The 66,459-nt window shown below is 41.0% G+C and overlaps 1 protein-coding gene across 2 annotated transcripts; it reads right to left on the bottom strand.

Annotated features, from left to right (window-relative positions):
• Window positions 1-22,273: 22,273 nt before the first annotated feature.
• Window positions 22,274-34,762, bottom strand: sall1a (spalt-like transcription factor 1a). Of its 2 annotated transcripts, none has more exons than XM_034870846.1 (3): window positions 33,865-34,762; window positions 25,046-28,449; window positions 22,274-23,933 (listed from the first exon to the last, which is right to left on the bottom strand). In XM_034870846.1, exons 1-3 carry the CDS (start codon window positions 33,935-33,937, stop codon window positions 23,493-23,495), a joined length of 3,918 nt encoding a protein of 1,305 aa, XP_034726737.1. In that variant the 5' UTR covers window positions 33,938-34,762; the 3' UTR covers window positions 22,274-23,492. The 2 variants fall into 2 exon arrangements, with proteins under 2 accessions (XP_034726737.1, XP_034726746.1); XM_034870855.1 differs by lacking the exon at window positions 33,865-34,762 and adding an exon at window positions 31,205-31,385.
• Between the last annotated feature and the right edge of the window lie 31,697 nt (window positions 34,763-66,459).

The following is a 66,459-nucleotide window of genomic DNA, read 5'->3' as shown; positions in this document are numbered from 1 at the left end:
CCCCCCAGAACGCTAAGGCTGTTTACAGTGAAAAACATCTGCATTGAAATTATTCAACTTCCTGAGGCTTGAATAAAATCAAGTCTCCACAAAACAACAACAGGAAGAGGGCCATTTTCACAATAGCTTTAAATGTGTGCAAGAATTCAGGGATGCCTGTGAGCAGATAGATACGGTATCAGCAGGGACCGGTGCAAAATAGCACCCTATAAGCAGACACCGGGAAAAATATCAATTTAATATCAACCCTAAAACCCCCCCACAAGCCTACGAGTATGTTCATTTTTAACCTCTTAAGAAATCCTAAAATACAATAAATACAATGTATTGAGTGCTTCAGCATAATAGCTGTCCCACCTCCACACTTTAACTGCAACACATTCTGACACCAATTCTTGTAATGCATGTAGACATTTTCATCAAATGTAATCCTAAAACACCCACACTTGTAGTCGTATTTTTGTCTTTTGTCCTTTTTTTTGCCTTTCCTCGTCTGTGAGCCTTTTTCAGACATGGACAGAGCCCTAACTGGTCAATCATTAGCCAATAACAGCCTCTGGCTTACCTTAGGCACTTAGTCACAGGTTGCTCCTTGGCTTTGCTCCCCTTTATGCACACTGATCCTTAGAGGAAAAGAAAACAAGTACAAATACTGCATTTCCCCGTTGCACTGCACTTGCATTCTTTTTTTTACACAAAGGTGATTTAAAAAAAATTATAATTTCTGTTTAAAGTGACCCATAGACAGGAGAAAAAGAAGGTTGTTTATTGGCTGTAGGATAACATATTTTTCATTACTCATGGAAGGCCATATCCAAGATAGCAAAGCAAAAACTTTTAATTACGCCCTCAGAAGTTTATGACAGGAAATTATATAAATAGCTGGCAAATACTCAGCAAAGGTGACAATTTTCCTTCTATACTTTATTTTGTCCTTCCCTCAACTTCCTTGTTTTCCCAAAGGAACCAAGTTTGCCTCAGGACATTCAGATTGAGAGACGAGGCAGCAACACCAAAAAAGCTGCAGGTAGCGATGTAAACAACCCTCGTCACTCTTCACGCTGCTTGAAACTTGTTTGAAAATGTCTCAGCGTCGCCCTGAAACGTTTACATAAGCAATTGTGCACTCAGAATTAATCTTACTGGCTTACAATTAAGACATTGAGGAATTTCCCTCGACACAAGATGAGGCTGGCAACCTCATTCTCTCCCCTAACAGTAGCCTTGAGAACGTGTGTGTACATAAACCTCCTGTGGTTACTCAAATGTTGTAAACTGTATAACTAAAGCTTAGGCCTCATTCATAAGCTGTTTACCTTGTCGATAAATCACGGCATCCTTCAAGCGACAAGAAGCGACAAGAGGCTTAGCTGTAACCAGAGATCTGGATACTTTAAGTCAAAGACAACAAATATAAATTATCTGCTTAAATAATTCCATTAAAATCCAGGCTTGTGTTCGCACACATAGGAAAAGGCTGTTAAGTGTTGGGCATATAAATACAGATACATTTGCCACAGCACTGGCTCTGGTCAATGATATGTGTTGGCAGCAGAGAGCATATTATAAGATATCAGTACAAACTAAAAAAAGCAACAAACCAAACCCAAATCAATAGACCTAAATACAACAAATATTGATTAAATACAGAATACTAGAATTGTGTTCATATTCTGTCAACTTTTGCCATGAACGAGCTACACACGCACGCACGCATGCACACGCAAAGTTGTTTTTCTGAAGACTTTTGTGCAATTCGTCCCTTGATTTGTCACCTCCTGCAGTGAAAAGGCATTTTGTTTAGCCAGTCTTATACTGCTTTTCTTTTCTTTTTAATAACAGAAAAGAAGAAAAGAAAGACACACACACACCCGCACACCCCCACACACACACACACACACACTAAAGACTTATATTTCTGCTTGTTGCATCTCAGCCTCTCGTCTCTGTTTTGGGCAACACAAACCAGGGTAATTTGTTGTTGTCATTTTTCATTACTGCAACTTAGAAAGTGCTTTTCAGTCATGTAGTGTGGAGCTCAAACAAAGGGTACAGAGAGATCTAGTCCCAGACAAACTAAGATGTGTTTACAAGCTGGTGAAAAGGCCTAACAGGTTCCTACGAGGGGTAACATTGCTTCTGCTCTGGGAGAGAACAGGCACATTCCTTGAGACGCTGCAGTCTGCTGGACACCACAGCGCCACATTCCTCATAGTTGAAAGTAAGTGTTCACTTAATACCCTCTTCAAAAGGATAGCATGGCCGACCTGCGCCACGCGTCACGCATGGGGGTGATGGATGAGCTGAAACATTTCAACTGGGTTTCATATTCTGACAAAGGATATGTATACTAAAGTTGAATTTGATATACAGTATATCTTTAGTCATGATTGTCAAGTGACTGGATGCATTATGCACCGCTAAATTAAGTGCATATGAAACTGTCCGTGACACAAATACACCCGTGTCCAATTATTGACGCACAACAGTATCATTTCTCTGTGTATATCCTTACGCTGTGGCTCAATTACATGTCTGAGGAGAAGCACTTGCTGTGACATTGCAAGGGGGGTGTCGAAGGTCAATTGGTTTCCGAGCATTTCTTCTGTCACCTTTGCAACCCCACAATGAGTTGACGATGCTTGACCCAACTCAACACTGAAAGTCAGTCAAGTACGCAGTGCGGAAGCAACACGCTTGTAGCCATTTTGTAGAACGGAAGTCATTGCAACTCTTAAGTTAAAATCCTGCGAGGGATAACAAAAAAACTGCTTTGCTCTTACTCTACTACCAAATGTTTTTCTGATTATTTTTTGAAAATATACAAAAGTTAAAGGTTTCTAGGTGTGTAAATAAAATAATTCTCTCTTCAAGCACAAACACACACAAACATACTGCACATGTGTGCCCTTTAACCGTACCTGGATGAAAAACTGAGTTAAAGTTGCATGACCCACCAAATACAGAACTTACAATAGTGTTGTCCAATTACATTGTTGTTAAACCTTATGTAACCTACTTACTTTTAACTTTAACAAAAGGCACAGAGGCAAAAATATTTATTGTCCAGGGCAAGAACTGTGAAATAGTTTTAAATTATTACAAATTTATCTTTGTTTCTGTTAAACATACAAACATATAAGCTACATACAACATAATAATGATTAAAAAAAGAATTTAATTTCAATATCAACATAAGTTTAAAGACAGTCATACAGTTGTAACAATATGAATTGACAGTAAAGAAAACACAAGTAAGTAATTGTAATTAAATGTTGATTTGTTTAGTCATATGGTCCAATGGGGCGGTGGCCACTGCAACCACTATATTTTTTGCACATGTAGTGCAAATACTAAAGCTTATAGTGCACCATATATGCAACATGTATCATTGTCAGTGTCATATGTATCATTTGACATGTCTAAAATATGATGTAAAAATATTATAGCTATTATTTGAAAACCATCAACTAAAAGGTCCTGATGTTTTCTTCTTGTAATGAACAAGCCATAATGGAAACCTGCCCTCCAGACTTCAGAAATTAACAACAAAAGCCGCCATGCAGCACGCCTGCCACCGTTTGTATCTTACACCAGCAGTAATACTGTTTTCATCTGGTGTGAAGCCCACACCGAGTCTGGCAGGGCCAAGGCAGCGTCTGAGAAATAAAAGATACCAAGTCCCATTTACAACAGGCCAACCTAGTAAAGCTGGAGTCAGTCTGCAAGTGAAGGGTGGAAAAAAAGAGTTTCTCAGGTTTAGTCAGCCCGGCTGAAAGCACTAAGTGAAGCCCCATCCTACTGAGAGCTGTGCCTCTGTAAATAAAACTCACACTGCTCAATTCATCCATAAATTATCTGATAACGCACAACTGCTTGAAAAGGTATCATGTAAATCTTGCCATAAAGCGCTCAATTTAAAGTGGAAGATCATAATTTAGTATATAAAGAATATTTCAGGAAAAATACGTTCATATATTTATTTTTTTACTAATTACTTCATTTTAACAAACTGCATAAACTAGTTGTATTCCAGTAAATGTTTCACTTTAAATAGCTGTTATTGCAACATGTGGGATTACAGGAATTACTTAACAAGCAAAAGTGCTTACAAACACTCTTTCATTATGTATGATATCACTGAGAAAGTATGTAAGTGGAAACGACTAGTTTTACATTTTTGGTCATGGGACTCTGTGGCGGCACATGGCCCCTTTGTCAGAGCGGGAATATCAGGAGCGAGCGCTCACAAAAGGAAATGCTTGTGGAGCTACAGTAACAGAAGGATAAAATCAGCCGTGTGATGATTGGGGTGACACATTTGTTTGGCTGTAATGAAAATAAGCCCATTGATGGTGCATTCAGTCATAGGCCCGAGCCCCCCCTACCCTCTACTCCACATCCTGTCTCTTTATCCTTCATACAAGTGGCAGACAGATAGCGGCTCGGTGGATATTGCAGAAGCCAGTGGGTGAGAGAGGCTCAGGTTCTGTGTTTGTGTGTGTGTGTGTGTGTGTGTTCGTGCAGACCTTTCAGCCTGTCACTTCACATACACTGCTGATACGTATGACGGAGCTGTCTCTTCTGCTGCCGGCCACTAGTTTATCAATTTATGTTAATCTGCAGGCTTTAGCTACTAAGAATTACCACACAGAAGGATACTAGTGACATACAAAAAGTTAATATAGTAGAATACAAGTGTAAAAGAAGGGCAGGAAACACAGCCATATAGAATCTTAGGCCACCGTCTAAAATGTCAGACATCACAATGAAGTAAAAGTTTAAATGACTTAGCAATGTAGACGTTTTGGGGCCTCTTCACTGTCCACATCAATGTATTACTGAGCCATAGCAGAGGGCCACAGTGCTGATTAAACATAAAACATAAGGCCTGATGGTAAACCCAGCCTACTTCAAGTGTTTGATCCTGGGATAGCATCTATGACTCACCCCTCTGTGTGTGTTTCAGCCACTGGGCATTTGAACACACACAGACAACACACACAGTGTGGACATCCCTGCCGGAAACCAGCCTTCAGTGTACACCAGGGCGACTGTAAGACTTCAGACTCACTGTATCCATCAGAAATCTGCTTGCCATCCATCTGCTCCTCTAAAGCCCAGGGCTCAGACATGCCACACACAGGATTCAGATCAGTGTTCAACATGCACATGCTCACACTGCCACATGTCTCAGTAGATGCATGCAGCTGTTGAATGAGGACTACTGAAGTAGTTTATAAAAGATGATAAAGAGAGAAGCAGGCCTTAAAACGCAGGATTTTGATCTGGTCAGGGGACGTGTCATTGAGCCAGAAACTGTATGTTATAATGTTATCATTGCACTCACACAGGCTAATATAATCGATTAAGTACAACATTATTACTATTGTCATAAGGTTTGTTACATGAATACAGCTCGTCTGTCTTGAAACTCTAAGTTGGACCCCTTCCACTCATTTAAAATGACGGTTGAAAACTGGCTAACACTGGCACATTTACGGAAATGGTGATTAATGTGTGTTGTCCTTTAAAAATGAAAAAACAAATACAGATATAAAGAAGAACGCTTGGATAATGTGTGCCTGAATGCCACTTCCTTTCCCCTCGCACGCATAAACAGCTGTCCTGCAGTTGCTGTAGCACTGATTGTCTTTAGAAAATCTAGTTTCCTGTGATCACCACATTGGATTGAATATAAATTAATGATGTACGCTGCATTTAATAATCTTCCATATATTCTCCAAACTGAACTTACCCCAAAGAAAGTCAAAAATTGTAGTTTTAGTTTCAAAGTATTTTGATAGGAATTTTATTATATATTTTTCAAAGTAAAATGTTGCAATATTTTTAAATTAAATCAAATGGATAATTTCTACACACTGAACCTGTGTGTTTAAGCAGAGGCCTCCAATACCCATAGCCCTGTAGTAAGTAAAAACCACAGAATACAACAGCATTGACGGATGACCTACAGACTATTGGAATTTTTTTGACCGGTGACCTCTGGCAGGACAATGACTGCCCTCTCCTAAATCACCACAGAAAGTATGTTTGGCAAAAAAGTGTTTTATACATCTTTAAGCCATGATTTGCATCCTGTCTCCCACCAAAAGTAAAAACGTTTCTTTTTCAGGATCCTTTCCTGGCAAGTACATGCAGTTTAGTTGTCTAAACACAACACCGGCAACACCGTAACAACTGTTTTTATCATATAAGTAGAAAAAAAACTGTTAGCATTAGCATGATTCACCATCACAGCAAACGCCAGTAAAAGAAAATTGTGCAATGATGACTTAGCAGCACAAAGATTACTAAAATAAAACCAAACAAAATAAAAAACAATCTCCTAAATATTTTCAAATGGTTTCTGTTTGTTCGAGCATCTCCAAACCAGCAGCCCCCACATCTCCACCTCCAGAATGTCTGAGACTGCTCTGACATTGTGTTGGTGGTATTAGGTGTTACACAGGGGCCCATTTCCCTTTCAGTTGTCTGAGTGGAACACACCCGCTGCGGCGGGGCTCCCCCTCAGCTCCAAGTGTGACAGTAATTTTACACAGTCGGGGCCCTTGGTCCCGGAGGTGGCCCATTAAAGTTCAGGTGAGGTTAATTACAGAGAATTGTTAAGCCTGCTGCTGTGCGCTGGACGGGTGGGAGGGATTCAACGCCTCCGATGCTGGTTTCTGTGTGACATGGCTCCGCGGGCTCCACGGGTGTTCAGCAGCAGATTTACACACAACATCTACAAGCGCCAATCATTCACTGAAACAGCTCGAAAAAATTAACCCCACAACACAGCCACATTAAAAATACTACAGCTTGTTATTACGCTTAACATATAAATTAGTACACACAACATGCAATTCTCCACATGAAATACACATAACTTGACTGTAACTATACCAGCAGAATTTAAGAAACGTATTTTGCACACACAGAAATCCATCTCTAATTTCTACCAAGAGGTTATATTAACCCTGAGGCAAGCCAAAAGCAGGAACTGGACGCCAAGCAGGAAAAGAGTGACTTAAAGATGCAGTCTGCTGTGTTTGAGTAAGGATGAGATTATATTGGATTAAAGGGGATTTTTGCAATGCAAATGAATGCACCTCAAATCAATAAGGCCTGTTCTACTCAATATACAAACTAATTAAGAGGTAATGCAATCAAACCAGAATAAGAGAAGAAATCCAATCAAACCTTTTTATGTGAAAAGATAAAATCTAAAGCGATCTTTCTTTGTACAAATAATGACCTCGGCTTTGTGTCCATTTAATAAGGAAAACTTGTCTTAAGAGGTTACACTCAATGTGCATATTCTAATCAATATGAATTACATAGGGTTTTATCTATGTTATCTGGTCCAGACTGCTAAGCTAATTAATGTTTTATCGAGTGTTTTAACTCAATTATTTCACAAAGTCAAAGAGGTTCAACACAATTTTCTATGAGCAGCTGGAACATATTCAGTGGAGGGGAGGTAGCCTTTAAAAGAGTCACAACCAACTACAAGACACAAACTAAACTTAGAAATGTATTCACTTTAAATATTTAGATTAAACAAGACAAAAGGTAATGAAAGAATCAGTGTGGTTGACTATTTTGTTTGTTTGTAGAGCACAATGCCTCTCTGATTCACCATTACATTTTGCGTTGTGTCTGCCGGGTATCATTACTAAAGTTTGGAGAGTCCCCCCTCCTCTTGCGCTTCATTCCAGCTGATTGCTCATTTTCTAATGCTAATGGTGCTAGGCTGGGGCTAGGGTTTCTCCCTGTCAGCTGGCCACTGGGGCTGTGGGACGGATCTAATGGGCTCTGACAGGAGGGAACTGATCTCATTCAAAGGGGATTTGATATGTGGCATGAATGTGGTGACCCTCAATAGACATATTAATGACCGTTATCATTCAGAGACTTTGTGCCATTCATAAAGCCCCTTTTCTGTTGGATGCACCAGTGCTGCGCCAAATGCCATGACTTATGGATGAGCTGGCCATATATTGTTTTCACTGCCTTTTAGGTAACACGTCAAAGTGACTCAGAGCTCTGCTCCGGTGGCAGAGGCGGTGGCTGGTCGAACAGTTTGAGCAGCATAGCGCAGTAAATAATAACATGGTGGGTGTTGTTTACAATTTAATTACGACCACACGCTGTCTTTTGAAAAAGACAAAAGCCTACAGTCACAGGAGACATCAGTATGGAGTCACTCAGTCAATATTTAGCTTAACCCCCACTGCTACTTATGACTGAGGCTTCTTTTCATGCATTCAAAGTATTGTTTGTTCTCATTTCTTATTATTACTGCCTCTACACCAAGGTAAGCAAACATGAGAAAAGCAGAATTGCAAAATTGTGAGAGAATCAAGGCGAGATTTAAATTACTGCCAACCTGGCAGTAAGATGTATTTTTGATAAACAGCATAGAATTTAGCAGCAACAACTTGCTGGCCAAAGTGATCAATACAGGAAAAGGCATTATTGATAGAGTACAGTTTATAAAATACATGGTTGTATAAATCATATTTGAATTATATCCACCAGAATACTTTGTGTGCGTTCCCATCACACTCCAACAAGGTTCATAAAGCACTGAAAAATGTGAGTAGGCCAAAAGGAAAAATAAGGCTACAATCAACATGTGGACGCTTTTGAATAAACAAGTCCTAAAAAGGCACAGTGCTGCTTGTGCACAAAATGGAGCAGCCACAATTAAATGTCTTGGGCAGGATGTTCATCAGAGTGTGGTTTTCCCAAAAAAGTCCCAAACAAATCTAGCATGTCTATAAATGGGAGAAACAGCCAGAAAAGTCATATTAAGCCATATGTGCATCTGGTGAGAAGTGAAGAGGAGCGATTCTTCATTACACAAGGGCAACTGCTGCAAACACACGTGGCAGAGTGGCTGCAACTTGAGCTATTCCTCTTGGTACCTGGCTAAGATATCTGTCAGAAATCCATGAACCCTTCAAAAGAACAACAAACACATGATGCAGCATTCAAAGCTTCATGCATCCTGTATGAATCAACAATCGGAGAAAATATATCCATCATCATGTCACATAAACATATTTCCCTTTTTCGCAAAAGGAAACCAACAAAACTAAAGTCTGCTTTGAAATCAAACAGATGTGCGTGTATTTCTGAACTAAGTTCGTACCATAAAAAGCTCACTATAACAAATGTATCATCATCCTCTGATTTCAGGCTTACTATGATTAATTATGAGCATATTCCACATGTTTTCCATTCCCCCATTTTCCTTGTATGCTCTATTAGCAGAGCTGAGGTGCAGATACGAGCACAGCAGCAGCAGCAGTAGCAGCTTGGGAGGTGCTGGGAAGTGTTTCTTGACAGCTGCACAGGAAGTTACATCCCTCCACACATCGAGGTGTCACCAGCAGTATTTTAACATTTCCAATTTTAATCTCAGATTCCTGCCATGTGTCAACTTCAAAATCAAGTTCCGCTCCTGAATCCCTGCTGCCTCCTAATAACAATCTGTGCACTGCCACGAGATGCCACAAAGGTGCCTGGCCCCACTCACTGGCTTTGTTCTGCTCATTGTTTATCTCATCAAAGATGACTTACAAAGGTCTGTTTGAAGCATGTTCCAAAGTAAGATGTGATGTTACATTTACTGAAAAATAATTTAAAGTGCAGAGTATGAAACACATTGTTGATACTTAATCATATGCTTGCCATTAGGGATGAAGGAAATATGCTTGACATAGTAATAATAGCAATAATTATGCTACTTTATACTTCTACTCTGCTACAATTCAATGAAAACGTCATCACTCCAGATCAAACATTCATGTGAACATCTTCTGAAATAATAATGCATTGCTATAGCTTAAACTGCAAAGCGAAGTAAACACAATTAGCTCCACCTCAACCACTACAATATTTCAATATTATTTATTAATTCACATATCATTAACTGCTGACAATCCAAGAATATACTAAAGATAATTATGTAATGTTAACACAGTACTTTTACATTTGACAATCACCTTATGCAATACTTACAAGTAACATTTTTGAATGTAAGATTTTTACTAGTAACAGAGTATTTTTACATTTTGTCATTCGACCTTTACCTAAGTAAAGGATGTGAGTACTTCTTCCACCAATGATGATTGTTAGCAAGTTTTTAGGAATAGAGGGAATTTTTCAAGGTAAGACAGAAAGAAATAGGCCAACCAAAGTGCTGGTGATGAACAGGTATGTGTATTGTGATTCACACTGAGCATATAATGAACAACAATCACTGATTAAACATCCTAAAGCAGATGTAACAAAAGAGCCAAGTGAGCACCACCAACATTACCAAAGTGCTGTTCTTCACCCCGAGGCCGAGGCAGCAGGACATTTATGCCTGGCTTCCTCCATAGCCTGGAAAATCCTCCCCACATTACTACCATTGTGAGAGCTACTTTGCTTTCACAGTCCAAAGATCAAAACAGCAGCCATGTTTCCAAGGAACAAATGTCTTACCAGCTGGGCTGGTGTGAACACAGATATAATGCTGACAGGAAGCCGAGGCAGTCACTTGTAGAGCCAATTATGGGCAGAGCTGTGGGGGAAGGTTTACAAACACCGCTTTTCTTGTGTCGCGCTACTCTGGGGTATATGATTAACTTCCTCGCCAAAAGTACCCAGGCAGCCCGGCTCTTTGTAGGTGGCAAAGCTGGTGAGTCGTGGCACAGCCCAGCCACACCAGACTACCGAGCAAAACAAATAGTGGGCTGCTGCCGAAAGTTTTTTGTTGTTGTTGTTTTTATTGCTGACTGTACTTCCACATTCTTTGGCTTTTAGTGGTTCTTCTTTAGGACATGTTGAACAGTTTGGCTGAGTTTTACAGTGTTGCTATCACTGCGAGAATGCAGGTTATAGGTCTCTCCTGAAGCCACAGAGGCTCTGCGTTCTCCATTGGAGTCAGGAGGAATTCAAATTGACCCATCCGAAGAAAATACCTTGGCTTTCAGAAGACTAATTACAGGCCTTTCCCACGAATGGAGGTTGAAGGAGCAACTTAATTAAGCAGTCTCTAGATTAGCCTGCATCATTATGCTGCTGCATTCCCTCAACCAAAATCTTTTCTGGAGGATCACAGGATTTCTGTTCAACAGTTGCATTAGAAAAAAAAATGAAAAAAGTAATCTCCTGGTATTCAATCATGTTTGAATCAAAACAGAAAGAGTCAACGGTAAGTGCCTCCTCCCATGTGGCATTGTCATGGTGGCAGAGCGGGGATACCAGCAAACAACGGCCTTTTAACCATCCGTGGTTTAGCAGCCCTCCTTCACTGTCGAATTTGCAAAAGTTCCTTTCCCCACATCTGCCCCATTGGTGCAACCTTTTCTTATTCGGACTTGCTCAAGGGATCCTCTTCTTCTTAAAGGTAATTTCATTCAACTGGGCAACAAACAGAAGTGAATATAACTGTCCCCAATCTTTCCCTTGCAGAATTCATGCTTGAGTTGCCTCAAATAAAGAAGGTCCCTGCCAGCTAGAAGAAGGAGCTCACAATCAGCTCTATAGGGGCAGCTCTATAGAAAAGGCTCCCTGTATCATACAGTCCTCCTTTACAACTCTACATTTCCATTTAATGACACCCTACATATTAACCCTGGTCAGCATCCAATTACACAGAATAAGTGAATTATCTGTGCCAGCATGCAATTTGAAAATGTTTTTCATGCAATGCGGGGACAAGGGGGAGCTGAGGGGGCCTTTTTTTCATCAATCCAGTGTTCATTAAAGTACAAGCTTGTGAGTTATTTCGAACCCATTAATTCTAAATACAGGTAATTCCCAGGCCCTTTTTACACAGGACCACCGAGATTCCCTGTCATGGAGTATTATCGGGGTGTAGAATGACACCAACACAACTGATTTGATGAGCTTTCTTCCCCAGGCCTACGCTCAACCAAACAAACTGGCCGGGCAACCAGCAGCGCTCCATTCATATTTAATTACAGCCTGCAGATATAGTTCGCGGATAATGTTACACATGGCAAACACGGAGGGAAGAATTGCTGTAAAATTTGAAAATATAGTGAGAATGTAATTTCTAAATGTGGTTAATGTGATATAATTTTATACTCAGGACAAACAAAAAGAATTTTTGGATTATTTTATCCAAATCACATTAGTAGAGAGTCATCGAGGGCAGCACCCAAGTCACGTATAATGGCATGTAAATAACACCAGGTGGTGAATATTAAGTATCAAACGTAGGACACAGCAGTCTGTGTCACATGACCCACCTCTGTGGGTGTAAAGTCACTGCTGGCCTCCCAGGCGACAAGCTTGTCTGTGTCTCTGTGTGTGTGTGTGTGTGTGTGTGTGTGTGTGTGTGTGTGTGTGTGTGTGTGTGTGTGTGTGTGTGTGTGTCTGTCTGTCTGTCTGTCTGTCTGTTGGTTGTAGCAACCAACCCAGTAATTTAGATTAATATAGTGCATTTCATGAAATCCAAGGGCGCTTTACACAACTACAGGGGGACAAGGGAAAATAAAATAGGAGTGCAACACATACAACGACTAAAAGGAATAAAATGTCCGTGCTAAATGGAAGGGAGACGTAGTTGAATGTCGGCTACTGACGTGTAACCACATCGCACAAGATAAAGTTATTTTACAAATGAAATAAACGTATTGCATACCTGATGGCCAATTCAGGGATGTTTTTGAATCAGTTACAATCCCATAATTGTCTCCATCTGTTGATTGCCAGATCAATTGTGACTCGCGTTATCGCCCGTCGTCTTTCAAGTTTCCTTTTAGCTTTCAGGTGTTCTTTGTTCAATTTCCTTATTTTCTAAAAAAAAGTTAAAATACAAGTAGGCCGATATTACAAAATCTCCTAATACCCTTTACCTGGCCAGATACCATAACAGAGTTTTTTTCAGTATTCACCCGAAATCGGTGACCCTTCTGACTGTGTGCTCTGTAGCACCATCAACCTGCTGTAAATCATTCTTTGAATGCGCTGGGGGGAAAAATGGACCCGTGAAGAGCCATTTATAAAAACTATGTAAAAATGGCATTCTTTAACATTGTAGTCTTGTTTCTGTTACAGGTCACCTATCATCGTCAGATGAAACATTGCACACATTGTTTCAGAAACATTTAAAAGTTACAATTAGTCACTTAAGTTTAGAAAAAGATAAGGGTCAGGGTTGAAATCAGTAAATCTCTTAAGTTACCTTCTTTCTGGTTACGCATGTGATGCAGAACATGATGTAGTTCCTGTTTGTTTTCCGTAAAGTTTCCTCAATGTTTACTTTTATTTTTAAGCTGGGCACAAACCCAGGTCTCCTGGGTAAGAGTCCTGTGTTTGTTTGAAATACACTTTTATAACGCGCTCTTGTACAACTTATGGGGGCGTTTTTTCAGGGTAAGATAGTCTCAATACATCACCAGTCTAATGTTTGTATTCTTGATCAACCATGTGTTTGATAGACTGTCATGAAGAGTCAATATCTTTGAAATGAGACTCTCACACACACTACCTTACCTTGTGCTTCACAGTATATGTAAAGTAGGACAGGTTCATTTTCAGCTGAGAGCTATGACATGGATAAGAAACCAATGATAGACACGTACAGACGCGCACGTACAGACACGTATACACACACAACACATTTCACACGCACGCACATAATAGACACACACACACACACACACAGACACACACACACACACACACACAGAGAGAGTGAACCATCGTCTCTTGGCGCCTGTCACTCAGCAGGGTCTGGGAATATGCACCAGGGCCATCGACAGGCGTCTGTGTCAATGCTTGACAAACCTCAAGGCACCAGGCTGTAATTGGAACGAGTGGCCTAATCCTCAGATCAAGACAGACTCATTGACAACCTAAGCGGGCAGCAATCCCGGCAGCGCCTTATTAGTGGAGTTTGCCTTTTTTTGCTGGAAGCACCGATGTCATCACAGCCAGCCAAAAGACGCTGCCCGGGCCAGTCAAGGCATTTTCACAAAAACACACAATAACAGTGGTCTTCAAATGACGGACATGTTATATGGGGTGTTTTGCTGTGTTTTCTTTTCTCTTTTTTTACAGAAGAGGATTAGAAAAACTGGTGACAATTTATTTGAGTTCTGACTTTATACTCAGAATTCTGACTTTAATCTCAAAATTCTGACTTTAAACTAAAGTCAGAACTCAAATAAACTGTTCCCCAGTGGCCCTAATTCTCTTCCATAATTTTTTAACTTTGACATGAAAGGAAAAGTGTATTCATGTTTTTTCCTACACACATTCATATAGTACATTTTTTGTGCTAGTTGAAATACTGTATCCATAAAAATCACACATTTGTAGTCATTTCATTTTACATTAATCACATACCATACTCTTGCCTCAGTATAATCTTAAAGGCTATTATGAGGTCAATTATGAAAAGTAGAAATACAGTAAATACAATGCAATCACACTGGCTGGCTGGACACCACATCATAATAAATGGTTGTGCTGCAGGTGTTTAACAGTAGTTATAGCTGTTTTGGTTTGACCAATAATTAGTTGAGAAATATCTTAGCTAAATGTTGTAGATGTATGCATAGTTATGATAATGACCTGGCTTGCCTGCTATCAAATGTATTTCATGTCAACAGTGTCTGTGTAGTGTTTCAACTTTTGAGATTCGATTGGTCGTACAATCTCTAACCGATGTGTGTAGTGCACAACCCCATACACACTGGCATAGAAAAGTGAAACATCAGTGATGGAAGATTACCCCACCCAGTCAAGCCTCCTGACTGTAGACAGTGCAGTACATGTTAGGAATTACTCAAACTAACAGCTTGCACTGCTTTGAGCAGACAGCTAGCAGATAGGCTCTTGCACCCCTTCAGTCTCTGTAGAAATAGCCACAGTGCTCTCTTGAAATTGCCCTTTGTCCCTCTCTCTCACCTCCCAGACTGGTAATCTGCTCTCTGATGGAGGGGAGCATGTAACTGGGGTCAGCTCTGACACCTTCTTGGCATAGCCACAGAGCCTGGCTCCCAATCCCCTTTACAAAAGCCAAGATGCCCCAAAACCTCCAACAAAGTGTGTGGGTTTGTAGCCCCTTCTGACTGCCTGAGATCTCCTGTCAATGAGCGTATCAGAGGTTTTGACATGAACAGAGACATGCAGTATGTACAGTCAAGATACAACACGTTTTAGATCTAATATGTTAGATAAGGTATCCCATCTGTATGAATGCATCCCTAACAGACCTGCACAAGGAAAAGCAAGTGGAATGCGCATGTAGAGATTATTTACCTACATATAATTATTATGTTTCAAATCATAATATGCTGCCAAGAATAAAATGGTCATATGATACCACAATTAGTTGCTGCAACCCCTTTTAAGGAACACAAAGTGTACTTTTCTCTCAATGTGCTAAGTAGTACTTGGCAAAACCTGAGAGCCATCAACCTCAGGCAGAGCATGACATTGAGTGTTTCTGTGTGTGTGTGTGTGTGTGTGTGTGTGTGTGTGTGTGTGTGTGTGTGTGTGTGTGTGTGTGTGTTTGTAGTTCCTGGCTTTTGTAAAGGCACCGGGAAGCTCGAGCCGTCCACCCAGGCATGCCTGTGCAGTGTAACCAAGGCTGACTGGCTGACCTCAGTCTGTGTGGGCCCTTTAGCAGAAGATGAAGGAGCTTTTTCATTGACACAGGAACAGGAGGTATCGCCTTCCCTTAGCAGCAGCACTCATTCATGCCAGACACAATGCGTTATTATTGGTTTTGAATTGAAATGTTAATTTCGGGAACTGGGCAACTGGGCCTGAGAGCTTGCCCTGCTCATTTCTCATTTTTCACTTGGCTGAGGTGGTCTGTTTTGGTGTGGAGTGTTAACCCCCACCTCTCCTTGTATTACAGCAACTTGGTTTAGCAGAATATGTGTACTCTACCTCAAAGACATGAAACTTGACTTGGACTCGAGCTCAGAGACTTGTGAGCATCTCTGGCTCCATACAACATACAACAGCTAAAAGGTTAGTGGTAAGAGGGCAAGACACGGGTCCACACCTAGGGAGCAGTCACTATTGATCCTGAGGCCATGGAGGAAAAAGCAGCTCTTTCAGGGCTGGTGGTGTGAGGTAGGCAGGTCAGCACTCTGCTGTGCAGCCTCACAGAAATGAGTGCATCAGCAGGCCCGGCAGATCTATATGACGGGAATTAAACAACATAATCAAATTGTTTGCGCAACCATTTAGCATCTCATTCCCTCACTGCCCTGGGCCAGACTGACCACTGGAGACTGGCCATCCACAGCAGTAACAAAGTAGGGCAATAACTAACAGCGATTAAAGGAAAATTGATGGCCTGTGACACACAGCATCCTGAAAAATGCTATTTGCTCAAATAGCTGCAATAATTAAGTATATGAGGGTCAGTCAATTTTATCTGCTGCTTTTATTTGGATCGATTATTTAGTAAACTGGCCAAGCCTCAGAGAGCATTATTGCTGAGTGGGGTGTTGATTTCATAGCGCAAGTGCTTCAGCCAAGTCACACAGTAGCAGCTCACAGTGGAAACACAGTGGAAGTGTTTCCAATATTACTTATATAGGGAAGGAGGAAAGAAAACAAAATTGTACCACTATCTCTGTAGAATGTTTTTTTTTATATGAGCTGGAATTTAACACTGACATTGTACATATTGACCTGGCTCAGTGCTATTCTAGCCCAACAAATCACTTCATTATGTTCTTGATAGCTGAAACATGTTCTTACTTTTTCCAGATATGAAAACAAGCCTACAGGCCTGGTGTAAAATATTCTCACCACTGACTGATAAACATTTTGGCTGCGTGTAAACCTCGGCTGCATTTAATGTGATGCCGTGGTTAAAAATAAACTAGGCCATTTAGAGGCTTCTTTCCCACTTGATTGATTAAACATTAACCTGCTGGATCTGGGATATCTCTTATTAATCACAGGTGGCACAAACTTAACTGAGCATGAGGAAGGCATTTACAAAAAGGCACTGAAAGCACACACACACACAAACACAAACACACACACACCCTTGCATGCACGCTTATGAAATCATGTAATCATAACATATGCCAATTAGTGGATGCTTTAATCCGATGAGTGATGCCGATTTAGCGCTGGTGGACCCACTGGGAATAAAACATCTAACTGTGGTGGTGCAATTGAGTTATACACCCTGACACACACATCCACACACATTTCCATATCAAGCTGCACATTGTGGGAATTGCCATGACCTAATGCATTTCTTATCCAACATTTGATTACACATTTCACTGAGGAAACCATTTTCCTCTCGCCCACAGAAAGATGTCCGATGAGAAAACCAACCTTGACTAAAGAAGTGAGGAGTATTTAAATCAGTGGGTGGCAGGACTGTGATTTTAACCTGTTAGATACACTGTACAGCAGCCCAAAATCCCACAAAAGACTACAGAGCAAAATCTCTATCAGACCTTGCTCATTTTCCCACAGTAAGTGCCCTGTGAGTAGAGGAACCTATCACACTATAATAACATGAGTGAATATTCAGCCACTGTAGCAGGCCATTGCTTTGATCAAGCACTGATGTGGGTGACCGGTATCCACAACTTCAACAGTTTTCAATCCGAGTCTGACAGAGCACAGATAGCTACGTTTTTCTTGCTGTAACCACGGGTGACTTTTGTGTGCCCAAGGAGGCTGTTATGAGAAAATTGACAAAAGTAAATATCCTTTCAGCCTTTTCCCTGATGAATAATGTACGCTCAGGCTGATGGACTGCTTACAAAATTCCAACAGCTTCAGGGTTGTCCTTGCACATCAGCTGTCATTGTGTGATGTGGGTGGCGGTCCTGGTGCGGGGGCTTACGGCAGCACACAGGTGCCCTTTGCACTCCCAGGCCGAAAATGACAAATTCAATAAACTCAAGACATCTCTCCGGAGCACCTATGGAATCAAACACACCTGACAAGCGGCTGAAGGGCTTCTTCCTAGTCGCTCTGACACCCCATCCTAACGCTTGATATCAATATCTCTGAGGCCGTGGAATATCTTTCCATCTCACTAGTATGCTTTGACACTGTGAGAAAGAATACGAATATGTGTCAGAGGTTGTGGGACTCGAGGTAAGATTGCGATGAGGAAATTGAATCTCTGAGATGACATTAACAGAGAGTGTCCCCAACTCTGTGTGTGTTTCACCCCCAGAGCAGACAGGCTTGGCTAGGGTTACCAACCGTAATTCTGATGGTGAAAGGGCCACAATCAGCCTACTTAATCTTGAAGCTGTTCTTTAAAACCAAAGAAAGACGATCTGTCTCCATTCTACTGTACAAAACAAGGAAACGTGATTCATCTTAAAATGGAAATGCACATTAAATTAAATTTGCCTTTCGGGGCAATGAGGACAACCCTTGACTGCAGGGTTTTCTGTGATTACATAAAAGGCGCTTGTAGTCTGACAAAAGACCCAGTCTCATAAACCTATCTTGACCTGAAAGAACAAACCGTAGACATCAAATTTTAAAGAATTAGCATCACAATGGGCTAAATGTCCCCCTTGTAGTAAAAGCCCAGTAAAACGGGCTTGCAATTTCAGTGGTGATGATAAACTGGGAGCTGCAGATAGCGGGAGCACTGTGCGTGAGACAAACCCTCACTGTATGTTCATTAGCATCCCTGAAGGTTCCCATCTGACGATGAAGGATACAGAGCACTGTGGTCGTCCTGCAAGCATTAGTCCCTTATTAAAGAATAAACCAGGGAGTCTTAAGTTTGGTGAGTCTGGTCCACCAGGAGCTCACATTAGGGCTCCCACCTGTTTGTCTGGGTACTCGTTTGACACAATAGGTCATGAAATGCAATATGGGCCTGTGCGTTTCTTTCTCACCACTCAAAGTGAAGGAGCGGATGAACTGCAAGATAAATGACATTGACATTTGGATAGTCTCCAGATTACTATGCCATAAAAATAAACCATGCAAAGACAATCTCAAAAGACCAAAGCACAACTTCAATGGAGAGCAAACAGGAGCAGTATGAAGAAAAGAAAAAAAAACGGTCTGGTTTTAAGCAGGATGGATATTCCCTAGAAGACTTTGATTGCTCATCTGTGATGACTGTGAGAGTGTACAGCCTGAAAAAAAAAATCCTGCTCCATGTTTGTACTTACAATCTGGAGGTCTTGTCTTCCAACCAGCTGTGTACACGCTGCAGACAGGCTCCGTTTTCCACAGGAAGCACAACGAGAGCCGCAGGAAGACTAAACCAGCATGAAATGGCTGGAGGAAAATGACAAAGCAAATTAGAGGCTTAAACAAAATAAATAATCACTTTGTTATACAATAAAATACAAACACAGACCATCTTAGGGGAATTAAAGGCAGCACAAAACTGCCAAACAAATATCTGGGAGAACTGTTCGAGATGTTCTTACTTTAGGGCTTCAACTTACAGTATAATTTAGACTGATATTTTTCAACATTAACACACCAGAGAAGTGTGTTGCTGCAGGAAGTAGGCCTCTGAGCAGGTATATCACCTGAGTTTGATTGACAGAGTGGGCAGGTGTGGCAGAGCATCCGGGGAAAGGGAACCCCAGCCGGCTTCATGAGGCTCACCATTTGTTCTCTGCGGGTCTTTGATCTCCCAGCGGTGGGCCAGAACCTCAGTGGGGAGTCCAGGCCGGGCCCCAGGCTACGGTTTGTATCGACTCAGGAGGGCTGACAGCAGAAGGGGGCCCCATCTTCCCAAGATTGCCTCCGTGCACCTCCATCTCAACCTGACCTGCACACCGGGGGCAAAGGACTGTGGAGGGTAGAAACAAGAGATGTTAAACAGATTTTACTCCTGAATTAAATCCCCCTGATGCTGCTTGTTGATGAGTCAAAAAGCATTGTTTTACTTTTTTTCTTGTTGCCTTTTCTCCTGACATACTAGAGGGAAAACACACACACACACACACACACACACACACTCATATTTGTTTCTCAAGCCATTTAGTTTAGTTTAGTTATAGTAAAAATGATTCTATTCCCAGTTGTTTCTTTAATGGATGGAACGTGCAATGAACATTTAATTTTTTTCAGATTTAAAATACCCACGAAGCCATTTAGTTTCATTGTTAAATATCCAACTTATAAAAAAAACGTTTAGACAACACAATAATAAGTACAACATAACTCATCAAAGTTAAGTCACTGGAAACAAATGATCTTATTTTTGCAGTGTGTCAGCTGTGCATACAGGCCTTACTTAGGAAGGCCAACCCTTTAATGAACCTTCAAGTGTACAGTAAGTGGACGGGAGTGGCTTACAGCTAAACGGAGTAATGTTTCTTTGCTGATGGTTCCCATCCTCTCCAGACACTGCAGCAAAATGCCATCAAGCCATTTAGCGCAGACTGAAAAAAACAACAACACTAAAATAAAAACACATAAGATAAAATGTCAAGACTAAATCAAAATCCCGTACGCAGGAGTGTGTTTGTTTGAAGCTGACATGCAGTGCATGTTCATCTCTCCTATGAGTGTGTTTATCATGTGAAATGTACATAATCTCTGCACCCCAAAAGGACATTGTCATCGTAGCTGCAGATCAGTGGTCGAGACTCACAACACTACAACACATTGTGACAGTGAACAGGGCAGACTGGGACAGCCTCTCTTGGTCTGTGGCGATTGTGTTTCAGTGTGTTCGCTCGGCTCTTCCTGTGGTGCTCTGTGTTGTGGAGCAAAAAGCCACTGCTGGGAGCCACAGTGGAAGAGATCAATTGTACACATTCCTGCCACCTGAGATTCAAGTGTTTCTGTAATACTGCACAGCTCAATCGATACTTAAGCAAGGAGCCGAGAGGGAAGAGCCCAGTCCCTTCTTATTGGTGGGACAACTCACACACAGATGAAGCATGCATTTACTCCTGGACATTTCTGCTTCACCTGTTAAATGAACAGAGCCTTTTTTTTAAACAACTAAACACACATATCTACATCTTCGAGGCTGAAGTATTCCTGCATCACTACTACAGCTATTGGTAATTTTGTGATTCTAGAATGCTGGAATTACATTTTTTTAATTTCTCATTTTACATTTTTATAATAAAATAAACCGTTGGAAATAATGCCTTGGAAATAATAATAAAACAACAATAACATCAGAAATAATATTATAATTAGTAATTATAATAATAATAGTGATAGCCTTATAATAATAAAAGAAAAGGCAAAAGAAAACGCTGAAATAGAAAAAGTCCAAGATGTAAATCTATGAACGTATTTGTCATAATTAGCAGAGCAGTAAGAATGTGGAGCACTTTTATTTTTCTTTCTGTCCTTTGAAAGAATCTCTCAGGAAGCCGATGTGCTGCACAAACAGAGCTCAGGGGAACAGATGTGACTGTTAAAAAAGAAAACAGGCACTGTGGGCAAGGATCATTTAGCTTCGACGTCTTGAAATATAAAACGTAAATATTGGGGATTTCGGCTTTGTGAAGAGGAGGGGAGAGCGCCGTGGATGCTGGACAGAAATGAACAGATCCTGTATTGCAGGATGTGCAACGGTGTGTTAAATTAAATGCAGCTGTTGAAATACAAAAGGGGAACATTTTCGCTTTGAATAAAAAAAAAAAGGCAAGGCAAATGCCTTCAAAGCCGTCAAAGGCTTTATCCGGATAACCGTGTGATCGTTTTGACAACTTCTTTTGAGGCTTTGTGGCAAATAATTAGATCGGCACATTCTTATTAATGAACGCAGGGCTGTGTTTAAAAAAGAGAAAAGTAGTCGACTGCATCCCCAACACCTTATAATACTGGTTTGTGTCTTAACTTTCGGGTCTAGACAAACATAAAATGTTTCCCCGCTGAGACCTTTTTTTATTACAATCTGGTGAACGTGCATACGTAAATGGGAGGAGGGAACATTTCCCTTTCTGCGTAAAAAAGCCTCGACTCTACTTGATTTGAGGATTAGCGATTAATTGGCGATTTCAAGCATCGGCAGCGGAATTGATGAGGTTAAAACTGTGATCATTTTAAATTAAAGAGCAGGGGAGCTCCCACCATTAGTGACTGCATCCAAGCCCCCGAGTCTGCTTCTACTGCTTCCACAAGCTGCACCGCGGCCCTGGGCACACATTACTCAAAGACAACAAGAAACTTTATTATTATTTCTGCTCTGCTTTCACACGAATCAATGTTTGATCTGTGAAAATAATTACCAGTATCTTTCCAATGATATGGGAAATAAGGAGGGAATAAAAGCACACACACAATGTTTCTTTTGGAAAACTGATGTATTTGATTATTAGAGTAAAGAATTACAGTATCTTAGTTGTTAGTAGGTATTAAAGTGTAGAGAAACTGGACCCATAAAGATCTTCCAACTTTCCAAGAAAGTGCATGTAACAGTCCGAAGGTTGTCAAACCCAATATATATTTATATTTATAAAAACACTATCATTTTGTCCCCTGGCCGTGATGGACTTCTCTCGTGTGAGCTCTATGTACATTTTCTTACGAGGGAGTTTGTATTTCCACGTCTGAACATATTTACAGAAGCTTCAACACATAACTTTGCACTTGATGTCAGTGAGGATGCTGGGACATAGCAGCAACATGGAAATCCAGCTGAGAAACTGAAGGAGAATCCTGCTCATTTGATTGGCTGTCTCAGTTCCAAAAGCCAGGAAATAGGCCAGACCGAATGTTTCCTTCTGTCTTGCTTTCAACAACACCAAAATACAAGCAACGAAAAAAAGAGATTGAAAAGAACAAAAAATGGAAGTAAACAAAAAGTACAAAGTACAATACACAGAAACAGTAACAACAAAACAATATAACACTAAAGAAACCATTGACTTGTAGCAAACTTCAATGTTTTGTCTTCCTTAAATAAAATAAAGGTAAATAGCAATTTGAAAGAAAGGAACTACCAAATAATTTAGTCCCTTGCCTGAATTTCATTGTTATGCTTTGATAAGGGAAAGGGGGCATGAACACACAGATGTTAGACCAACTACAGAAGATCAGTGTACATTATTTACAGCAAGTCTGTTTGCTTATAACAGGGCTAATGCATCACATGAACATCGACAGTTCGGTTATAGCTACTACAGACAGAAAATAACTTAATGCCAAGGTAAGGTTATCTACCCAGATATTCTAAGTTTCAAAAGCACATTTTTTAAGCACCCATACATACCCATTCTGGCTTCAAAACAAACAAAACCTAATTGTTAATGCTTCCACTTGGTTTCAAGCAAGGTTATAATCGCTAATAAATAAGCTCCATAAAACTATAACATGTACATTGTACAAAAAAAGCAACTTGTCTTCACACTCATGTTCGTAAAGATTTAACGGCGAGCAAAGCAGTTCAGTTGATTTTGTCCCTGTCTTGTTCTCTTTCTTTCTCTTCTTCTGTGTGACTACATATGTGTACAGTGTGCCTTCAGGCATCTTCATCTGTCTGTGCGCAACTGAGGACATACACTCTAACTGGTGACAATTTCTTTATTGTCCTCTATGAAGCGTGTGAAGCGGAAGTGGGCCCCGTTCTCCGTGTTGGCCATTTTCTCCAAACCAGCAAGAGCAGCGTTGGGTTCCATGCTGTGTAATCTGTCTAGGCTACCGGTCAGGCCACCAATGGGAGAGCTACCCCCATTCCCCACACCACCTGACATGGGTGGGATGCCTCCATTCTGAATGACAGAGATTTCATTTGTCTTCATTGCCAGGCCGTTTGAGAAGGCTGCAGCGTACTGGTTCCAGAAACTAGCCGGGTCCCCGTTGCTTCCCCTTGATACCATGTCCTTCTGGAATATCTCCGGAAACTTGACTGGGTTGGTACCCAGGAAGGCCATTGGCCCGTCCACGGAAAGCCTGCGGCCACGTCTGGCTGGAGCACTGTTCCACATGTGTGTGCCCATGTGGACCTACACAGAGAGAGAGAGGGAGGAGAGAAAAAAGGGGAACAAAAGGGAGGGAGGAGTGAGACAGAGCAATGAGAGGGATACAAATTAGTGATGTTTATAAACTAGGCCACAAGAGCTGCACATGGGATGATGCAATGGAAAAAATAATAATAATCCTCAACCAAATTAAAATAGCTTCACACCCTGTGTGCAGCAGACATGTTAGTTGCTTATATGCTGTGAGAGGTACCAGCATGGTGTAAACATCTTATTTTGGAAAGACTGATACATGCTGTTTAATCTAAACCTTAATTTGCTCATCTCACAAGGGAAACACAGCGCTTGGGGTAAAATTGCACTGTCCAGTTTCATTGCTATCGCCAGTATTGCATGTGACATTTCACCTCTGGCAATACCCTTTCCATGACAAAGACAATACATTTTTTTCCTTTTTTCTGCTTCATAATCCTTTAAAGATATATTCAACGAATGCTATTTTAAAGTATTTTATGGAGACCCTTCTAAAAAAACGTTCAACGACTTTTCTGTGTACTTCACTGGTAAAACGTTAACACAACAATACAGATATCTTTTAAAAGGACCAGTTTCAACCAAAAGTCTGAGCTTTCAAAATTAAAAATTAACATTCATCCCAAATTCCTTCTCTGGGATTACGGATTGATGCACGAAATAATAATTATCCTAAGTTTCACATAATTAAGTTCACATAAATCTCCCCAGTTTCTGTAGATCATTAAGCAGGATCCCTTTCTCAATGATTTATGCCTGTGACAGTTTTCACAGAGTCTGTTATGGAAAACTACAGACTGACCTAACGCACAATGATTACCTCTGATAATTTATTCTGTGCACTGAATCATTCTTAGCTGATTGCATTCTAGAATTCCTACCTAATAATCACATTAGTTGTGTGATTCAGCCTTTCCACTAAGGTACGTTTTTCTCAGAGAGCTGCTCCTTTCATTAATTATACAACATTACCACCTCTTGATGCCAAGTGCACTGACATGCCTTATGAAACTAAATAGGAGCTCAGAGATTCATTTTTCACGAACATTCTCATGCACAAACTTTAATGGGACCAACCGTTTTCTAAATGTTTCAACATTTACCTTGAGATTTCCTTTGGTGGTGAAAGCCCGACCACAGATACTGCAGGCAAAGGGTTTCTCCCCTGTGTGGGTTCTCTCGTGGATCTGTAGAGCACTGGAGGAGGAGAAACACTTCCCACAGGCGTTGCAGAAGTGTTGTTTGGGTGTCCTGCGTGGTGGAGCAGTGGAAAGCACAGGAGAAGTGGAGGCAGATGATGTGGCCAAAATAGAGGGCATGTCCTTGTTCTCTGGGTGGAATCCATGCAGAAAGCCGTTGACCTCTGGTTTGTTAAGAGAGCCCACAGACAGTAGGGAAGGGGTTGGGCTGGAGGACAGGCTGGTGTTTGACGGCTCAAAGAGCTGTGAGGGCAGATCTCTCATTTGATGGGTTAGCATGTGCTGCTTGAGGTTGCCCTTGGTGGAGAAACCCCTGTTACAGGCCGTGCAAATAAATGGTCTTTCTTTGGTATGGCTTCGGTAGTGAATGTCCAAGGCACTCTGACAAGCAAAGGTCTTCCCACAGATGTCACAGGATGTGTTCTTGATGATACTACGTTCCCGGAAGGGGAATAACATGCCCAAGGGGTCTTTAGAGGAATTGACAGATGTCAGGTCCAGGGCTCCAATGTTGGATGGCTGAGCATGCAAGAGGCTTGCAGTGGTGTGCTCCAAGGATAAGGCCCTCTGGTGCCTTTCTTCGAGGCTAGGGGATTTGCGTGGTTGTGGCTGCATGCTAGTGGGGGATGGCGCCTGCATGGAGGAGGTAGATTCTGACACAGCTGGACTCCCGGTGCTTTGGCTTTCAACATCCCCTCCCAGAGACGAGGAGTCATTGGTGAAGCAATCCCCCTCAACTAAGCCATTTGCCATAGCCTTCATTTGGCTGACTCGTAGCTCCTCTGTTTCATTATTATAGACATTATCTCGGTCATTTCTCTCTTGCCCTTCCCGGCTAGGCATTTCAAGGGGGGCTGGGGAGTTACATACACTGTCATGGGAGGCATCAGCTGACCTAGGTGTATCTGGCACACTGCTATCAGGGCCCTCCTCCATTCCTTCCATGTTGTCATCAGAGAAGTTGTCCAGATCATCAAAGTTTCTCTCCTCAAATGAGCCAGTGTCAGAGACCATAGACTCTGGGTAACTTTCTGGCAGTGGGGTGTTGGGGATGTGCCCACCCATGTGCATGCGAATATGCTGCTGTAGAACCACAGCATTTGTGAACTTCTTCTGACAAATGGGGCAGGAGTGTTGGACTCTAAGAGGAGGCATGGCTCTATGTACGCTGTAGTGGGTCTTAAGATTTCCCTTTGTGGTAAACGCCCTGCCACAGATTTTACACTTAAAGGGCCTTTCCCCAGTGTGAGTGCGATAGTGCATTTTCAGAGCACTTTGGCAACTCAGCACCCGGTGGCAGATGACACATTCGTTTGGGTCTGTCACCTTCCTGTCAATGTTCTCCACAAGCTGCTGTAGTTTAGAGGTCTCTGACCCCTGGAGAGGATCCAGGATGCCCCCAAAGGGGAACTTAGCCTTAAACTGATCAGACATAAGAGGCATGAGTGGGTTGGTCATCATGGGCGGGCTGTTAGATGTTGTGTAGTCAGCATTGCTCTCTGACGCAGAACTCACATTTGTCATGAAGACTGAGGAGTGGCTGCCTTCTTCAGTTCTCCCATTTGAGGTAGGCAGAGTTGCACCTTCACCCTCTTCACACACTCCATCATTACTTTTAGCTGAAGGCTCAGCAGTGCCTAAAACACTTTTTGCAGCAGAAGGGCTAGTTATGGCTATTGAATGATCTTCCTTTTTGATGAAATGTGGTAGGCTCGGCATGGTTGGTGGCAGCAGCATGCCGACTGAGGAAGTCAGTGTGGGCAAAACTGGTTTGCTGTCCAGCCAGCTGGTGACAGGTTTCTCAGGGGGCATGGACATGCCATATGGAATGCCAGTGGTTGTTGGTATGTTGTCTAAATGCTCAGGAACAGGATAGGGGTTCATCTGGATATGTGGGTATTTTTCTTTATGACGCTGGAAATGCACCTTCAGGTTACCGCGGGTCGAGAAGCGGTTGCCACAAATATTACACTTGTATGGTCTCTCGCCAGTGTGAGAGCGCAGGTGAATTTGCAAGGCACTGTCACTCCCAAACACCTTGCCACAAAACCTGCACTTATGCTTGAAGAAAGCTTCGTCAGAGCTGCTTTTGTGTTCAAATGAAGTGACATTTGGCGGCTTGCCTTTCCTTTGCTGGGCCAAAGCTGCTAAAGAGTTGAGGTCCTCTACGGTGGTGCCAACACTGGGCAGAGAGCTGGAGAATATAGGGTTTCCAGGTGGGGGCTGAGGTAGAAGGGGATTCACTGCAGAGCTTAACAAGCTACCCATTCCAAATGCTGGCGTGGATGACTTAGTAAGTGATGAATTGCTGAGCTGAGAGTGCAGGCTACCCATATGACTCGGCCTCTTGTCAGATGACTGGGTATTGACTGGTGATGGCCCCAGTGTGCTAACGCTCTGAGATGTCTCACTGCTGCTTGGATTGGACTGAGGTAGCTGTGCCGCTGCAGCCAGCTGCTTTAGGCTGTTAATACTAGCTGACTGACTAGCCAAGTTCTGCGCTAGGCCTGCGGCTGCAGCCAGCTGTTGGGAGAGATGTGAGCTGAGTGTGGTCAGTGGGGTGGCAGAAGGCCCCATTGTGCCTGAAGCAGAAGTTTGGGGCACCTGCAGTTCTTGGGACTGGGAGGCCAGGAGCAGTATCTGGTGGCGAATCTGCTCAATAAGCTGCAGCTGGTGGATCTGCTGCTGTTGTAGGGCTAGGAGTTGCTCCATAAGGGCTGGCACTGCCACCCTAGGGCCCCCTGAGTTACGGGCCTCTTGGGAGAACTGGGCCACAGCCACTTTGGTGCTCTGCAGATTTTCAATTATGACATTGCTATTGATCATGGAGAAGTTTCCCAGGTCAGTCAGGTTTCTGAGCTGAGGTAAAGGAGCAGAGATAGCCGAAGTACCTGCTGCAGGGCCAGAGCTGCCCCTGCCACCATGGCTGCTGACTGTGTTGATGGGGCTCACGCTCTCTGCATGACTGCCTTCCTCTTCATGACCACTGCTCATTACGGAAATGTCCACGTCCATGGATTCGTCTTTTTCAAGAGTGTTAGTCTCCAAAAGGTCACTGCACTCTGTTTGATCAGTGTTATTAGCTGTGTCATTCATCTGGTCATCGGAGTTATGGGGAGGAGACCCAGGCGAGAAAGTTTCGATGGGGGAGGCGGGGTTATTCACTATCAGAACTAACTGATTCTTAGTGCAATTCTTCTGGTGTTCCCCAAGATCTGATAGTTCAAAGAACTCAGCACAACATCTGCTACAGACGTTGGCGTCTGACTCCTTGCAGGGGGGGTCCTCTGAGCAAAGTTCTGTGTCCCCTGAAAAAAAGGAAACAGAGGATTAGTGATTAGAAATGTTTTGCAGCTGAAGAAGCAGCTTTATCTCCTCAAATTCCATTGTTGTTAATCTTCAGTTAATCAGTTTTACACTTATCCCCTTGATGTGTTCACAAAAACAACGATCGAAAGGCAACAATAAGCCAACAGAAATGAGAAAAGACCTTATTCAATGCAGTGGCCTCTGCAACACGATAAGAGGGATACAAAATCAATGTGAACTACTCAAATATTGCTTAAAAGTGATCTTTGAAGATGTACATCTGGGTTTCATCAGCCCAACCAAAGGTAATCATTTTCTCCAGATAATCCATCAAAATATAAAATAGAGTGAAGTGAGGACATTGGGTCTTAATGAAATTTCATAGAAAGACATTGATTTCCTATATTCCATGGCCTTCAAAGTCTACTTGTCTACTCGGCGCAAATCAAGCATTTGAAGGACTTATTAGACTTTCAATTTGCTGTCAACTTTGCTCATTTTCAGCCAACTATAGGCATCTTGGACAGGTTATCTATGTCACTAAACTAATTTGTATCCACTCAGGCTGCAGTCACAGTGAGACAAGAACAACAGAGCCTGGGGCGTCTAGGCTGTTACATGCACACACTAACCACATCAAGTATAACAAAAAAGGAAAAAGATTAAGAAAAATGAATATGAAATCATATGCCATGGCAAACATGTCTGCAAACTAATGAAAAGAATAACATGTACATGTCAGCTGACTTTTGCTCCATAATAGTGAATACACTGAACCTGAAACATTAGCAACCATAGAAAAAACACTCATCAGTAAATTATTTTGGGAAAGCAGCAACGGAAAAACCTCTTTGTTTAGATAAATGACTTGGTCAAAACTTAAGTGGAGGGCGGTACATCAGAATGCATGCATAACGAACTTGCCAAAACTGAGAAACTGGACACATCAGTTCATGGATCTTGCAATACACACACACCAAAGTCTGTTGTCATTGAGATTAAAATTCAAAAGCAATTCAAAAGCAATGACGGCCTTTCAAATGCGCACAAAAACGTGTATTTGAATTTTCCATTTTGATAAACAGGAGTCAGGGAGTGAAAAAGGCAAGATGACACCCTGTCCCCAGAGCCACTGCTGTGCTCCAGACTTTTCTGATTCTTTTCCCTCTTTGTCACACTAAAATCTAGCTGTTTAACATACAAGTTGATTTACAAATTGCACTTTTCTATGAATCCCTTTCATTGTAACTCTGGCCCCTCAACACTTTCATCAGGGCAAAGAATTCATTTGCAAATGAAACCCAGAGAAGTGCAGCCCTGCCCCACAGAGAGACAGGATGCCTTCCCATTGTTCGCGCAGCATGGGAGCGGCGGGGATCGTCGGCACAGCCTGGCCCTGCTCATCTCAGTCGACTCAAAGCAGATCCTGTTTAATTCAGGGATTATCTCCCTCAATGTTTCTCTGCTCAGCGACATCAGATAACACAAAGTTGCCATGACAGTAAACCCTGGCCTTCACACCACCAAACCATGCAAACAGGGAAGACTCAACTTTAATGATAACTTTTCATGTTAAATCCCCCCATCCACCCACCCGGCTACCTATAGCACAAGCGCTAATTTAGAAAAAATGTGTTTTATTCGCAGTGTGAGAAATGTAAGGATTAAATAAACACCTTTTTTTTCAAAGCTGGCTGTACACAAATTAGTGTGAAGAAAATCTAATTGTATGACACCAAGTGGGATAAAAATAAAGCCATTAAAGGACAAACTTTTATCTAACAAACTTCTGGAAGATTCAAAATTAATTAATAAATGTACTGTGTGTGTGTGCACACTAAGATAATAAGGAAAAAATACATGATGCATTTACTTTTTGAAAAACAATGTTGTGCACGGAAATTAAATAATTTCACCATGTGACTCACACACATACTTTAGAAAAGTGTGTTTCTTTGATTAAAATAAGTTTCAAAGAAAGATGCCAACATTTTGTGTAGTGTGCATTTTCAAAACTACTACAAATCAAAAGCAATAACTCACATTTAACGTGCAAATGAAAAAAAATACAATAAACAAATTATATATAATTATGTAAATAGTTAATCAAATTAAGGAAAACATTAAAGACAAAACAGATAATACTTCTGCCAAAAATAATTGTGCAATCTATTTTACTAATAAAGGAACTGGCGCAAAACACTTTCATCAAAATTGTGCAGTGCAGCACTGGACAGTCTCCTCTTCACCAAATCTATCTTAAATTTGGATTTTGGGAGAGGAGAATAATAATAATAATAATAATAACCCCACAGCTGCAAAACATAAGAATCATATTTCATCAAAATAAATACATACACACCTACAGAAATGCTAACTGTGCAATTCTATGTTTTACTTTACGCTAAAAAAGGATCAAAACTTAATGGATGCATAAGTACAAATCCACTTTCCACAAAGGACGAGTATAGCAAACAACACAGATGCTAGCATTAGGCTTAATTCCCAAAATAGCAAGGATTAACTTCCAATTAAAGTTAAGATAAAGTCAAGCTGGTGTAAAGATGGAGTCTGTAAACTTCCATAGAATCTCCATTAAAAGCACAATGTAAGCAGTGCACAAGGCTAAAGGGTGTCAGGAGAGACAAAGAGCAGAGGACAGAGCCTCAAAGAGATTGACCAAAGTCAGAAAATGAGAGACAAGAAAACAAGGAGTAGTCGAAAAAGTTGACAGAGAGCTTCGAGAGATCCTACATTATTATCGCAGGGGGGCTCTGTGAGCCTCTTGACACTTGTAACTTCAGGAGGGTTTCTGCTCTCATTGTCTCCACTCAGGACTCATCCCACTGAACACTAGATGGGGTTCCACTAAAGCCGCCGTGGTCCAGGACAAGACTCACATCTAGGAAGCTCTGCCCCAGTGACATGCTAAAAGCCCAAGGGGAGGGAAAAAGGCAAAGCAAGTCATTCAGGCTACACCCAGACTCACACCACACAAACTGGCAAAATGACAAGCAACTGCACTCTCTGTTTATAGGGAACAACAGTGCAAAGTGGACTGCCCGGTCAATCTCCCATCCAGAGGGGCCACTCTGATAGGGCAAAAGGGGATGGTCACAACATTGATAAGGCCTCACTCTCACACTCACACACACTCAATCACACACACACGCACAGACAAACACAGACTTAAATGAAAAGCAGAGGCCTTGCTGGGCTGCCTGCAGCTCCGACCCGCAGGGTCAATGGCGAGGCCGAGAGAGGAACACACTGAGCCCTGAACTCACAGAGGGACACTGGCAAAGGTTAAAACAGCTAAACATCCCACCCTCTGTGGCTCTCACTCCGACCTCCCAGTAACTATGGCCCTCAGCATCACTGATATTCAGCTCCAAATACAATGACTTTCTGTTTTCACTTCCGCCTACCACAACTCTGCAGAGGACACAGCACATCAGCTAGGAGCACTCAGCTAAATAACCCCGAAAACCTAAAGACAACATGTCCATACTTTTATAATCAGACACTTGAAACAATTTTAACATGTGGCATAGAATTGGACATAGTTAGGCAATGTTGTGTTCTGCAGCCTGCCGGAGTCTGTGACAAAAGCATCACTTCAGTAAGTGTATTAGATTAAAATGAAACTGCAGAAAAAACAGCCCTAGGGACTTAGGTTTTGCATTTATAGTCAAGTTTCTAAAAATCACGTGAAAAGGGCTGGAAATACCTTCTATAGATGACTTTGTCCTGAAAGAGGCAAGTGTTTATTTCAATTTACCTGCACATGCTTTACAGGCAGAACTACAATCTGGCTATGAGAGTATTAACATGGCATATATTCTATGCAAAGGCCTTATCCAACAGGACGAGCAAAAAAATTAATTATTGTATTTTATTTTTTATTTTTGGCATGTCTTATTTTTTTGTAGAAATTTAAATAATGAACAAGTGTAAAATTCGATTAGACTGCACGACAGAGCAAAGACAATTCTCCATTTATATTAAGAACATTTCGTAAAAATACAGAAAAACAAATAACTATTATTTTCTTGTAAATGAGTCATTTGATAAAACAGTCAAAAAGTCGGTCTACAAAAATACACGTATCAACGCAACGTCCTATTACGAAATCCAGCGGTTATTAACCTTATTCTACAATGTCATCATGCCGTGAAGTTTTGCTTTTAGGGTTGTGTTCAGTTTTTCAACTAAAATATGACAATGTACAACTAACTACAGCTGGATATGGGTGGCCTCTGGACCTCTGAGCTCCAGTATACACAGACCTGGTTTTCCAGTTCTGAATGCCACTTTGTAGGCTACAGACTGATTTCACAGTACAGGCACCGGTATTACAGCACCGTTAAAAGCAAACAAATATTTATCGAAGTTCTATTTTTCCCAGCAGGCAAAAGATCATCTTTAGCTTTCTAAAGGCGTTAAATTAGAAAAAACAAGCCTATTTATCAATGTTGATTTTAGTTAAAAAACTATCAATTATTTTGTAATACCATCATGTGTGTGTGTGTGTGTGTGTGTGTGTGTGTGTGTGTCCCAGAGTGAGTAAGACTTGTCTATGGTGCAATTTGAACAAATAAAAAGTGTAAACTATGAGTAAACCCGAGGGATATTTTCATGATCATGTGTGTCTTCACAGCAGGGTGTCTTCTTTTTCTTTTAACTTTTAGCAATAAAGCACGTTCGTGTGCAAACAGGCAATGACTAACTGACACTGATTTTCATAAAAGGAGGAAAACTTTGTACAATTTTATACAGCGCGGGACTGCAACACGCGGATAGGGGAAATTCTATGTCCGGGAGCAAGGAAAAGTTGGAGTCCGGGCCGGAGCGACAGGGTGGTCCATCTCGAGGCACCGACGGACCGCTAGACGCAGGAAAGCCCCGGAGAGCACCCAAAGTGAGCCGGATTCTCATTACAGGAGAGTTTCAACTTTAGATTAAAAAGACGATTTAAAGCTGAAATGGAGACTAAAAAGTTTCGAAACTTTAAAAACACACACACGCGCGTAAACCTAGAGGAAAACGTGGGCTACTTTCCTAATTATAACCGATTTAACTTGTTAATATTTTATAGTTCAGTTTGAATAATACATATAATCAAGAGTTTCGAAAAAATAAAAAAAGTTCCAAATTCCTCTTAGAACTGGAATAAAGTGAATTTAAGTAAAGCCTGAGTAATATGTGTACTGACAAAGTGGTTCAGGCTTCAGACTTCCAACACCAACACGATGGAAGTATCAAATAAACAAAACAAAAAAACAATAATAAAAAGTCCAATTCAAAGTACTGACTTTAACCATCAGATGTTGCTACAGACATGATAAAACAGCCCAGATAGTGAGACATTCATGGTGCTTGGATAAAAGGGGCGATAGGTTACGTGGACTCACCATTGTGCTCCGATAAAGGCAGATGAGGGTCGGATTGGAAGTGTTGCGGCTTCGCTTGTTTCCTCCGCGACATGCTGGCTGGCACATCAGCAGGCAAAGAATAAAAAAATGACTACAAAACCTTCTCAAAAATTACGTAAATAGAGCCAATCCACCGCGCATGTGCCCCGTTATGATTATCAATAATGCGCTGCGATTAATCATACGGGGGGGGCTTCTTTGAAAGGCGATTGGCACCTCGCCAGCCCCCCTCCTATTCAAATGAAGTCTCTTTAATCAATTAGCTCCTGATTTGCTGGGGACTCTTGTCTCTCTCTCAGCTCCCACCCAATGAGTTGATCCGTATGGGGAAGAAAGGCTGGGTTTTCCAAACTCCCTTTAGATACGGTTTAACCCCTTCTGTTAGCCAAGTTAAAGCTTATCTTGACTACTACAGGGGAATGTCAGCGTCTCGAGTCAATGCCTGCGACAGTATCTTTCAATCTTTCACATTGATCAAGCAGCGATCACAGTTTCTCTTGTCCTTTTCCCCCTCCTGTAGATGTGGAGTGACTGGACGCTGGCAACTCCAACCTCCGCGATCACCAACCAACTTTCTTCTCTCTAAAACTCGGTAGTCCGTCCTTCGCTCTTGCATTAAGATCGTTGTAATTCAGCTCTTGTTGTGTTGTACACCGACACCTACTCTCTAAAGAGTTGCAGTCGAGGCTCCCGGTGCGCTAAAACGCAACGTCGCGCGCACATGTTCCGTGCGTAAATGGCACCGGTACGCGTTCCCAAAAGTCCACAGTGTGTTCCGACGTCCCAATCAGTTTCATTTGATTATTATTAGTCGAGAGGGGGGTTACTTACTAACACGTTTTCATCACACACTGCATTCCGCGAATAAACAAACTTTGAGGGCCCGTGCAGCACTGGGACAAATGTGGAGCCCGGCCCATCGAGGATCTGATTGGTCACCGGGCTATTCAGTCACGCTACCATTCACCTCCACCTCCTCCTCCCCTTCTTCTCTCCCTCTCCCTCTCCCTCTCCCTCTCTCTGATTGCGCACAGCAGATCCAAACGCTTTGTGCGCACCGGGATGATCAGTGGTAAAGAGAGCGGAGACAAGTCTTTTCATCTGAATAGGGATAAATAAAGCGTTTCATTTATTCCCTAAACATTCCTTTTTTTAGCAAATGCCTGTATCACACTCATGTTGACTCATCTACATTTCACACTGTCCATTTAACTATTAGAAAAAACTGGTTTGTCTTTATATCGTCGCCCTCCAGTGGGTTGTTTCTATAGTAAAACCAGAACGTGTGGCTGTATGATGTCCTTATCAAAAGTTGGATGATTTGAAGGCCTTTTGTTGCTTTTTTAATTCCCACAGATGCGAATTAATTTTTTCAAGGCAGGGATAATTAAGCAGTAACATGCTGCTGGTAACTCTAAAGCCAAGAAAAATGTCTTAATCAACCATATAAATAAGTTATGGACCAATCACAAACCACATACAATTATTATTAGCATTATTATTATTGTTGTTATCGCCCTTAATAATGCAGTAACAGGAATGTGTCTTCAGTGGGGATGTTTTAAGAGGGCAAGAGGTCCCACAGGGGCGCTGCGTCGAGTAGATTTATTACGTGAAAAAGACAAACGAAGCTCTCAGTCGAGCTGATTTTGAGAAATGAAGATAATAATGTTACTATAGGTGATGCCTCGGATGCCATTATTTTTCACTGAATATTTAAAGAGCGGCTGCAGGCTAGATGGATCTGGTCCTCTCGTGTCAGCTATCTTTTAGTTTCGACTATAGCCTTACTATTTACTTATTCATGAAAAAAGGAAAAAGCAGGGGGAAAATCAACTACAACTGATGGCTCTGAGGGATCTGCTTTATCAATGCGTATTACCCAATATTTAAAGAATACTGTATATAATAACTGTATAACTGTATACATAATGTTAAAATTTCACACATATTTTGTAGTATTGATGGAAGTCTGAAATGTTTTAAAACGTGGCAATGTAAACCAAATCGAAATGTAAGCAAAATCACCCAGCAAATGATCATTAATAGGGAAGACGTGTGTGTGTGTGCCGTTAAAAAGCCCATGCAATTACGTGCACAGAACTTGAAATTGCTGGGAGAGGAAAAAGGGGTCTGCAATATTGTAATGTCCCGGGCGGGAAAATCAATGGCCAGTTAATTGATGTGAGTGTTGGTGTGAGATTGTAAACAGGGTGATTTGCAGCCCAGCCGAGCGGGAGACATTTTAAATGGAATTCACTCAGGACGGTGAGGATACAGTGTTAACAATCATTGGCTGAATGACACAGGCGGACACAGTTTGGGGATCCAACCGACATGACTCAATGCCAGCACCTGAAAAAGTTTTCAACTTTGACTTTAAATATTTTTGAGCTATTCATGTGCATTTGACTGGTTTCGGGTACTTGTTAAATACACCATTTTATTTAAAATATCCAGCACAAAATTAACTATACAGGCTTGATTCAGCTTTTTGCTTTAATAGAACAAAGTGGTATGTTCTCACACAGATCTTCATGATTTCAATAAAAGTATTCACACAAAATAAAAATCGTAATATTTTTATTAATTAAAATTACATTTTTTAAATTAATCTTGTAATAATGATATTAAAACAAAAATAGCCACTCACATATATAGCAGTTGCTATTTGTCAATATGTACGTAAAAGAAGGAGGAAAAAAAAGTGTTTTCTGCAGGGGGAAATGACAGAAGCCTTTGACGCATAAAGAGCGCGCATTTGTCTGTTATGCGCAATCAATGCTGTGCGCATCACAGAAGGTCCGGCCCGGGTGCCATCACTCACTATTATCACTGACATCCCATGATTGATCATATAGCTCAGAAACACTGCGCGTTTGACCGCATAATGCGATAGTTAAGGCGGGGAATCTCCCAAACCGGACATGTTAGTGATCCTCAGCCAGTGTATTTCTAAGCAAAGACCCTTCTGTGTGACACCGCATTCAACACGTGGTGGGTTTCTATTCACGGTCCTGCTCCCTGCTCGACGCGATGCCTAAAGAATTACAACTAGCTGGATCAGGCCTTCATCTAGGTCAGCTGCACGTGTGTGTATGTGTGTGAGAGAGAGATAATGGGAGTCCTAGAAAACGAACAACACTTATAGAGGTTTAGGGTTTATGAGGGTGCATAGTCTCAAGGCTCCAGTGTGTTAGCACAAGTGAAGGATTTCACAAGACTGTTGCTCTTGTGCCATTATTACACACCTCAAGTATGTGATAGGTGTCATCAGTTGAGATACTATTTAAGACCCTTTGATAAAAAGTACTGTTTAAAGTTATGGCTATAGTATCATGAGAGGCCTCACATATTGTTACAAAAACTGTAAAATGATGTCAGCTGACACATACAGCAGTTATTTAATAACTTGGAATTTATTAAATATAAAAAACATACTTATCTCAGAATAAACTAACTAACTGTAAATACTTGACCCCCATCATTTCCACACACAAATATCAAGACGTGCATGGCCTTATTCATGGCACGCTGACGTCTTGCAAAGGGATTAGAAGCTTGATTAAAGGGATTGTTGTAAGCTGGCTACATGCTTAAAGAAATAGGCACGCATTTTCCTTGTATCAAGTCGCACACTCTGTCACTGTATAGCTCTTAATGGCACTGTACAGCTTTGTTCAAGGTGTCCAACTGCATCACCTGAAATAGAAAAAATATATAATAGTAAAGTATAATAGTAAAGTATAATTGCATAATTTATACCAATTTTTGTCTTCAGGTTTACAATAGGCTAGATATTTTTAAAAGGAAGTATGATCAAATGAACTTGAGTTTATAAAGAAATGTATCAATTGCAACAGACACTATACATATTTTTGGTACAGTATTCACTTTGCCTTCCAGATGACCAGAATGCAGCATTTAGATTCAGGTTCATGCATTATTGTCCTCTATTTAGTGCTCTGTTTGCCACTAAAGAAACCCATTTGAAAAATCACTTGCATTAGAATTCAGTACCTGCAGCAGCAGCGAATAGCCTCCATTAATTAAGAGATCAAACCCTTTCTATTGTCCTCCAGCAGCCCTGCCACCACTTGTCCCACAGATTGTCTCCCTCCCATTGTGCCCCCTGACAACTTCCTGCAGCATCACCCGATATCAATGGGGTGTGTTTGTTTTTACATTATCTCAGCTGCAGTTACAGACACCCCCTTTCAATCCTGTCTTGTCTTAGGGAAAACAAGCAAATATTTAAGGGTGTCACAGAGGTGCTAGGTCTCTGGCCCATCACACACACCGTGTGAATTTGCATGTGACTGTTACAGTCATTCGTAACACGCACACAGGCTGTTTGTGTGTGTGTGTGTGTGTGTGTGTGTGTGTGTGTGTGTGTATCAACTGTAGCTGCTCAGGTACAAGTGTACCAGTGATGTCAACCAAAGGATCCCTGACATCTCGTCCTACCAATTATAAGTGATCGAGGCGAGGCGGCCATGTGTCCTGTCCTGACTGGTGGAACTGGAAACCTTCTACCACAGGCGCTGTGCTCTCACACAAAAATCCACCTCCGCATCCTGTTGCATACTGTGCAAACACTGCCACACTTTTGTGCGAAACAAATATATAACATAAATTAATGAAAATGATGCTATAATATAGATAATATAACTTGCTGCAATCTGTTTATTTACCATGTGTGAACAACAAAACAAACAAATTCCTATAATACGAGTGAAAAAAAAATTAATTTCCCCACTGGGAAAAAAGTAATTTACATTACTTACTGTAAATCTGTTTATGATTATTTTTTTAATGTCAGTACTTTGAAATTGTAAAATTTAAAATAAATAAACTCAATATATGCTTATAATCCCAACTCTAGAGTAAATATAATTACAATTTGAATTCTGTAAGAAGTTTTATGAACAAAACCTTATGTCTGTTTTTCATTAACCAGCACCCATCAAATGTTTTCTTCTGAATAGATACTCACAGTCGCAGAGATGCGATCATTACATCCTCCAATTGTTATGATACAAATTCACTTGATTGTATGTGATTAAACGTGCTCGCTTGAGGTGCATTAATGAGAAACACCATGGCACTGGACCACCACCAAGACTCCTATTTTAGCTCCTTTCGTATTCTTGAAAAACACATTCTGCTTTCATATGACATTGACAAACGATATTTGGATGAAGGGAGATGCTTAGCTCGTTAGATGTTTCGCGGAATGGAGCCGGATTACACTGACACACATCACTAAGACTGGAGGTTACAGAGGAACCAAACACTCCAAACATCTTGAAGAAATTACACACATCACCACCCGAAAGCTGAGTATTTATGTATTTTTAAGAACCTGGAAGCAAAACTAAAAATTACACATTGAATTATCCCAACAATACTTGTTCACGCTGAACATACAGAATATACACGCGTCATGTCTGTGTCCCAGCCACAAAGCAAGCCAAGCAAGTAGGGTAACCACACAACAAAGCAGTGTGCAGGTAACCACCGAGCGAGTAGACACGCCACGTAAAACAAAAAAGACACACACATTCTTACAGTAAATACACCCACAAAGTTGAAACATATCAAGTGGTTTATTCACAGCGACTCTGGGCACAAGATGTTTATCAACTGCCGCCAGACAGCTGTGTTGGTTGGCCAGCAGTTAACTATGTCTCAGACAGCCCCTTATTACTATTGATAGTTAGCATCAGTGTCCCGGCTGAGAAATGGGACCGCTATGGGCAAACGCAAGCTATTGATCTCCAGCTTGTCCCTGACCTGCCTGGAGCTAGAAGGAAGGAATGGGAGTGCAGGCCGGGTGGAGCCTCTGTGACACTCCCAGACTCGCTGTCTGGCACCTGGAAGGCCGACTGGTGGCAATCGTATTCAGTACATTATCACTGCTTCCCATTGTCGCGTCACATTTAAACTGATAGTATGCATCTGCACATTTGGAACACAGGAAAGCCGTGTACACTATTTCATATCAGGGTTTACATCAGCAAAGGCTCTACTTGTTAACAAAGTCAAGTCTAATCAACTTCCTAAAAATAAATCACACGTTTTCTACCTCTTCCTCACTCTATTCTTCTCCTTTCCTCTTCTTCCTAAAATAATTTCCACATATTTGTGAATGTAGTGATCGATTAGTTGGACTAGAGTAATTCACTTTGGCGGACCCATTTTAGTGTCCCAATTGCGTGGCATTCATCAAGGATGCTCCAGTTTGCCCTCTGCTTCCTTTATGTTCCTCCGTATTCCATGTAAATTATAGAGCGCTAAAAATGACACCTTTCTAAACTTAACTGCTCTTTAAAACAAGCACAAACAAACATTAGACTGCACTGAGGTTTCGGTGGTTAAAAATCATCATCATCTGTTGGAAAGATCAATGTGAGGCTTGTCATTCTTTATTTACCCCACTTGTAGAAGTCTAGTTGGACACAGGACGTCAGAGAAGTCAGGTCCCTGATGACTAGTGAAAAGACTACCTTGGGGGTAAACTCACTGAAGTTACAGCACCCGCCACCACTTCCCCAATTTGCTTCTTTCCCTCCATCTGTCTATCCTGCCTCCATTTTTCTTCACAACCCCTCCTGCCCCTGTCTACTTCTCCTCTCTCGCTCTTTCTCACCTTTTAACCAAATTCAACTCTTTCATTGCCACATTTTCCAAAGCAGTGTATATACAAGTTAACATTTTTGTAGAAATTGCAGTGACAGAGCAGTATTTCTTTTAAATATAATATATAATTATGTATAACATTTGCATATAATGAATAGTGTCCAACAATCAACTGCAATTAGACAATTAAATTAAATTATGCATGCATGCATTTATGTTAAAAGCTTAAAAGCAAGACACTTCTCCCTTCTGTGTGTGCATGTGTGTGGTTGTATGAAACCAAACAGTTCCTCTCTCTCCATCTTAGCTCATTTAGGCTGCACGTCAGACAGAATGGCAATCAGACTCTCTCATCAAACTCCACTGCTCTTTTACTTTGCCTCCTACCTCTTGGCTTGTCCTGTCTGGCGAGTTGCTGCTTTTTAAACTCCCATCAAAATGTCTGGCAAAGGGACACGGCACGGATCCTCTTACCTTTTCACAAGGCCCTGTGATCCACCCACCGTCTTTGATGATGTTACAGTATTTCATATTTCTGTGTCTCACTGATCCAAACATCAAAAAGCTAGGTTGTATCTCATGTCCAAGAACTCTTACTACAGGTATGCTAGTATACATACTCATCATTCAGGCAGACAGCTGCACACAAACACTTACTTGCATGCATATGGACTCACATACACACATGCACACACACAGACAGCTTTTCAAAGAAGTTTGCTTTTTTTATTACTTCCTTTCCCATTCAGCGGCCTCCCCACTTTTCCAGAGTGCCCTGGGTGTGCAGTGAAAGAGCCATGCTTATTATGTGCTCTGGGCTCTCCAAACCCAGCTTTGTTTTGTCCAGATAGCGGGTTTTATCTCCCTCTCTCTCTTTCTTTCTCTCTCTCCTTCTCTGTCTCTCTTTAATATTCACAGTAAGAGTCTTGGCTCTCACAAGACGGCTGTTTTCCCAGTTTTCTCCCCCGCTAACGGCCAAGTGTGGCCCCTGTGAGTGTAAACATGCAGAAGGGAGGGACATCTCCTGACAAACATCTCCAAGGATGTGCCACCCTGCCCCGTGTCATTCATTCTCTACCTGGCACTGAAGCTAAACTGTTAACACCAACATGTGAGAGCCAAAACCCTAAAGGAGTGCCAGCGGCTACACATGCCTGGTCTACCTAAATCCACACCACACTCACATCTGCTCTCCACATAAAAAAGGGTTGTAGTATATAAGTACATGAGCCTAACATTGAATGTTTGCGTTTTCCAACAAAGTTGTAAATTCAGAGTTGTCCGCGGAACTTCCCTTATTGGCTTGAGATATTATTAAGTCACTTTACATGTAGTGTCTTACTTAAAAGATATATCACACAGCATTTGGGTATGCATAAATCTAGTTTCGGACTTAACATCGTCTTCATATATGCTTAATCCACTCTTAAGTATGTCTTGCATTGTCCGCTTACAATGTGCTCAAGGTCCCGGTGGCCTGGTGTATCAGCATGTTCTGTCAACGTGAGTTGTGAATATGTCACCAAGACAAATTCCTCCACAGTCATTGCACATGGCAGTTAAGGTAATTTTCATTTGGAGTGTAACATTTTCTACTGGTCCTTTGTTTAACCAGGTGGCTAACACAAGAGCTCCCTCTCACTGAGTGACTTGCACCCACTGGAGAAAATTGTCATTACCTTGTAGCCCACTATCTGAAAGTGGCAGCACAGCACTAGCAAACAGCATGAATTAGGAGTGGAGCCTATACTTAAACAGAAGATCACTCCAAACATTGATAAGGCAGCACACTGCAAGGCAGTCAGACCCCTGGTGATGTTAACAGCACTGTGCTATTATCGCAGGTGTGATCGCTCACCAGCCCACAACTACATTTACATCTTAATTACCAGCCTAATCAATGGGGTTGCACTTTGACTTCATTCGTGACATTCGTGAAACCTCATTTAAGATATAAGAATAGGCCATCGTAAGTATTGGTGGTAAGAGAAAAGCACCTATTTTAAAAAGGGGACAATAGGTAACAAAGGAGATTAAAAAAAGGGGCAGACTTCTAAATTCTTCCACGGATGATCACATCGCAGTTTGGGCTTGACAAAGAGAGCACTGGGAGATATTTATGATAATTGCATACTCATCACAAAATGGCAAAGCAAATTGGTGAGACGTGCAGCATATGACAGAAAACGGATGGCTTGCAAGACTTGAGCCAGGTGATTTAAATGGCAAGTGATTGAACAACAAACTCGCATTAAGACTGCATTGATGAGTTCAGTGTTTCATCTGGGATCAATAAGACAATTGATAGAGGCTGAAGCCAATACATGCAGCGGGGAGAGACTGTAGAGAAGAGAGAGAGAGAGAGATGTGTTTTGAACTGCTTCTCCGTAGAATAGAGACAATGCTGGGATATGATTATCTAACAGGAGGCCTTGTGAGAACTCTTAAAAAAATACAGGATAAGTCATAATAATAAGAGGCAACACTAATGCTCTTTGCTTGGCAAAATGCTAACATACTAGCTAATGCTGCACAAGGTTTCTTAATATAATTTGGTTTCTAAACTATAGGCTTTAGCGTAGACCACTGTTCCAGTAAAATTCAGCCTATACTGTCTGTTTGACTAGAAGAGACCCTTTACATGAACCATTATTATTCAGTTCAAAACATACCTCTCAAATCAAGGCTCAAGGTCTATTTATTGACATTGTACAATATAGGACTGCACAACAAAATGCAGTTATAGTCTCTAATTTTCTAGGCAATTAATACGTCATTGTAACATAGTTTGTGTTTGACCTCTATTGCTCTTCCATATTAAACATCATAAACATTAGGCTATATATTAGCATTTGGCCTCTGAATCTCAAATACAGAAATGAGAGGAGCCAGCTCCTCCATTTTATGTCAAACAGCTTTAAGGTACCTCAGCACCTGTGTCACTAATGATAAAAAGACGATGGCCTTTGCTCAACCATTGTATTTCCTGTTTCTTACTGACACATGGTATCACACAAATTTAATGTTTTTTGGAAGGTGCATTAGACTAAACAAAGAAATGAAAGTTATGTTTCTGTTTTGGGAAAGAAAACTCTGGTGGATAAAAATCCCACATCAGTCAAACACAAAAACAAGTTCAAATGTACCAGACTGCCAAACACAAGTTGGCAAAATTCGAATTCTATTATTAAAATGAATGACTCACTCATTGTAAAGAGACAGTAGCAGAGTCAGCAATGTAACAGTGAAGGGGAACAGGGTGATGCAGTCGAAAAAGAGCTCGCCCAAAAACACCCATCCGGGTTTAATCCCTATAGTCACGGAGCCCTTAAATAATCTGGCCTTGTTTTTTAAATGTACTACCATCTTTTACTTGGTCCATGCACCTGGTCCAAGCACCTGTTTGGAGGGAATTGGAGTCTGGGAGTAGTATGTGAACATATAATACAGACAACTTCTCCAGGTAAATTTCAGGGAAACAGGTGAAATAGTTAGCTAAATGTAATGGATAAAAAGGTGATATAGTCATTTTAACTTAATGAATTAAGTATTTCGCTAAAAGTAATGGATACAAATTTTGCTAAATGTAAGGAATAAACAGTTTAAATAGCAAAACATAATGTACAAACAGTTAGCTTAACGTAATCAAAAAAACAGTGAAGAAACATATAGATTGACGTTTAGATAATTAATACAGCCAGTCTGTGTATATGCATACTAATATTCCACTATCATAAATGACAATATTCCAAATTTGATACAGGTCATGTAAACAGCATATTGTGTTTGGATATTCCGAATAAGGCCTTTTTCTGAATATAGCATTTTCCGAATAAGACGAGGTATATATACAGTATATACAGTATATATATGTATATTATTTGGGTTTTAAAGGCATTCTTTGATCATATGTACAGCACATTCAGAATGCGTCTCAATCAGGGTTTTTCCCACTGTTTACGGCCTCTATAGCGTTGCTATGGTTACTATACACAAATCAACCAGCTAACAGTTTGCAACCCAATAAGAAGGAGAAACACAGCTACTTGTAAACATTATCAATGACTTGGAAATCAACAGATTTTTTGCGCACACATTGCTACACCAACCTTTTCGAGTAGCTGGTTGAAGGAATGAAAACGGGACATAAAACCTATGAAGGGATACATAAAATTCATTTCACAGCTCTGTGAGGGTACGTCAGACAAAAAAGGTTGGGGACCACAGATCAAGACCACTTAACAAGCTGTAGATTTGCACTTTTGTGGAAGGCCTGTTTCTCTTACGCCATTTGTAATTCTGTGCCGTTATGAAAGAAGAGAAGAATTAACTAATTGTGATTATTAATCCAAACCTAGTTTAGGCGAGGCAGGCTGCACTGGTAAAAGCACGGTACTGTAATACTCCAGAAAATCACGGCTGTCATCACTCTCCTCCCACAGTGTGACGGATGATGCTAACAATGAACATTTCATCTTCAGCCGCACCACGAGCTCCTATCCGACAGAGATGAAGTACATCGGCCGAGATGAATTACTGCACAGTGATTTATCATGACAGGCCAATAGGAAAAATACAAATGAACAATTAGCAAATTTAGCCGTAATTAACTGCTCTCAGACAATAGATGAGCTTGTAGAGTGTGTTTGAACATGCTTTGAAATACTCAAAGCACAAATCTAATCTTCGTGTAGTTTGTAGAATATTACAGTGTTAATTAGGGTTAATTGAATAATTTCCCTCACTGGGTACTGATTATAGATGTCTAACACAGAAGGGGCTATCATTCCTATACAGATCAAATCAAAATCAAAATGTATGTTTTTTAGGGCAAAATGTGTGAATAAAAACACAATATATTATTAATCCTTAAAAACAGAAGGTACATTTACTTTTTTTTAAATTTTTAATCCTGTTCTACATTGATATGATGGTGGTGACAGGGTGGCAGTAGCTCAGTCCGTAGGGGGTTGGGTTGGGAATCAAAGGGTCGCTGGTTCAAGTCCACATATGGACTGAAGTATGGTGGTGGACTGTTAGCTCCTGGGCACTGCCAAGGTGCTTTTGAGCAAGGCACCGCAACCCCAACTGCTCGGGGTGCTTTTTACATGGGCAACCCCCTCACTCTTACATCTCTCGATTGAGTGCATCTATAGGTACTGGCCCTGTGTGTAATAACAACAGAGTGTAAATTGATCCCCTTGTGGGATTAAAAAATTATTATGTAGTTATTGTGTTCCACAACAAACCGAGACATTCATAGACTGTGGAGTTTGCCTTGTTTGAACCATACTCACATCAAACGTGTTCTTCATTCAGCACCTGATTTGGGTTGAGTTGTTTCCCACACCGTCTCCTCATGAGAGACCTGGATGACATGCATCCCTCGTCTAAACACTGGCTTTAGAATTAAGACCCACAAGATCTGCTTTGTTACAATCCACATATGCCCACGCACGCACCCACACACAAATTTCGACATATCTCTGAATTCAAAGTGACCAAGTCCAATTACAATCAGAAAAACTCAGTTTGGCCTAACTCCTTGAAATGATGAGTTGATTTAAGTAGAAGTTCCAAAAATATGAAGTGATGGTAAACAAAGCATTTTTCTGTTTTACCATTGTCTGTATATGTTGGATTGCAAGAACACCCTAACTGAGTGAAAATAGTAATGTTTGCATTTCCGGTAGAACAACAGCATCCAAACTATGTCAGCTGGTAACAGTAAGGTAAAGAGAGAAAATGGCTTGATGCTGCTAGAACAGAGGGAAAGCTAATTACAGTAATAATAGTTTGATCAGAAAAAAGGAGATATTTGGACATTTTCCACTTCAATATACTGTATGTATATTTCCATGTATCATGGACGGTTGTATGCCTCTCTGTGTGTGTTTTTCTGTAAATGTGTCCACAATGTGCGTGCAGACTACAAAGAAAGAGGATGACACCATCATCTAGGGACTTGGCAGCAAATATCTGGCTAACAAATGATGATGTGAATACATGGGCTCATAAGCCTATAAATCAGACTTCCCCCTACAAATTAATAGAGTTCACAGTTGACGGCTGAGGACTGAAACCGTAAATTATGTTTGACACATGAAAATGGCATGACAACTGGAGGGCAGACCTGTAACAGACAAATTCCCCTGCCTGTTTTGGATTCTTGTTTTAATAGACATTACATGCTAACCTTTTGTGTAAAAGAGTATTAATAGTTTAAAACATAATTTCAGAAAATATTTTTCTATTCTTTCTTGATTGGCACCTTGATAATACATCTAATAAATCTTAACAATATGGGGGGGAAAATGCATGTCATTTTTTACCAGTTGAAAAATTAATCTTTGAAGGGAACTCTCCAAGTCCTCTTCAAAGTTGATTTAATATTTTTGCAATCTGCATCACATTACAAACAACTGTGAAATGGCCGTGCAGACTTATTGTACAGCGTAATCCTTTCTGTAAAAGGAAGTAAAAGAATAAAAAGAGATAGCAGGAAACAAGCAAAAAGAGGTGGTGGATGGGAGGAGGGCTAAGTACCAGGGAGTGCATCAGTGTGGGGGGCTAATTGTGGGGGTACCAAGGTTGCAAGCAATTTCTCTTTGTTATCAAGTGAAATGACTCTGCAAATATGACAATAAATCACAGTGGAAATCAATCTGAGAGGAGGCGACTGTGAGCCACTGATAATGCATCAATCAATATTTAATGTTTAGACTTTAATTAATCCACAGGCGCCAAGCATTCTTTAAGTGACAAAGGGGGAGGAGGGGGGGAAAACGAGCGGGGAGTGCTTTTGCATAGAATAGCTCTTATATCAAACGGAGACACTGAGCTGAAGAGCCCCATCATTCGATTTCCAACAGCTTCTCTGTGTTGCTTTATTACCTCTTCTCTTATTTACGGGAGCTTGAAACAGAGTAGAATGGAAGCAAATTTAAGTGTTTGGTCAAAACATAGAGATACATAAATACCTTTAATGAGTACATGAATTGTTTTATCGACAGAATAAAAAGGCTTAAATGTGTCAACATCTGATCTGGATCCATTCCAAATCTTAATAACCAGGGTTGCTGGTCTTTCTTGTTTCTCATTGTGTTTTCATAATTATGATAAATGACTAATCAATTAATGTACTCAAATAATTAGTCTCATGTTTTGGTAAACGGTGTCAGATGTATTGCTCTTCCTTCACATGACTTTGCCTTCCCTGCTGCAGAATAACATTCAAACTTGAAGAAACTCTTACTTTTTTGCCTTAGCAATTGTGGGAATGCAACTCTCAAGGCTGTGAGAACACTAAGACCCACCTTGATACACCGCCTGCTCCGGCCTCCATACCTGCACGCCGCTGACACTGCTGTAACGTCTGATTCAGGGGCTCTGTGGAACAAAAATCCCTGTCTGAACAATGCAACCGCAGATCCAATATGGACCGCTTGAGCATGGAGCCATGCTTAGCCCTCGCCCTCTGATCACGATGACACATCCCACAGGTACTAATTACCGAAACTACTCCACGGAGGAGTTGTGGGCGAAATAACATGTAAGACACTTGACATTTGGATACCTGCTGTAAGATTCACGGGGATAATTGGGACACAACTGAGAGGGAGGTCCAGTAAGTCTGTTTCAGTTGATAAAATGGCTTTGGGTAACTCTCCAAGTAAGGCAGATCTCCAAAAACATGACCTCTGGAGAGCAATGAGGGGGTCAGCACAGAAGGGAAGAAGCAGCAGAGGCATTTCAAGTTTAAAAACTAGACAATTATTTGAGGAGTTCCTTGAGATGTGGATAACAGGCTTACCAATAAAAAGCTCCTGATATTCTTGACCGCACATATAGCGTTTGATCCATTGGGCCATTGTCCACAGATTTGCAGGTCTTTTATCTTCAAAGAGGACCCATCTGGAGCTTGGTGGAATGTAGCGCAAAATGTACCATGAACAAGCCATTCTTGATGATAACTGTGGATGTTTTGTGCTCAGCAGGTATGTTTTTGTGCTTATGAATGGCTACCAGCCTACAGAGTAGAAGTTGACACCAATATCATGCTTCAAGAAAAAGGCTTAAATTCTTCAGATACATCTTTCCAACAGAAAATAGAGAGTACTTAAAGGTGAAAGAAAAGAAAAAAACAGCCTTTCAACATAGAGTATATGGATTGCAAATGGAGTATAAAGTATTTTACTGACTTTTATGACAGTTATTAAGCCATTTCCTGCAGCAGTGGTTTATGTCTTTGCAATAACCTCCATGAATGATGTAATGAGAGATTATGATACTTCCTCATCCGTTTATGATCTGTACCTCTTGCTTAATGTCAACACACTTGTGTGTGTACCCTTGTATCAGGCTAAGCCAATATCAGGACAGTACTGGCCTTACATATATCAAATAGGGCCACTGGATGTTGGCCAGTCTAGTAATGATGCGGGTTAGTCCATGACCACATGGAGGTGGTCTGTTAAATGAGCAATTAAATTAGATTTTCTTGGCACATTTTATGTATCTAATAAGTCCTTGATTTTTGTAAACAAATTCCCTGCAGTCTTACCCATATGTGCCTATTTCCATGGCTGCCGAGGATCCAAAAAAGTATGCCAATCGCAGTATCTTAAAAGAAAAAAATCTGTATTGATTGTCAAACACTCCTGGAGATGCAACCCTAAAGACAGAGATAAAAACATGCTGATACCTAGTACAATGATAAAGGTTTTTTGTTTTTGAAAGTGGAGCTTTTGAAAAAAGTCTGTCCCGGGTGAAGATTTTTTAAAATAGTTTCAGTGTCGTTGTGGAGGTTGTAGTTGTTATCTCCTTTGTGAGGCATCACAAATAGTGTTGGTAAATGGCTAGCTGGCAGGATGTTTTACATGTTTACATGTAAATGTACACTTACTCTTCCATTTTACTGAGGAATGGTCACGGCTACATAATCCAACACTGAAACAACACAGATCCTGTTGCCAAAGTTGCCAGTTTGCATGAAAAAAAATGCAGCCCACTTATTGATTTGAATGAAGCCAGTCCTTCGCGGGTTGCAAACACAAAGGGCTTAAGAAAAAATAAAAAACGCAACATATCCTGCCAAAAAAGTTGAACTCTGCATGACTTTTTCCGCAACGCAACATGAGGTCATCTGGCAAGGTGCTGAGCCAATGGAATATGTGCAATCCCGCTCTCCTGGTAAATTACTTTGTATCATGGACAACGTATTTCTACCGTTTACTTAAAGATTGTCAGCTCAAACAACAGAATAACTGCTGCTGTGATAACTATGATCTTCTTATGATAAACCAATGTGCAGTTCATGTCGTCTGACAAGTTTTTAATCTCATGGGTCTGTAACTCAACCGGGACTTCTTAGATCATATTTTGTCTCGCATTGCCAGATCTTGCTCCACAGCGCTGCGGAGGAGGGTCTGGTCAGCATTCCGGGATGGGGGAAAAACGTGCCCTGGTTAATTGGTATTTCTTTAAATCAATCACAATTGTCTTGGGCGGTGCTAATCGCCGCAGGGAGCAACGGTGGATTGGACATGTACTGTAGTCTTGCTAGCTATCTGAATTTGCCCAGAAGAGATCTGAGGAGCAGTTAACCATAGTCCTCGTAAATCCCCCGGAGTTTAAAATTCCAACACAAAGATAGAGGAAAGTGGAACATCGTGAATATAGATCAGATTGTATTTAACGTCTTACCGGTAACTAAAAGAATACACCCACCCCAACGCATGTGGCTTCAGTAAGAGTTTTGCCTTCACCCAAAAACTAAAAAGTTACTGGTATGTATAGCGCGTTGTTCAGACATAATCAGTTCCAGTGAAGCACACTTTGAATGTAGCATTATGCTAACACCAGCATTGCTTTCCCTGTGTTGACTGCTCCACTTGGTAACTTGCAAACACCTGCATATTTTAAATTCCATGGAACCGCTGTGCATTGTGCAAATTGCTAATGGAGTAAAGATTTCAGGCAGTTCTCTTTTAGTGTGGGAATGTTGTGGATTGCATGGAGTTACTTAGTTTCTTACTTTCTTATTTTCATGAACAATTTGGGTCGGATTTGTTGTTCGGTATTGATTTAGCCAAATCTTACTCTCAGTTATTATTTGTATCCCTACACAAATATATTTTATAAATATATGTGTACTGTAGAAAGACACACACACACACACACACACACACACACACAATCTGTGGTCTCTGTGGCACACAACAACACCACACGCCTGCCACAACAATGGGACGGTTGTGGTTAGGAGAGAATAACACAACAAGAAACTGCAACACGCAGGACGTGATTCCCGGTCTCTGGGGTGAAAGTACAATGTTGGTTGACCCATCCACCAACCAGACCACACTACCTGTGCTGACTTTCGGCTTTTCAATACTTCTCGCTACCGTAATCGTTCTCTGATCACAAAATAAGCTTTCCATTGAAATACATTACTTCCAAATTCACACAAAAATAAAATATTTATAAAAATAAATATTGTGACCATTACATAAACTGCCATGAGACTGGGCTGTCACACACAACATGCAGTTTGAACCAGTGGACGGTAGATAGAGAGTCACATGAAACACATGTACAGACTAAAAATTGGGAGAGCTCTGTTAGTTTTTCATGCTTCTTATTCACAATGGCCCAGTGTATGAGTGGAGCAAGACAGTTGCCAGCAGAACATATCCAATTGGTCACGTTCATTAAAAAACAAGGACTAAAACAATCTACACCGAAACTGAGTTATTTGAGGCGGAGACAGTAGAGGAGCCACTGGTTGATATATTAGGATGTATCAGTGTGAAACGCAAAACGAGTAAGGAAATAATCCAAAGTGTGAAATGCAGCAGGCTGTGGAAAGACAGGGCCATAATTTCTAAGAGGCCAAGTGTGACATTGGCCGAAGAAAGACAGCAGTGCCACATATGTCTTAATTCCCTCAGACATATGTGAACACGTGTAACTGTGTCATCAAATCCCCAAAAACCACATGTCTGCAGCCGAGTCAATGTCTGAGAGAAGGAGGTAATAGAAGCCCACTGTCATCTCCTGTCACTTTTATAAAGTGAACTGACAGACCAAGCACATTCTGCTGAGAGCACACAAAACACTGTCTTTTGGGGATCTGTGTTAGACACAGTCCTTTCTCACGCCAGTTCGTGAAATGGTCATGCTATTTGGATTTATTGATTCGTGTACAGGTCACAATTTTCTCGTTTATTGTCACGTGTCACGATTTGCCATGACACTGGGCCGCTGAGGGGGACTCAACAACTAGGAAATGAAATGCCACACGGTAACAACAACTTGCACCAGGACACGATCTGCGGTCTCTTGGGGGAAGCAACAGCGGGGAAATCAAACGCCACACACCGGCAATAACAAAGGGACGGACCACCACATGCAGGATTTGATCCCTGGGTGCAGGGACACGATCCGCGGTCTCTGTGGCACACAACAAAGGGACAGTTGTGGTTAGGAAAAGAAGACGGGGGAAAGAAACAGTTACACGCATGACATGCCGACAACAACATTTTCTGCTCTTCAACACTACTTGCTACCACAAATCAATAGATTATATAACGTAAACTGCCATGAGACTGGGCTGGTTAGACATCCTTTACTAATAATCTCATATCTCGGAAATAAACATCTGCTCCATCTGTTCATGTCCTAAATTGTTTTTTTTTGTTGTTGTTAGGGAACCTTTATATCTTCAGAAAAGTCTAAGGTTTCATTTGTTGTTTTAAATCTTATTTGTCTTTATAGGTGAAATGCTTTGAATTTGGCTCTTCCAAGTCAAAGTTCCAAGCTCTTTGTTGTTTGTTGCTGCTCCCATAATGCCTGGTTTGTTTCTGTTTTTGTTTTATTTGGATCCCCATTAGCTTCAGCACACACTAAAAGCTATTATTTCTGGGGTCCTACAAGCTTTACTTTGACAATACTCATTTATGACATTTCATAACACACACAGACATACATTTGAACATACAAATCATAAGTAAATCTTACAGTTAACGTAATTAATACAAGAAATGAAACAAAAGAAACTAGTCCAAATAGATTCATGTATTTTAAGAAATACAATAACAAAAGCCCCATACCAAACTAATTTTAAATTAAGTATTTATTTACTTTGAAATAAATATGTCTTAAGTGATTTTGTTTTGGTCACACTAGAAAATGACACATTGAAATTTATCTGCACCAAAAATATGTGTATGTGTTACATGCAAGTCAGTTGGTCTCTGTACTCAGCCTCTTACTGTCCCCTGGCATTTTGCCCCAAGGACTGTACACCATTTCATTAAATAGAATAGAATTCCTATATTGTCCTTGCACAACATTGACACCGTTGGAATTATTTATATTATATATTAGTTATACTGGAATTAGTTATAATACTGACGGTGCATTCAAACATATCCGTGTAAATGCACCAATGTGCCTTTAAGTAATTAAATGAAAACGGTAATTAAAAAGTGACCTGTAATAATAATAATAATAATAATAAAATAATATTATGAGTTACTGAAGGGGAAAAGGCTCTCCTTGCTAGCTAGCTTGGTTGCTAACAGGACAAGTTCATAAAGTTGATTAAATAATACATATTTGCACCATCAACTCCTGTGTCATAGCTGTCTCATTTGTTCAGCAGTAATACTCCAACAAAGGGGAGTTGAATAAAAATGCCAGCTAATAAGTTAAAATTGCTTCGTCCATTTCCTTTTCCAGTGTGTGTTTTTCCAAAGTTGCACTCAATGCCGACATTTTGCATGGATTTACTAGTAATTCAATATCTGCAGCAATGACTTTGGAATAAATTGATGCTGAAGAATATGGCTTTTATAAATGATTGTGTGACCGGGATTTAACTTTCCTTCCTGAAGCCTGTTTCCAGGCCAGCCCATCCTCCTAATATTACCCTACCCCAGTGTTTACCAAAGGTGACAGACCTGCAGTCAGCGGTTACATGGTACTAGGTGGACACTAGCTGGACATGGGTCTGACAAACAGGATTCAATGCAGCATCTCCCTGCACACCTGTCCTGCTGAGCTGAACGTTTTACAAATAGGAAAGGTTTCAATGTCTGCCTCATGAAAATAAACAGGTGGTAGTAGATGAGTCTACTGTTTATGAAAAAACTTTCCAGCTGAACCTGAATCCGTATGATGATGTCACTCATTTTAACATCCCGTTGCTTAATCCCTCTGTCAATTTGGAGCCCAAATTTGCTGCTGCGGATTTAAGAATGCACCCAAGCAATATACAAGCTGATTGCACATAAAGTCATAGACTTGGTAATGTTTGAGTGTGTGCATGTGTGTGTGTGTGTAAAAGTCTGGGTCAAGGAACTTTAGGAATGCCGTATTGCTTTGTCCTTTTGTGCAGACCTGCTCCTGTGCCAGAACAAGGGCCTTGTCTTTAATCCGTACTGATTTAGTAAACACTGACGTTAAGACCTCTGCCGGCCAACATCTAATTCTGTTGTTTTCTCCTCCAAAGAAAATGTGTATTTCTTTGGAGATGTCTTGAAGCAGATGGAAATGTGGGGGGATAAATTTAATCTGACTAAGGCTCATGCTTTGATTGGACTCCAGATTAGGATAGCAGCCTAGTATTTTCAATAATTATTCTCGAGTTGAATTAAACATATCCTCTTAACACAAAAAACATACGCTTGTAATGCATGTCAGCCCGAACATCTGTAGGACCACTGCTTTTAATCTCAAAATATTTATTAAGCAAAGTAATAGCTCAGCATGCGCGGATAACTACATGCATGGAGTACATTCAGTTTACAGTGGCTGCAATTAATCCGTGTTGAGATAAACTTAACGTGATATGCAATTTCCTTAAATCTTCTGGTTAAAACTGTATTTCTTTTGCTTTTTACTGGCAGTTTGTACTATAGAAAAGGCAGGATAATTATGTTAGAGCATTATTTGTAACATTCAGTTGAGTTATTTCATCCCAACGCAAGCCTCATCCTCTCTGTTGTCACCTGGACAATAGCCTGATAACTTATCTCTTAGCTCGCCTGCTCGTTACTGTCTCATATCAAACCTGTATTGTGTTTCTACCTTTTTGTCTTTGAGACAATCCAGTCACTGAGCTTGTGTGCTAATTGATAGCAAAGTGGCCGGGGCATTCATCCTCAGGCCCCTCTGTTTGTAGGTGTGGAGACGTGTAGCCCCTCTTCCTGTCGTGAATTAGGACCACTTACCCAGCCCGCTTAAGTCCCATTGTTTTTTTTTTATCACTGACCATTTTAATAAATCTCAGGTGGTAATCTCCCAGCGCCGCCCACAAGACACTCTTTAAATTGCATGTAAAAACAGCTACCTGCAACAACAATAGCCTCATCGGCTGACTTTATCTGACGAGTGTTGACAAAAGAAGACAGCTACCCTGCCGCACATAAGGTCAAGCTTAATACTACCTACCTCCCCCCTCCTTGTCTGCTCCTTTCAGGGAGTAAAAGAAGGGAAGACGAAGGGGAGCGGTTCACTACGTCTCCATCCTCAGATTTTATCAGGACATCTGAGGACTTGCTCTCTTCTTATCACTGTGGAAATGACACTGTGTAACTGTGTAATGTGTGTGTGTGTGTGTATGGTTTAATAAAGGGCAAAAAAGCCCAGAGCAGCAATGAGGCAATGAAAGAGAAGAAAAAAAGAGAAAGATTAAAATAGCATATGTTTTAGAAGTCATTAAGAGGGACTCAGTAGAGCCTGCTGTGGACTTGATTTACACTGGGCAGTAAGCTGTTGGTGGGTGAAAATAATGTATTCATTTTTAAAGAGATTTTTTCTCTCTCTCTTCTTTTAACGATAAAAAAAAAAAATCTCCATCTGGTCAAGTGTGAAGTAGGACAGAGCTAGATTAGAGAATGTTCTGTGTTATCTTATCTGAGCATGGGCTTAACTGTCAAATCAATGCTCCTCCAACAAGTGGTTCATTAAAACAGAATGGTAATGTTTAATTCCATGTATTACAAATGTGCGCAGGCACAAAAACTGACAATTGAGGAATCAAAGCGCAAAGTGGGATATGGATTCGCATTACTGTCATGAGTGAATTAATGGGAAATATTTCATTCAGAATGCTGTAATTGTGATGAAATGTGTTTTAATTGCCCTTGTGAAGACACAAGGAAAACAGGAAATCAAACGAGGATATATAACAGACAAAAGTAAAGCTGAAATTATTTTTTTCTTTTGGTAAGCGATACTTGTTTTAGTCATTTTTTAAGCAAGCTTGCACATTCACTGCTTCTACAGCTTATCTTTTGTGAAGAATTGCTGTTTTTTTAATCAGTTTTGTATAATTTTGCACTTAATGTATGTTGAGTTCTTGGTTAGACAGAACAGCCATTTGAGGTGTCATTTTGGGCCCGGGGGGGGAATACTGATAGACCTATTTGAACGGAGACAAAGCAGTTTATTAGTGAATTGAGAAAATAATCTGCAGATCAATCTATGAAAATAATTACTTTCAGACAATTCATAATAATAATCTTAGTGTTAAAATGTTGGATGTTCTTAATAGCAACTTTATCTATGGGCAAAGTGTCATTAATTAACGTGCATTTCAAAAGGACATGCTTCTAATATGCCCCTTCAATATTCTTTCTGATTTCTAATTTCTAATAGCTAAGAATTGCATTTCTTAATAACAAGGCACATTTAAAGGCCTAATGTGATATCAGCAGCTAATCTTGAGCTCACACTGACACTAGGTCAACTTTTAAAATAAATTATGTAGGTTTCTCTATTGGTGTTCTAAAGTCTTTACAGCTCCCTGTAATGGATCGGTTTGTCAAAAGTACTTTAAAAACACATCTGACTTGCCATGAACTTCCATCAGCAGTCGTCAGGGTCTCATGACGGCCTGGCGTTTTACTGCCAATGAACTGCTTCGACACAGTACCTGCTTTATTCAGCATCCTATCATTAATCTATGTGAGCATCAGCATCAGGGACAGGGACAGCAGCGCTTCTGCCAGCCACATCCTGTCCCGTTTGTCCATCGCTCACATGGTCCCAGCCCTAATCATTCAGCCTCATATCTATAATTCATGAAGGTAGTCTCACCCCCCCCCCCCCCCCCCCCCCCCCCCCCCGCCCTATAGAGGAGTGCTGAGGTATAAAGCTGTTTGGTGCCAATATCTCGTCATGCTCAGAATCACAATGGCTCGGTCCAGTCTTCATCCATCACACGGCGGGCCGATGCCTGTCATCATATTACCCAAATATTATTAAAACTTTGAACCTCCTGCTCCCATAAATTAGGAGCAAATTGACGGCAATGCCAGTCCATGGGGAGAATGTTTTGCTTGCTGTAGCCGTGGAGTAATTGCACACTTAAAGAGGAAGCGTGGCTGAGCATTCTGCTACGAAGAGAGTGGACCGAACGTACGAAGGAAAACTAGGAAAGGCTTTGCAGTTGGCTCATTCTAGTTCTGATTGTCTGTATTGATGGGGAGGGGGTTGGTGAGTGAAGATTGCCACTTTGACTGTCTGGGAGAAACTGAAAAGGGCATAAGTAAATGAGGAATGAGTCTCTCCTTTCCCGAAACATGTATTGTTTAAATGTCCTCAAGCAAGGCGCAATTCACCCGCTAGGAGACAGAAAACTGAGAACTGAGAGTTGGGAATATTTAGAGCTATATTACAAACGAGCCAACAAACTTCATCTTTATGAGTAAACGTTTAAAAAACAAAAACTATATTATTCATTCATTGGGTCAGACCAACCTGGATGGGGAACTATTACTGGAGATAGAGAGACTAAACATCTGTTGTTAAATGCAAGCAGGCTGCAGTGTGACATGTTTGCAGTCTTGTCCTCTTCAGATGTTTGGCCTACAGTGATCCACTTCAAACACTTGGCTTGTGTTGCTCTCTCTCTCCTGCTCTGACTCTTTCTTGCTCCCTCATTTCTATCTCTCTCAGCCTCAACTGAGCTGCAAGGACTGATACCCTCTTCTCCTTGACTCCTTCATTCCTCACTGCAGTATCTGTAAGCTGTTTTATTTCTGTCTTTCTCTGCTTCCGTTTCAGCTTTCTCTTTTCTCTCCCCTGTGGTTTCAATCGCTGTCCTCGCTCAGTCACTGCCTCTTCCCTTCCCCTGCTGTGCGCCCTCTATGTATTAGCATATTTGGTCTTGCGTGCTTGGTGATGAGATTTGATCCCACATGCTGGATGATCCTTACCTGATAACTCACGCCAGGCCGATTCTTAAGCAGTTTATCTCGTACGTCTAAAGAGGACAGGACACACTGCTTGATTTTTCTCCCCTTGAATTCAGTAAGACTAAGGCTAATCTGGCATTACAGTTCAGCAATGTGTCCATCAAACTAAATACTAAGTGACAGCATGCTACTCTACAGGGTTGCTGAACAGAAGGTAACTGTATCAATGTGATTAGGTGGGGAGTAGTCTAACAACAAATACAGAAATACAGAAAATCTTAAAAATATGGCAAAAGATGAAATGATCGGAGTACTATATCTGATTTCTGATAAAAAAGGACTGGGGCCACCTTCCACAAACCAAGAGTGGGGTCAGTAAAGGATGGTAAAGAAAAGGCTGTGATAAGCACATCTGCTGACCTGCAGGTGTCTGTTACTTCACTCTTCTCATGAGAGTTTACAGATGACTTCACCCAGAGACACAATGCTGTTTACGGCAACAGTACAGAGCAAGTATATACAGCACAATGTGTGTAAATATACATATACATTTATATATTGTATATGGAAATAAGACATTAACAGTCAAACTTTGCTACTACCTAAATTTTGCAGCAATTGGGACATTGTCATTGACAGCACAACAAATCAAGGCACACCATACACAACACTATGTATCAGCCTCAAAATGTAAATATTCCTTCAGCTTGGGCTGCAGTTATTTTCATACTTCATTAAGGATTTGTTCTTCCGATTGTCAAAAAACTATGTAATTTATCTATAATAAAGTACCAGAAACCAAAATGATGTCTAGAAATGATCTAGCCCCAAATAGCTCCCAAAGTTTTAATTTGTAGATGGTGTGCAACAGCAACAATGATGAAACTATAGAAATGTTTACTTTTACTTGAATAATTGTTTTCCAACAATCTTTGCATTGGTTAATCATCTAATGGTTTTGGCATGCCATTTTGCGCTTAATTACCAGCTTGGGTTATCAGGAATTCACACCACATGAAACACTGCTTGGTACCTTATGATGGTTGACAGATTTGACATAACATCATTAGATCTGTTCATGAATAGACTCACATCTCATGCCCAGACAAACAGCTTTAATGCCCTCATCATGACTTCAGAGGAAAGGCATCAGCAATCCTTACATGTGAATGAACCTCAACACAGCTACATTTGCCCACGGATGAAGAAGAAGACATTATTGTTTTGCAAATACAGCTGGCAGGCAACTTAAAAGGGCCATTAGACTGCTCTTGTAAATGTTGAAAGATAAGAGAACAGGGAAAAATGCAACCAGGACAGAGACAAGAGAATGGGGGAAAGGGAGGGGTAGTGGGACATACTTCAAAGCGATATCAATTTTGCTGTTCACTCAATTTGGATTGATTTCCCTCCCTCAAACACTAAAAAATTAGATGCTAAAATGCTTTTCTTTACAGTGTCTCCAAATGTAAAGTAGCAGACAAAGACACAGAGTGGGAGAGAAAAATAGAGAGAGGGACAGAGAAAGGGAGAGCATGGAGTTCAGCATCTCTGATTGCTATCTTGGTGCTGTAGTGAGCAATTACTGGCTGGAACCTTTAAAGAGTCTGATTACAGGCCGTCACAGACTGTGGAGCAGACAGACAGACCTGGTCCCAGGTACTACTCAGCTGTTTGCTGACCGTCTTCCCACCATGCACCGCATCACAGCTACCAGGGTAGTACCCTTTATTAAGACCCCCCTCCCACACCGCCATAAATGCATCAATGAAGGTGCTCAGTGGCGAGTGGTGGATAAAAAATGTCCATATCCGGGCTAATGCCAACACAGGTAGAGGGTTCCGTGTAGCGATTAAGGTCCCTTCAGTATCTTACAGCAGGGATCTTCAACAAGGGGTCCGGGACCCCTCGCGGGCCCCCTAATAATTGTTACATTCTTTTTTTTTTTCTTTTTTTTGAAGTAAAGTCTTAACATGAATCCAACACAATATTAGCAAATATAAATCCCCCACTGGCCTATAGGTAAGGTAGTCACTAAGGCCATCCCCAGAAACAGTTCATCATAAGGATTCAGTGTACCACATGTATGTTTAACATTAAAACATGATTTAGTAAATCATGCCAGCAATTATTAGGCTATTATAATAGCTTAGTATTCTATGCAAAAAGGTATAAAGGCTTCAGTCCGCACGTTATTTTAGGTCCAGTTTAATAATATGCAATTTTATTTTACACAACATATTTAGTAGCGGGTCCCTGCTCCGTCTCTCTTCCACTTAAGGGGTTCTTGGCTTTAAAGACGTTCCCACCAGACCACATGCTCCAGACGTCTTGCTGTTTGCAGCTCGCAATCCATCTGACTGGCTGTTCAGCTTGAAAATCAGTGAACAGCCAAAAAAAGTCTCTTTGCATTTCTCATCTAATCTGATCAATCAAATACACAAATAGCTGTCAAAACTGCCCAAACATGACGTTTGAATTTTCCTTCTAAAAAACAATTGGAATATTCATTTTTGCACATTATGTCCATAAGATAGCAAACGTATGCGTATACTACTTGTGTAGGTGTATTTATTTAACATATACATGCATTTTTTTAAAGAACGACAAGCAAAATAAATTAACGTTAATAACCTAATGTTCTACCAAGAAATTTAGGACTAAGACCGTAATATTAGACCTTCCTCTGAACTTTGGCTGGCCCCTAATTTAGTTTCATTCACTCGCTCTTGTCACATCATAGGAAAGTACATTGCTATTGCCAGAGTGACAACTTTGTCTGGCTCATTTTCTGTTTAGGATGAAGACATGTTAGGTGGGTGGAACTAGCAAACTAACATTAGCTAATGAACGTAAGCCAGCAGCCGCACGGTCTCTCTGCTCCGCTTCCCAGCGCGGGGAGACTTCTTAAGAGAGAAAACTAAATACAGCCCAGGAGATGGCTAAACAGACTGCCCATCTCCAGTGTCTGGCAGGTAATGAAGCAGAGGGACCGAAGGCTCTATTTGGTTCTGCCCCTGTTGGTTCAGGCAAACGCTGTTTGTTGTGTGTAAAACAATGTTTGTATCAGGTTTTCCTTTTAGAAGGACAAATAGATTTACCGCTGCCTACTGGTATGGAGAGTTTTTCCTTGCACACATGCTCAGAAAAAACATGGTACTTGGCCCTCGGCTGTAGTCTCGGCGTGTTCCAGTGCTTATTTTTGGCCAAGACAAAGGTGTCGCGGGGCAACGGGACGCGATGCCACAGTCAGCCTTCGTCGCTACTAGTTCTTGGCCGTTGGCGTGGTGTGTCAGGGCCTTTGGTTCTTCAGTTTCATCTTTCATGCTGCCCCCAAGTCAAGGGAGGCAGACAGGGAGGTAAGGTGTTGAAGAGAGGGATGGTAAGAGCAGGAAAAAGTAGGGGAAGGGGCAGATCATTTGTTTCCAGTCTTTATACAGCTCCAGGCCTGTTGCTCCTACTTCTGTTGATTTACGGCCTTTCTCAACACAACCACATCTGAGAGAGGAATAATTAGAAGGCTCTAAAACTGAGCAGTTTAGGGCTGTTGTAATGTAATTTGTTGGCCTGCAGTCGTGTTTTTGGGGTGGAGTCAGAGCTGAGAGGTAGAAGAGGGAGACAGAGAGGAAGTAGGTGAGTGTCTGAGATTCTAGACAGTCATGTGCAAGAGACATGCACATATGTTCGCATGCCCGTACACACATACTCTCAGATCTCACGCTCTGCTTCCCACAAACTCTGATCCAACTTGTTCCAAGAGCTTTGCAGCGCCTTTACAAGATCATTTTATTCCTACAAACTCCGTCTTATGGTGATTAAATATATCCCCAGTGTAAGCCATCAATTACTGGGCAGTGGAGCACCACAAAGGGGCCTGGCTGGGTGCTGGGGTTGGGTAGGGGGCTAGCCTGGCTGGCTGGCTGGCTGGCTGGCTTTGCGGCTGCTGTCCTGGCTGCGATGTGCAAGACGGAGGAGTTCCAGGCCTCGTCAGCCCCCGGCCCGCAGCTCCAGGAGATCAGAGGAGGGCTGCAGGGCCTGGCCAAGGGGAGCCCTGGCTGGGCAATCAAGCAGCTGCCTCCCTTGCTCCAGTGAACGAGGGAGCTCCTGAGAGAAGCCAGAACACCCCCACACCACTTCTCTCTCTCTCTCTCTCTCTCTCTCTCTCTCTCTGAGGTTAGCTGCTTCTCTAAACAATACAGCCTTCCCATAAACAACAACAGCTCATCTCTTGCACTGGCTGAAGTTAAACATAAAAAAATGGAATCACTAATCTAATGGCAGTGACCAAAGCTTGAAGGTAGATGTGGTGGTTGAATTACTTAACCTTCCACACAGTTAAAATTACTATTTCAAAGTTAGTAAAAAAAAAAAAAAGAAACACAACAAATGTATTACAGTTATTACTGCCATTATCTACAAACAACTATAATCTGGTTTTATACCATCAGCCCCAAAACCATTTCCATTTATCTCGGGCGCAGGTTTTGGTTTTTTTTGTGAATGTGTTGCGGCCTTTGACCACTACTTCAACAAAATACATCAGTGAGTTTCTGCAGTCTCCGCCTCCCCCTTCAACACATATAACATACACAATCACATATGTATGCACACACACAGGCTTATACACAAACAGACACACTTTAAATAAGTGTTTGTGTTGACACCTTTTTCAGGAATTTTCAATAATGTGGCTCATTTTACTAGTATCAGAGAAAATGAAACACTTATTGTGAAGGGGAAAATGACATCCCTTAGAAGAACATCAAATCACTTTATAAGATGCTTCTTATGACTTTAGTAGTACTTCTGCAGACACACACGCTGCGCTACACTAATCATAGTGGGGCCAGCCAGGTGACCCCCCAACATCACCACCAGCCCACCAGGAATGGCAGCTATGCAGGCTGCCCTCCTTTAATGGCACCTTGCCTCTTATTTACTGATCCTGGGGCATGCATCATTTACTCTGAAGCTACTGGTTTTTGTCCACCTGTCACCTGACCCTTTCCGCCACTGTTGGAGGGGGCATAGGGCTCAGGTGGCGTAAAAAGGGGGGACATAGAGGCCATCACTCACCCTTAGTGGTTGTACATCACTGACATCTACACTGCAAAAAAATATCCTTCCTTGCAAGCACTTTGATCTTTTTCCTCTTGGAATATGGAAAAGCAAATACGCTTGTATTATTCCATTTCATAATGTATATACTTGTGGAGTGCCATGACCTTAAAATAGGCTCATTATTAAGAAAATGTATGATGTAAACCATTTAACTAAAGGTATGTAATGTAGCACACCTACAGTAATGAATAAGGCAGGGCAGGCGAAAAAGAGATCAGGAATGACAGAATGTGAGGGGACGAGGACAGGAAGGGTGGAGTCAGGTATTAAAGATCCAGAAAGGATGAGGTAAAACACCCTAGCCGTGGTGTCCTTGCCTCAGACTAAATTCTGGGCATGTCAGAACATGAACTAAAGCTAGACTTTACACTGTGGTGGAAGCTACATTATAAATATTGAACAATTTGGTTTGTCTATTAAAAGGAATTACAAATATTAAATAAGTAATCTAAGATCTTTGAGGTCAATATCATTAGAATATATTGTTGTTGGTGCTTAATTAATTCCAGTTCTGCTGAACACTGCACATGGACTAGGAATAAGCTTTGCACTTTACAATTACTTCAATGGCAGGATTTCTGATAACACCAGACTGACACGACTCTCAGCAAGTCTACTCCCTACAACAGTGCAACACTTCATTGGACATGTGTGGACCCTTTTTCTATATCCAGCCAGCCTTTCCCTGCTCACTTTCTAATCAGGCAAGGGGAGGGTTAAGGGGCGGCTGGCCAAGAGGACTGAAGAATCTTACTGGGATGTAATCCCGTCCAAGTGGCACTGGCTCTTTCTTCTCTCTTGTTAGGGCTCCTTTGTGAGGCTCCAGAGCTTGGGGCCCGGAAGGGAACAGAGGATGTGCAGTGGATGTGGCAGTAACGCCTAAGGAGAGGTGAGGGAGGGAGTCGGGGTAGAACCTACACTGCAAAAAAAAAATGTCAACCCTAACAAGTTGTTCATTCCATTGATGGAATTCATAATGTGCAAACGCAGAAAAAAAGTTTTTAACCATTGTAGGATTATTGGACTTACTTAATATGTATTTTAGATAACTGTTGTTGCTGCTGGAAATAGGGCCGCAACTAATGATCATTTTCATTATCAATGAATCTCTGGATCATTTATTTTGATCAATCAATAAATCACTCAGGTGATACAATTTTAGAAATTTTTGAACAATTCCTATCACAAGTTCCACTATAACAAAATAAGCTCTTACAATTGACCAATAGTCCAAAAACCAAAGATACTCAATTTAAAATATTATGAAACATAAAAAAGCTGAAAATCGTTACAATTGTGGGAATGGTATAAGAGATTGTTTTGTGTTTTGTTTACTTAATTCATATTTTTATTATATTTTTAACAAATTATCAAAAGACTGGTGATTCACTGTCAGAGAATCCCTTAAACAATTAATCAACTAAAAAATTCAGCACTACCTAGAAAGACAAAAGTCCATCATTTCTTTGTGCTAAATAATAACTTTTCAAAGGAGTGTATCCATGGTGTGTTACACACTGGCCTAATGATGAAAACTTGTGATTAAACATTGCATTTTTACTTAAGATTTAAAATGAGGAAGCTAGCAAACTTTGATGTAGAATTTTGATTTAAAAGGCTATAAATGACAGAAATAATTTGCAGTGGAAGATTAGTCATATAATTTTATTTGCTATACTGCAGAACAGTATTTCTGGATGTGGATTCAGTGTCTCAGTCACTTCCACAGGTAACACCTTACTTCCCAAACATTGTTTACATGTGTTCATAAATTAAGATGATAAATCTCAGTACTTTTTATGTAGTGTGTGTTGGCTGAAGTGACAGAAGACATACCACAAGCGATAATATCAGTGACATTAAAACAATGCTGGTTTGTCATCTGGAAATCATTTGAAAACCTAGTGATCTATGAAAAATGGGTATGTACCCTATTAAAATAAACACATTTGAATCCTTAATCCATGTACATGCATTTTGTTCTCTTCTCTGCACATCTGTCTCCTCACGCATGAAGAAGTGTATGGTTCCATGTGCATGTCTCCCTTGAAGAAGAATGGCTTATGTATCCATACCGATAAATGTGTATGTATCTTTTTTATTGAAGCCTGTTTGTGTGACAGCAGTGTCACTGGACCATCTGTGCACACTCTGTATGATAGTGTCTGTCTTTCTGCTCCTCTGAAGTGTAGCTGCCTTGTTAGACAGACAGTAAAGGGGTGGGGATGGAGGCTCAGTAGGAATGCAGCCCTGTGTATTGTTTAAAAAAATAAACCATCTGGGCAAAGATATTTGAAGAGAATTCATATTAAACAGCTGCAAAAGCAAGCTTCTGTGTGTGGACTGGTGATGCAACAGGACCACACCACAAGTCTGAATCTGATCAGCTTCCTGGACAAGGACATAAAAAGAGGAGTTTTGAATGGGGCCAAGAAGAGACTGCCACAGTGGAAGGAAAAACAGAAGACTGCTTGAGTGTGGAAAGGGATCCTTCAGAGGTTAAAGTGCGGAGGTATCATTCTGCAGTGGGACAAACTTGGGTGCACAGGAAAGTCCTAACAAGTAAAGTCGAGACACTCACCCAGTTGCTGGCACATCATAAGGAGCAGATGTGGAGGGCTAAGAAGCCTGCTGCATGCAACCGGCCATCTGGCCAAGCTAAATATTGCCTCAGTGCACCCCAATTCTATTTGCCTTTGGCACATTTGTATTGTCCATGGTCACACATAGGTACACTCCAATCACTGTCAACAGGGAGGGGGATTTATAGAGGTGCCATCAGGGTGATTAGTTCCACTGGTAAACAATGGCCTACCCTTGTTGTGTTTGACTCTGTGCGCTCTACAGCAGGCGTGAATGGCACGCAGCAGAACAGCACTCCCACTACTCAATGGTGTCTGTCTCTTTCTGCTAAAGTAACATCAAACAAACACTGCAAACAAAGGGGGCTACTAAACGCAGACACAGAATCAAAGGGATGGTGTCTGCACACAGGGGCCGCAACACTTCACTTGTTCCAAAATGCCTCCTGCTCAGTATGGCCAACATTTCTGGACACAAACAACTGAGTGAAGCATTGCTGAGTAGTTGGGCCAGCTGTATCACACAAAAGGAAAATAATTACCACTTGTTGTATGTGGCTTGAGACATCTATAATAAAAGACAAGGGTTGGCACAAAAGCAGTTTTCTGTATTATTATCTGAATTACATGCCATAGCTACTACTGTTCTGTTTCAGATTTAAGACAATATTCTATGCATTGTTCAGATATGATCTCATTGAACAGGTATCGGTCAGCACACTAGATGGAAATTATGTAATACTACAAAAACAGTCCACAATACGTAACCTTTGGAAAATGTTGATAATTAAGTTAAACAATCATGAAAAGACAGGATAAGAGAGGAAAATGTGATGTTAAATTAAAATCAGCCCTTAGTCTTTAGCATGAAGCTAAACCTGTAGTTGATTAAACTGTGTGTCAACAAATCAAGACTATTTGTGCCACTGTTACTGTAATAGAAGTTTAAACCCTACCAGTCAAATGAAAGGGACATTTATATTATTCTGTTCCACTAATTACTCTTTAGGAAGGTTTACACC

This window comes from Etheostoma cragini, chromosome 1 (assembly GCF_013103735.1).
Source record: "Etheostoma cragini isolate CJK2018 chromosome 1, CSU_Ecrag_1.0, whole genome shotgun sequence".
Lineage (NCBI taxonomy): Eukaryota > Metazoa > Chordata > Actinopteri > Perciformes > Percidae > Etheostoma > Etheostoma cragini.
The sequence above is the reverse complement of the archived record's forward strand: the minus strand, read 5'-3'. Positions and strand labels throughout refer to the sequence as shown.

Bases quoted from the DNA above. Each gene is read 5' to 3' on its own strand.
- sall1a (XM_034870846.1), bottom strand. From the start codon at position 33,937: ATGTCGCGGAGGAAACAAGCGAAGCCGCAACACTTCCAATCCGACCCT. The intron at 28,450-33,864 runs GTGAGTCCACGT...CCTTTTTTTCAG, and splicing joins GCCTTTATCGGAGCACAATG to GGGACACAGAACTTTGCTCA. The intron at 23,934-25,045 runs GTAAATGTTGAA...CTCTCTGTGTAG, and splicing joins CCACCAAAGGAAATCTCAAG to GTCCACATGGGCACACACAT.